The sequence below is a fragment of the Pyrus communis genome, chromosome 14, assembly GCF_041283825.1.
Source record: "Pyrus communis isolate YQ-2024b chromosome 14, ASM4128382v1, whole genome shotgun sequence".
Classification (NCBI taxonomy): domain Eukaryota; kingdom Viridiplantae; phylum Streptophyta; class Magnoliopsida; order Rosales; family Rosaceae; genus Pyrus; species Pyrus communis.
Window position 1 is genome coordinate 13,164,486 of NC_142578.1, and position 72,089 is coordinate 13,236,574.

The 72,089-nt window shown below is 37.6% G+C and overlaps 3 protein-coding genes and 1 long non-coding RNA gene across 5 annotated transcripts; 3 read left to right on the forward strand and 1 right to left on the reverse strand.

The window, feature by feature from the left end:
* Positions 1-6,677: 6,677 nt before the first annotated feature.
* On the forward strand, positions 6,678-10,304 carry LOC137712521 (uncharacterized). Its single transcript, XM_068451594.2, has 4 exons — positions 6,678-7,313; positions 7,544-8,509; positions 9,474-9,521; positions 9,592-10,304. The coding sequence occupies exons 1-4, from the start codon at positions 7,113-7,115 to the stop codon at positions 10,030-10,032; spliced, it is 1,656 nt and encodes a 551-aa protein (XP_068307695.1). The 5' UTR covers positions 6,678-7,112; the 3' UTR covers positions 10,033-10,304.
* An 11,547-nt stretch (positions 10,305-21,851) lies between these two features.
* LOC148691262 (uncharacterized) lies at positions 21,852-23,540 on the forward strand. 2 transcript variants are annotated; one of them, XR_015955943.1, is made up of 4 exons: positions 21,852-22,152; positions 22,279-22,358; positions 22,457-22,549; positions 22,781-23,540. It is a non-coding gene; the product is annotated as an uncharacterized LOC148691262 (long non-coding RNA). The 2 variants fall into 2 exon arrangements; XR_015955942.1 differs by lacking the exon at positions 22,781-23,540 and having other exon boundaries at positions 21,861-22,152; positions 22,457-22,646.
* A 394-nt stretch (positions 23,541-23,934) lies between these two features.
* LOC137713240 (large ribosomal subunit protein eL24) lies at positions 23,935-26,217 on the forward strand. Its single transcript, XM_068452524.2, has 5 exons — positions 23,935-24,078; positions 24,792-24,867; positions 25,148-25,249; positions 25,596-25,744; positions 25,870-26,217. The coding sequence occupies exons 1-5, from the start codon at positions 24,068-24,070 to the stop codon at positions 26,021-26,023; spliced, it is 492 nt and encodes a 163-aa protein (XP_068308625.2). The 5' UTR covers positions 23,935-24,067; the 3' UTR covers positions 26,024-26,217.
* Positions 26,218-66,765: 40,548 nt separating this feature from the next.
* On the reverse strand, positions 66,766-70,906 carry LOC137712208 (uncharacterized). The gene is made up of 4 exons (XM_088683970.1): positions 70,663-70,906; positions 69,354-69,832; positions 69,120-69,245; positions 66,766-67,233 (listed from the first exon to the last, which is right to left on the reverse strand). The coding sequence occupies exons 1-4, from the start codon at positions 70,904-70,906 to the stop codon at positions 66,766-66,768; spliced, it is 1,317 nt and encodes a 438-aa protein (XP_088540096.1).
* Between the last annotated feature and the right edge of the window lie 1,183 nt (positions 70,907-72,089).

Consider the following 72,089-nt stretch of genomic DNA (forward strand, 5'->3'; position numbering starts at 1 on the left):
AGCATGGTAGAACCATATATCGAAACCAAACATGAGCTGTCCTATACCGAGTTCAATCAATTTGGTATTTTCTGGTATTTTATTGATTTCGATACAAAACAAAATTGACTAAGTATTGAACAATACGATATCCGTTTTGAGTTTTCAGAACCTAAGAAAATGGTGCTGAGCCAAATAAGGCAAATGCATAAGAAGTAGTATACGTATTGTATAGCAGTGACAACAGAGGACGGTGATAAATTATACATATACTAAAAGCTAGTGGGAAAATCACTGTTCATTAACAGTGGCCAAACGGTTTTGCCCCTAATCTAACACACGGTTTTTGGGCTTTTTAAAGATGCTACATGAATTGGCGATTTTTGCCCATATCGCACACGTTTTCGATGTTTCTCACACGTGATATCCGCGTGTACGTTGTTTAAGGTGGGGAAGGTACTCGAACCCTCTTTCATTTTCTTGCGTCGTTTGTCCCTTTCACTTGCTCTCTGTTTTTCTTCTTTTCTCCCTGTTCAATCTTTCGTGTTTCCTTGCTTATCTCTTCGTGTTTATCATTTGCCGTCTGAAAAGGTTGTTTTTCCGGTTGATTGTGTTGTTTCAAGTGGTTTCTCTACTTTATTCTTTTTGTCTTTTCTTTGATTAGGAAGAAAATTTGCAAATCGATTGATGTAAAATTAAAATCTTTGTGTTTTCTATCGGTTGTTTCCTAACTTTTTTTCGTGTTTTTAGTGTCGTTGTTTAATCTGATTGCATTGTTTGTTTCGAGAAACGTTGGTCTATCAATTTTAAGGTTTCTCTGTGTGCAATCTTGGAAACTCTTTTCGATTAAGGTTTGTGCATTTTTTATTTGGAATGTTTTCTGTTTTTTTTTTTTTTCGACATAACCAGTCCCTAATTTTACGATTTCATTAATTTTAAAAGAGTGAATTGACGAAAATGCCCTTAGAAGCGAGATTGTTGACTTTCATTGACCATCATTTTGTGACATGTGTGAGCTATTATTTTATATTATTTTTGAAGTACTCGACGATACGAATGCATAGGTTCAAGTGGAATTGAAATCGGAGTTATGGTTAAAATTTTATGGAAATACAGACGTGAGGGTGATTTAGTCATTTAATATTTTCTGGTGGATACTTTATTATCTAAATAATTTTTCTGGTCATGGGACCCACGCCCACACCAAACTCTCCACTCTTCTCTTGCCACGTGTCTTTCTTCCCATCTCTTTAGACTCTTGAACACTCTCCGTCTCTCACCTAATTTTGACGCCCTGAGTCCATTTAGCTTCAAATCTTAACCATTTTTCACATTTAACCTACCAAAATGAAGCTTAAGAGGAGAAGAATGGAATTATACCAACATATGGTCCTGCCGTGGTTGAAAAATGGTTGAAAAAGGCTTGCAACATCCCACGGGTTCGTTGACATCTAGGAATGTCTCCTCGTTGTCTCGGTGTAGTTCCACTGTCCAAAATACATAAACATGATCCATAACAAACCACGAGAATGCAAGGAGAGGGGTTTAGAATGTCCCAAGGCTTACCTAAGCGTGAACAGCGAGATTCGTCGAAGATGATGGTGCTCACAATGGCATTGCACAATGAGGTGAGGGAGGGAATTTAGGAGCAGTTTCCTTCATTTCTGGGTTCCTAGAACTTATAGAGGGGGTTTATGACCAAGGTGCTGTGGTCGAGGAACTCATCAGTGATCTTGTGCAAAGAGCACAAAGAGAGAGAGTCTGGCGTTTGAGATGAGGAGGAAAGGGGGTGTGCACGGCGAAGTGATGGTCATTGGTGGCCGTGGAGTTCGCCGGAGTGGCGAGTTGTGTGGGTCTTGGTGTCTGCAATTGTAGAGGAAGGAAATGGAGAGAGCGATAGAGTTAGGTGAGAAATGGAAAGGGTTTGAGAGTCTAAAGAGATGGGAAGAAAGACACGTGGCAGGAAAATAGGGGAGAGTTTAGTGTGGGTGTGGGTCTCACAACCAGAAAATTTGTTAAAATAATAAAATATCCCACAAGGAAGTATTAAAACAATCAAGGATCAAAATTCAAAAATACGAAATTCCTAAAAGTACCCTCACGTCCGGATTTCCATAAAATTTTAACTGTAACTTCAATTTCAATTCCACTTGCGCCTATGCATTGATGCTTCACTGCCCAACATTCCGTGCCATACAGCATCACCGGCCTTATTACCGTCCAATAAAATTTTCCCTTGAGCTTTAGTGGCATATGGCGGTCACACAACACGTCGAATGCACTCTTCCACTTCATCCATCCAACTTGTATTCTATGGTTGAGGTCTCCATCTAATTCTCCATTCTTTTGCAAGATAGATCCTAGGTAGCGAAAGCGGTCGCTCTTTGGTACTTCTTGATCTCCAATCCTCACCCCTAACTCATTTTGGCCTCCATTTGCACTGAACTTGCACTCCATATATTTTGTCTTTGATCGGCTTAGGCGAAGACCCTTAGATTCTAACACTTCTCTCCAAAGGTTAAGCTTCGCATTTACCCCTTCCTGAGTTTCATCTATCAACACTATATCGTCTGCAAAAAGCATACACTAAAGAATATCGCATTTGTTTTTTGTTGTACGATCTATATGCCAATTTCATTGCTGTTACATACAAAAATAGGGCCTCAGCGAAGGATAAGAATCTATGTCGGATATGATTATCCTTTAATTATTCATTACTTAGAACCTTTGACAGGCGATCTGTTTACCGCTTGTTTCGCAGATTGTCACTTCTACGAGACAGTCTTCCCGTCGCTAGGGGGAGATAAGAATGTCAACGTTCCTGAAAAACGACGTGAATTATCGTGGATAACTCCCACTTTGTCTTATTTAGATCCTTGCACCGCTCAGTCTAATTTAAAGCAATCCAGAAGAATGTGGTATAACCGTCTGAGTGAATATTTGACTAGTTAATGATATATGAACAACGAACTATACCCTTGCATGTTCATTAAGAAGTCACATTCCGATTTACGATTGTTGCAGTTTATGGCAACATGAACTTCATTGGAACTCCTGAAAAGCTCGCGAGAATTATCGCACATTTGAAGTCGGAATTTGAGATAAAAGATCTAAGAAAGACTCGATATTGTCTTGGTCTCGAGATAGAGCATTGTTCAGATGAAATCTTAGTACATCAATCGAACTACATCCAAAAGATGTTGTGCCGCTTTAACGAGGATAAAGTGAAGCCTTCGGGTACTCCTATAGTCGTTCGATCGCTAATAGCAAAATGAGATCCCATCAAAAGGAGGATGATGAAGAGAATTTGGAGCCTAAAATTCCTTATCTAAATGCGATAGATGCTTTATTATACTTAGCTTAATGCACTGGACCCGATATCTTCTTTGCTGTTAATCTTTTCGCAAGATACAGTAATACAACGACACGCATACACTGGACTGGTGTTAAAGACAGCTTCTGTTACCTTAAGGGTACTATAGACCTCGGCTTGTTTTATCGCTACAGATCATCGAGTGATGTCGCACCCTTCTTATCTCGAGTCGATTTTCACCTTGTTGGTTATGCCGACGTAGGATAATTATCTAATTCGCACAAGGCGCGCTCTCAAACTGAAGGAAATATTTGTGAAAACTAGTTCATTTGAGCAACATCTATGCTTGTTATTAACAATTAAAAGGCGGAATCATGCTTGTATGCACTCGAAAACAAAAGTTTACCCATGAAATTCAAGGCCTAGTAATTGTGGTAAACCAATACTCAACTCAAAACAAAGTGAGTTGAGAAACTTTATACCTTTGAAGCACCTCTTTGGTTAGCAAAATGTGAGGGCATTATTTCCTTAGTATCCTTGCTCCTTGACTCCATGGATGTGGATGGAGGAACTTTGCTTCTTGGCTCCATGATTTCTTGGATGGATTCTCCAAGTTCCCAAAATAGAGAACCTCTAAGTCTCCACACCAAGGAGAGCATTGATGAAGAGATGAGTGACCTAGAGGAGGGAAGATTGCTAGCTATGTTCCTCTAGGGTGGCCGACCTTCATTAGAGAAGAGAAAGCTTTTTGTTCTCTTATCTTCCCTTAGAAAAACCCTAATGATGAAATGGTTATAAAGTTCCTTTTATATCACCTCACAATGGAGTGGCAAACTTGCAATTAATACAAGTTTGCTACCCTCACCAATATGGCCGCCCATTGTAGGTTAATTGGGCTTTGAAGCCCTTTGTGTTTTCAAGTTGTCATACAACTTGAGTTATTAGGCTTAACATTCAAATCTCATTGGACCTTGAGGCTCAAAACTAACCCGAGATCTAATACGAACTTATTCGTTTGATTAATTAACATATTAATTAATCCTAGCCATAAATAATTAAACCATTTAATTATCCTTACTCATTTCCGTTGTTTCTTCAATATCTACCTTACTCGGTGTACGATCCATTAGGTTCCTTTTAACGAGGCACTGGGCGATTAGAACTCTTCAAATCGATTGTCAATTGAAACTTACTTTCAATTCTCCCTTTAGTGATTAAACACCTTTAGGGCTTCCACAAACTATGAGCGACACCTAGCAGTATGTCATGGCTACCCAAGCTAATCAGAAGAGGTGGAGAACCTATTCAGTTTAGGATTACAATGCAATACGGTCTTTCTCTAATACAATACTCTTGACCACATTGTTTGGTTTGATAGTTTATTCATGTTTACCATCCAATGTGATTCTTTTACTTATATGATTACCTTGAATGTGATTTGGAACGACTTCCTAAATCTCATTCATACCCTGGAAAAAGATTTTTAATCATATCATAGAGTATTCTCCCTCAAACGGTTTGAAGGTTAGAGATCCCTTGTTGCACATTCACTTGCCTCCATAGAAGTGGCTTAACCCCAACTATGCCGTGGACACCCTATGATGGAGTGACTTTGACATAGTCAAAGATCAAGTACCTAACCATAAGACAACTATGATGTCTCAGGTCAAATGACTACTTTGCATTATCCCAACCATGAGTTCTCATTTGACATGAGTATGAGAACTCCTTGTTGATCGCATTCAGTGGACTCATTCTATATTGAGCACCTACATGCTTGTCTTTGTGTCAGTCACACCAATGACTCGAGACCAGTCACTTTCTTTAAGAGAAGATATAACTTATACTGATCTTAACGGACTGTCAATGCCCAATTGGCAATCTTATTATCAGGAACGTTTAGGATATGTATTCGAAAGAGAATGGTCTCATGAATCTAACTTCTTTAGATCACATTCTCCCAATTACATATTCCTTGGACTTATCATTTAAGCATATAACATTTATATGAGATGGCTTTAAACAATAACTTTTGCCCTTTATATTAAACTAGATTAGTTTAACATGTGAAATGTTCGTAAAGTATCATCATATGATTGGCTTTAGGGCACATTTCTAACATAAATGGGCTATGTCTTTACCGTTAGAAGCACCACAATCTCTTGGAGGTCAACTAAACAAACCTTAGTTGCCACTTCGTCTAACCGTGCTGAAATTCTCGCCTTACATGAAGCAACTCGAAAATGCTTCTGGCTGAGAGCAGTTATGGGCCTATTTCGAAGCTCCTGTGATCTTTAACTCGTTATTGACGTCCCGACAACGATCTATAAAGACAACTTAGTATGCATCGAACAACTCAAGAAGGGTTACATCAAAGGAGACAACATCAAGCACACTGTGTCGAAGTTCTTCTTCTCACATAAACAACAAGAGCATCAGAAGATTGAAGTCACGCAAATCCGTTCACAAGACAATTTGGCCGACCTCTTTACCAAATCACTACCAAAGGCGACGTTTCTGAAGCTTGTTCAAAGAATTGGTATGCGTAAACTTTCTGAGTTGTAACATTGTTAGTTCTCTTTGACATTGTATCAAACTTAGGGGGAGTATCCTTAAGTATAGTTGCTTGATTTTAATATACTCTTTTTCCCTACAATTAGGAGCATTTTTTCCATTGGGTTTTTGCTACCTAATGAGGTTTTGACGAGGCTTGGGTGGATCATATCTCTGATGACGTCCCGTAAACGTTTCATTTGACTTTGTATTTCTAACGCATTTTTCTTTAGGCTATATATTTTGTCCCTATTTGGGTTTTTACCATAGCCATAGGTTTTTTGTGAGACTTAGTTCCTTATGCAAGTTCATACCTTATTCAAGACAAGCTTGTTCATAGAATCAGTGCCTATGAGTCGACTTCCTCAACTCTACATGATACCGAATTTACTTGAGTATTTACACACTCAAGGGAAGTGTTACAAACTATGTATTTAAGTGTGATTATATAAATCCCAAATTAGATTTGATACTAGTTATTCTTCCCTATTAAAATTTGTATTCCTTGGAAAAGAAAGATTATTCCCTCCCTTATTACTATAAATAAAGGCACGTATGATGAATAACACATCATCTACGCAACACTATGAACACATCTCCTTCTTTATTATCTCTTTATGCCGCGACCCCTCTCCCCTGTCAGATTAAAATAAGCCACAACAGGAGGAGGTTATCATAGCTGTTTATTTAATTTATCAACAAATTGAAATAATTCAATATTGATTTGACTTTTAAACCAAAGATACATATTTTCTAATTTTTTTTTTTTGTTGGTCCAATAAGATTTTTGGATACTAAAAAACAAAACTAATAATCTAAAAAATCAAAACTTATATTTATGAAAAAAAAAAAAAAAGGAAAAAGAAGATGGTAAAGGTGAGATGGATGATGATTATAACTGAAAAATGACGAGGACGACGATGACATCTCACTGAACCTCAAGAAGATCCGGACGACGATGGCAGAGGTGATCCAAAACCCAATTTTCACTTTTTTTTTCTTTTAATTTCTCATATTTTTTTGCTTTTAAATTTCCATTTTTCTTTTCTTATAAAGTTGTAAACCCTCCACCACTTGACAAAAACTGTGAAGACCATCAAACTCTCTTGGCTCAGTAATCTAGACAAACCCTTTTATATTTTTATATATGTAAGTAAATATATTTCAAATTTCACCATTACCCAAATCGCAATTTCCACTTGGGAACCCAAAAACCCTAGAAAGATCGGATTTTGTAGTGGATCGGGCGAGTTGGAAGAGGAACAACATGGGGGATAACCAGGACGACGATCGGAGTCAGAGCAGCGACTACACGTCGGAGGACGAAGGCACTGAAGACTACCGGCGCGGCGGCTACCACGCCGTTCGAATCGGCGACACTTTCAAGAGCGGACGGTATGTCGTTCAGACCAAGCTCGGTTGGGGCCATTTCTCCACCGTCTGGCTCGCCTGGGACACCCAACACTCTGTACTACTCTCTCCCTCTCCTCGCTTTTTACGACACTGCGTTTTATTGCTTTTTGATCTGAGGTTATAGCTATTAGGATTTTGAAAATGTAGGGAAAATAATTGAAATTTTCTTCTTGTTCTTGGTTTCTTTAATCTTTGAGATGCTCAGTTTGAAGTAAATTAATGGAGGATTAATGATGGGTTTTTTTGTTGTTGTTGGGTGGGTGTTGAATTGCACAAAAATGACAGAGGTTTGTTGCTCTGAAAGTGCAAAAGAGTGCTGACCACTATACCGAGGCGGCCATGGATGAGATAACCATCTTGAAACAGATTGCAGAGGGAGACCCGGATGATAAAAAATGCGTGGTGAAGCTTCTGGACCATTTTAAGCATTCGGGACCAAATGGGCAACATGTTTGTATGGTTTTCGAGTACTTGGGTGATAATCTGTTGACGCTTATTAAGTACAGTGATTACCGGGGAGTGCCATTACGTATGGTTAAGGAGATTTGTTATCATGTTTTGGTTGGATTGGATTATTTGCACAGACAGCTCTCCATTATACACACTGATTTGAAGCCGGAGAATATCTTGTTGATGTCAATGATAGACCATCTCAAGGATCCGACAAATTCAAGAGCACCTCTTATTCTTCCAAGTGGTAAAGACAAGGATGCGTCGGAGTCGGGGTATGCAAAAGCATTAAATGGGGATGTGTCTCGGAACCAGAAGAAAAAGATTAGAAGAAAGGCAAAGCGTGCAGCTCAAGAGTGCGCGGATAGAGATGAAGCTGATGCTGATGTAGAAACATCCGCCAAGGTAGAGGCATCTCTTAACACAAGATTGAATGTGTGTTCTGTTGAAGAGCAGACTACTAGTTCTGTCAAAGCGGATAGATCATCAGATGCTGATGGACCAAATGGATCTCGTCCAGGAAGTCAGGGTACTAAGAGAGGCAATCGCACCACAAGGCGGAAGTTGTTGGCATCAATTGACCTGAAGTGCAAATTGGTTGATTTTGGTAATGCATGTTGGACGTACAAACAGTTCACAAACGATATCCAAACAAGACAGTATAGGTGCCCAGAGGTGATCCTCGGCTCAAAATATTCTACCTCCGCAGATCTTTGGTCTTTTGCATGCATTTGTTTTGAGCTTGCAACTGGTGATGTGCTCTTTGATCCCCACAGTGGTGACAACTTTGACAGGGATGAGGTATGGATGTATCCATAGACTATAATTTTCAGTTGTTGCTTGACTCTGTTTATGAGCACTCTCGCTATCACGCTTACACAAGGAACAGTTCGTATCATGATTCCATTAAAACGTCCAATATTCATCTTTAGAAATTGACAAGTCAATTTTACTCTTATTCCCCTGCCCCTGCTCCCATATGTTTGAATAAATACATCTAATATACTGAAAACAGCTGGTAATGCGTAGTTGCAGTTAATAAGATATTGATGATACAGTTGGCAAGAATAAGGTACACAAATGAACATGTTTTGTGACTGAGATAATTTTTTGGAAACAGAGTTTTTGAAGAACACGGGTAGGAAAAGGATTCATTCGAAAAGAATGTATGACTGACTGAGTGCTCGTCATGATTTTGTTTTAATGGACAGAGAGTTGTACCATTGTTAACATTTTAATACTCCTTTCCAATACAATCAACCTACTATATGTATTCAGACATTTTTAGTAGGGCTATTAATATGGAACTGTTCATCTATAAGTGTGTTTTCTGTTCACATAATCATGCACCCATAGTTTTGATTGCTACATTAAAAACTTCCTATTGGCATCGGTAGAAATAACCATAGGAAGTGCACTGTTAGCGGTTATTGAGAATCTCTACATATGAATATAGAGTATGAGCTCCAATAAAACTTGGCTGACCATATACATATAGTGACTCAGCAGTATCTGCTGACCGTTGTCGATAGATTACATTTAGTATTTTTCTCTACATGCCTTGGTTGACTGTTGGTCCTTAAACATTTAGCTGAATATTTTCAGTGTTTTTCATTAAATAGAGTACTCTTTTGTACTTTCTTATTGATTTTTCTGTGAGTCCTTTTATTGACTTCTTCAATGATCTCAAGCATTTGAACCTGTGCTGATGCGTTCTACTTTGTCTATATTGTATTACCTAGTAATCTTATCTCGATTTTTTCAGGATCACTTAGCATTGATGATGGAGCTTCTTGGAATGATGCCACGAAAGGTGAGAAATTTGTAAAGCCCACTATCGAAATTAAACTGAACTTCATCTAACTTAAATTTGTAAACTGCAGATTGCCTTAGGTGGTCGATATTCCAGAGATTACTTTAATAGATATGGTGATTTGAGGCACATTCGCCGCTTGCGCTTTTGGCCCCTGAATAAGGTTCTGGTAGAAAAGTATGAATTCAGCGAGAAAGATGCAAGTGAATTGGCTGACTTTCTCGTTCCCATCCTCGACTTTGTCCCTGAGAAACGGCCTACTGCTGCACAGTGCCTTCTTCATCCATGGATCAGTGCAGGTCCTCGACTATTGGAACCATCTATAGCTTCTGATAAAAAGCAAGGAGTGGACAGTGACACGACTGAAGAAAACCAGAGGGAAAAAAACGAAAGGGAGGCAATGGAAGTTGGATTGGCAAATATTGCCATTAATTCCGATTCTAAACCGGTCAAAGATGTCCCATCTAGTAGTAAACCCTCGAGGGCAGCCATAAGTAGTTCATCCAGGTAGAGCTGTAGTGTAATTTTTGTCTACGGAATATGACTTTTGATCAGATTTCTTGTTCGGCTGTGGAATTTCTGGCAAGGTGTGATTGCTTCAGGCTCGACTTACAAACGTATTATTTGTGAACGGGAGGAGAGGTGGATGGAATAGGCACCTAATTCTTGTGCTGGCAAAACACTTGTCTCTGAAATATTCATTTTAATGTGATTCATGTACTGAATTCCAATCTTGATATTGGGATTATTGAAATATAAATCCCACAATGTTTTACTTTTCAACGTTTTTATAATCGTTAAATATCGTAATCTTCATTTCAATATTATCCGTAAAAAAAATTATTTGACTTGAAGTTCGTTTATGCATTTATATATATAGAACAAATTGACTATCCGAGTACTAAGTAACATATTCATTTAGATGACCAAACCAAACAATCTATTTTGTTGATACATGTGTGAACAATCTCCAATTTGAATATTTTTTGTATGGGTGATCTTGAAATGGAGATTAAGAAGTTGAATTTTTCAATAGAGTAAAGATACGGTGTTTGTAATGGAGGAGACGCGTATATTATCTAATCATTATGATATTATAATGAGGCTAACTTGTACAAATTAATAATTCTAATAATTTGGTATGCGTCATACGTCAATCTTAGTCACATTGCTAATTTGGATGCAAATCAAACTTTTTATCCATCACTTATCTAATTTTGTTCTAATGCGAGTCGGGGTAAAATATATCATGAGGCTAAATTCAAGTTGTTTTATTTTATTTTATTTTTTGACAAACGATATTGGCTACACTAAGGAGGTGAGGAATGAGCCCTCACAATGGGTTAGCAATAATGTGATTCAAATTCGTCTTTAACGAAAATCGAACCTAAGATCTCTTAAGTTATTCAAGCTATTTAATTAAGCCATATTTACACACGCACTTGTCCAAATTGGAGGGAATTTGAAGGAAAATTTTGATCAAAACTGAGTTCGATAACTAGCTTAACAAGAGTATGATATTTTTTTTCCCTAAACTACATAAGGAACATGGATGTATGAAGAATATCATATTGATAATTATGTGCAGTTTTATCCTTTGAACAAACTCTGTTTTAAGAATACAAATTAGATTTGAGGACAAGTTTCATGAACTTCTACGTTAAATCAAAAGAGACATGATAACGACATGTTGGGTCTCCCATGTGGGCAGAGAGTGCTTTTGCCGTGAAAACAACATTCTACTTTTTGCCTACCACTGATTAAAAACATTTGAATGCAAAAATGTTGATATCCATGTGAAGAGATTTTTTCATATATTTGGTGCACAAGCTTATATACCACGTGCTATAATATAAGTGAAAAAATAATAATTTTTTTAGTTTTTCTCTATATCGATTATTACATGTGGTGCATCATCTTATGTTTCGGACATACTAAAAAATCACTACAACATGTCAGTGTCTTGCTGTGCAAAACATTCTACATGTGAATGAATAGAGTTCAAATCTTATGCACCCATTTTACGTGTGGGCCTCTCTGTGGCTTCTATTACTGATTGACACGTCTATTGTGAGGGATCTTTTGATCGAGTTGGATTTGAGCCTAGGAGGAAAACACTCAACTCCCCTAGTTCGTTTCCACTACCAAGTCTTGAAATACTTTGAAACAATTAGCGTGTCTTAGGAAGCATTCAGTTGACTGAATGACTCCATTTTAACAAGGAATAATTACAATAAAATGTAAGTTGTCTGAGTGAAGCGTGAGGTGAAAGTTAAAAGTTCACTGGTTTAGTGAGAGAGACACACAGAGAGCATGTGCTTGCTTGCATGATTAAGGATGACTATTCTAGGGTTTCTAATGTTTTGGCAGTTTTACAGGAACTAAGAAAGCTTGTAGGAAAACTTAGGATGAAAGGAAAGCTTATCCTTTAAGAACTAGGGTTTCCTACACTTAAAGAAGGCTTGCTCTGGTTGGTGTGTTCTCTTCTCTCCTTCTTGTTGTTTTTAACGTACTAACCTCTTTAATTTATAGATGTAAGGATTCATACAAGTTCCAGCTAGGAAATCCCTTGGTTTCCTCTCTTCTTCCCTTTTTACTCAATCATCTCTTTCTCTTTCCATGGTCGGAGTCATAAAGCCCTCTTTTGGTATAGTGTTACAGGAGGCTGATAGCATTGCAAACCTAGGTTAAACACTCTACATAGAGTTCCTTCTTCTTGCACCGTTCCATAGATTCCATCTTTGACAACGATCTTCTCTATTTTCTCTCTTGTTTTCCTATATAAGCTTGGAAGGGAAAGATTCTTTCTCTACTTAAATAATGAGGCGCGCGACTCTAGATCAAAATGCAATCTCATTTTGGATTTGGATGGCTCAACTTTGGATTTTGGTTGTTTCCTAAGTGTCCTATTTGATTTATAAGGAAAAGGATGATGGGGCTTTGCTCTCTCAAACTTTCCCGCATCGAATTAGAACTATGGGCTTGGGTTTTTGGTGCTTCCAAGCAACCCAATAATATTCCACAACCCCAAATCTATGTAGGCCTAATGAACTTCCTTAATCATTGACATCACAATCCACTTGGCAAGCCCCGTTATGTGGCTTGGGCCCATTTAAGCATGTAGGTAGATTGTCGTAGTTTATTATAACGTTAATATTACAATATGGCTTGACACAATAAATACATAGATGGTTTGCATGGGCTTGGCACATTTATACAAACATCCAATTTGTATTATTATTTTATTTGTGTGGCGTGATTGTACATACGCATACCTCTCGTTTCGCTCTTTTGCATGAATTTAGGCTCGACTTATGACGTATTTGCAATAATTGGACCTTAAGATGCAATTGAACTTGCATGTGAGATTTTTGGACCCTAACATCCATAGCTTAACCCTCTTTAACTATGTTTCCATAAATGACGCAGCACAAAACTAGTAAGGATTTCAAGCGTAAATCCTTGAAGAATAAAATTCTAGAGGCCACTAGTTTGATAGAAATTCAAAAGTATAATTTGGTTAATTGATTGAAAGATGATTACAATTGAAACATCCAACAACTTAAATAAAGTTGTTTTAAACACTTGAGACAACCCAAAAGCCTTAGGAAATTAAGGGACACTAAAATGACATTAATCAAACAAAAATAAGTCCACAATTTTTAACAGACTTTAAAACCCTTTCCTTTTTGTTTTTTTTTATTTTTTATTTTTCACTTTTCCATGTAGAAATTCACCCAATCTTATCCTACATCAGTCAACTTCAGTTGTAAATAACTCGCCCTCGAGTTCATCTTGAAAAAGGGTTGATATGAATCTTGATGAGTGAGTAAATTCTTTTCCGAGGAACCCTATTCTTGATAATTGGTTGGAATCACAAATGAACTAATACCATATAAAAAATAGACTATGCAACTTGATATTCTAACCTATTCTTGGTTGAATTTCTTAAGCTCCAAATTCACTTGTTTCCCCAATCTTACAATTTAATTCCACACCACCCGTTGGGCCTTTACCATAACAACTTTATCATCTACAAACATGTCAATCTTAATATTTTCATAGATGTATTCTTGTGGGATTTTAACTTAATTTCATAATATCTTCTTCAACCTTTATAGGATCAACTTCTTTTTCTTCGTCCAAATTGTCCTACATCAATCACCTCTAGACCCAGCAGTTTTTGATACGACACGAAAATAACGGGTTTCGGGTTAACACGATAACTACTCAGGTCATTATCAGGTGACCCATTAATGATCCGTTATTAATGGGTTCTTAACGGGTATACACGTGGGTAACCCGTGTCGACCCGTTAAGAAAAAAATTATTTGATATTTTTAAAATTTAATTACTAAAAGATTTATTATAAAATACAATAGCCATATTAATATATACAATGTCACATCTTGGCCCGGGGTGGATCATTTCCCGGGCCCGCTCCACCACCGAAGCACGATATTGTTCGCTTTGGACTTACTATTCCCTCACGGTTTTGTTTTTGGGAAGTCACGAGCAACTTCCCAGTGGGTCACCCATCATGGGATTGCTCTAGCTCTACTCGCTTAACTTCGGAGTTCCCATGGAACCCGAAGCCAGTGAGCTCCCAAAAGGCCTCGTGCTAGGTAGAAATGGGAATATACATATAAGGATCACACCCTTGGGCGATGTGGAATGTCACATACAATATATTGTATATTAAATATATAGTTTTGTATTATTATTCTATATAAGTTTAAAAAAAAATTTAGTCATTATTTATTTTTATATGAGAGTTCCTTATTATCATTACTAGGCTAAATTTTACTTAACATGTTGTTGTCCAAAATTAAAATAAACTAGTAGAGTATTTGTGTAGGCAAGAATTAAGAAGACATACATACAAGTACAAAAATGTGAAAGAATATATAAACACTCGTGATTCATCATTATTCCTGCATGAGTAGATAATGGTTACACTTACATAATCGTTTAGATTTTTAAAATCCTCCAAACCCTCATGAATAATGTTTTTTATTTGAGGGAAAAATTAGTAATAATTATTGTAGAAGTGTAAAAAATGTAAATATATATACACACACACAATCACTCATAGTGACAAACTTTACAACTTTCATGAAAGGGTCAGCTTCTAATCCAACACTATAATCCATAAACCTTAAATTTATATTTAACCGCCGATTGTCATTTACGCTTTATTTTTCTTACTGAATTTCATTTTTTAAATATTCTTTTTTTGAAAACACGATCATCTGGCAGATGTAAGAAGATGAACGGTTCAAATCTTTGATATCACATTTCAATATTTACGATTAACTGAAATATGAGTCGATGTCATATAGTTTGTAGAAACTTTATAAACATCAATCCATATTTTCACTGTCACATCCCACATCGCCCAGGGGTGTGATCCTTAAATGTATATTCCCATCCCTACCTAGCAAGAGGCCTTTTGGGAGCTCACTGGCTTCGGGTTCCATAGGAACTCCGAAGTTAAGCGAGAACGGGGCTAGAGCAATCCCATGATGGGTGACCCACTGGGAAGTTGCTCGTGAGTTCCCAAAAATAAAACCGTGAGGGAATGGTAAGCCCAAAGCGGACAATATCGTGCTACGGTGGTGGAACGGGCCCGGGAAGTGATCCGCCCCGGGCCGACACATCGCCCAAGGGTGTGATCCTTAAATGTATATTCCCATCCCTACCTAGCATGAGGCCTTTTGGGAGCTCACTAGCTTCGAATTCCGTAGGAACTCCGAAGTTAACCGAGAAGGGGGCTAGAGCAATCCTATGATGGGTGACCCACTGGGAAGTTGCTCGTGAGTTCCCAAAAACAAAACCGTGAGGGAATGGTAAGCCCAAAGCGGATAATATCGTGCTACGGTGGTGGAGCGGACCTGGGAAGTGATCCGTCCCGGGCCGGGATTTGACAATTGGTATCAGAGCCTAACTCTGGTCGCGTGTGTGCCAACGAGGACGTCGGGCCCCTAAGGGGGGTGGATTGTCATATCCCACATAGCCCAGGGGTGTGATCCTTAAATGTATATTCTCATTCCTACCTAGCACGAGCCCTTTTGGGAGCTCACTGGTTTCGGGTTCAGTAGGAACTCCGAAGTTAAGCGAGAAGGGGGCTAAAGCAATCCCATGATGGGTGACCCACTGGGAAGTTACTCGTGAGTTCCCAAAAACAAAACCGTGAGGGAATGGTAAGCCCAAAGCGGACAATATCGTGCTACAGTGGTGGAGCGGGCCTGGGAAGTGATCCGGGCTGTGACATTCACTGACCATAAAACTCTGAATATAATATCAACGATCCAAACCGTTCATCTTCCTGCATCCTCTAATAGAGCATGTTTTCAAAAAAGAAAATCTGAAAAAAAAAAAAAAAACAAAATTTGATGAGAACAATGAAGCGTAAATGTAAACAACAATCAACGGTTAAATTTTGATTTATGATTTATATGATTATAGTGGCGAATTTCGTTGTTAAGCTCTTCATGAAAGTTGTAATGTTTGTCATTACGAGTGTTTATATATATTTTCTATATTTTTTACACTTCTACGTTAATTTAAAACTATTAAAGACTTTACTTAATTAATTAAGCTATTAATTAATTTATACCCATTTTGTTTCAGAAGCAATGGATACTAGAGATTCAGATTCAATAAACCTTAGTGATGAGGAGTCCGTGGAGATTATAATAGGAACAAAACGAGATCTTGGAAGCAAAAGTATAGACAATACAAATACGAGTCTTGCAAATAAAAAGGTTAGAGCAATCAATTTTGGTAAGCGAAAATATACTTAAAAGAAAAATGTGTTTTTATGTGACAATATTGTCACATCCCGGTCCGGGGCGGATCACTTCCTGGGCCCGCTCCATCACCGTAGCACAATATTGTCCGCTTTGGGCTTACCATTCCCTTACGGTTTTGTTTTTGGGAACTCACGAGCAACTTCCCAGTGGGTCACCCATCATGGGATTGCTCTCGCGTGCTACTCGCTTAACTTCGGAGTTCCCATGGAACCCGAAGCCAGTGAGCTCCCAAAAGGCCTCGTGTTGGGTAGGGATGGGAATATACATTTAAGGATCACTCCCTTGGGCGATGTGGGATGTCACATCCCAGCCCCGGGTGGATCACTTCTCGGGCCCGCTCCACCACCGTAGCACAATATTGTCCGCTTTGGGCTTACCATTCCCTTACGGTTTTATTTTTGGGAACTCACGAGCAACTTCCCAGTGGGTCACCCATCATGGGATTGCTCTCGCATGCTACTCGCTTAACTTCGGAGTTCCCATGGAACCCGAAGCCAGTGAGCTCCCAAAAGGCCTCGTGTTGGGTAGGGATGGGAATATACATTTAAGGATCACTCCCTTGGGCGATGTGGGATGTCACATCCCAACCCCGGGTGGATCACTTCCCGGGCCCGCTCCACCACCGTAGCACGATATTGTCCGCTTTGGGCTTACCATTCCCTCACGGTTTTGTTTTTGGGAACTCACGAGCAACTTCCCAATGGGTCACCCATCATGGGATTGCTCTAGCCCCCTTCTCGCTTAACTTCAGAGTTCCTACGGAATCCGAAGCCAGTGAGCTCCCAAAAGGCCTCGCATTGGGTAGGGATGGGAATATACATTTAAGAATCACTCATCTGGGTGATGTGGGATGTCACAATATGGTATGTATATACTTATTTAATATTATGTTTTTCATTTGATTATTTATTGGTTTAAAATATATTTTCCTTAACGGGTCGGATCATATTACCTGTTAATATTATCGGATCGATTTTGGGTCAGGTCATTTTACCCGTTTATTTTAACGGATGTTACACGACACGACTCGTTAATATATCAGGTATGACACGAAAATGATACGATCACGGAATGCCAGGTCACCTCCACTTGAAAGGAACTCCTTGAAGAATAAAATTCTTCTTTTAATTTTTGAAAGATTGGGGTGAATTTTTACGAGGCAAAGTAAAGAAAAAGAATCATTTTAAAGTCTGTAATAAATTGTGGACTTTTCAATTTCCCTTTGATTAATGATGTTTTAGTGTCCTTTAATATCCTAAGGCTTTTGAGTTATCCCAAGGTGTTCGTTGGATGTTTCAACTTTATTCAACATCTTTCAATCAATTAATTACATCTTTCAATCAATTAATTAAATTATTCTTTAGGATTTCTATCAAACTAGTGGACTCTAGAATTTATTATTCAAGTATTTACGCCTGTAATCCTTACTAGCTTTGTGTTGTGTCAATCAATCTTATCCTACATCAATAAACATAACACATGTAAATTAATGTTAGAATCCATAGAACGCATAAAACGAGTGCAAAAGATTTAAACTCGAATGAATATGTGACGTGAGGCATACAAAAAAAGCTCAAAATCATTCACAACCAAACACTACCACAAAATTGACTTAATGTGTCGGAGAGTGGTGGTGGTTTTATACAATTAGTGTCGGATAAAATATTTCCGACAACATGTTAAAATAGCGTCGGATAACAAAACACTGTTGTTGGATCTAACCAACATTAGTTCACTACTTTCTGACATGAATACTGCAGCGGGCCCCTTAACTCCACCAAATTTATTTTTTAAATGATTTTAGCGAATACTAACGGATGTAGGCAACATAAATACCTAATATAATATTATATTATTTTTTGAAATTTTTTTATAGCAAATCCTAACGGCTATAGCCGACATCAAGAACTAATATAGTATTATATTATTGTCAAATTTTTTATACCAATCCGACATGATTACATTTTAAAAATATAAAAAATCATGTTTTGTTAATCACATTCAAAGGCAACAGCAGAAGCACACACACCACCTTCGAACGCAAGACGAAGAGGTCTAATGCACAAGCACTTCACTATTAGGCTGGGAAGAGTGTCAATTTAACATATTCGTTGAACTAGTTAATACTCAATTTATAACATAAATATTTATTTGTGTTAATTCTTAATATAGTTTTTCACTATAATTGTTATGAAGATGTACACTTAAGAATTTATTTTATACTTCCCTTAAGTATAATATGAGATTACGTGGTATCCACTAGTGTAAATATTTTAAATTGAAGATCGAATTTATTCATTGTATTCTTATAGGGCCGATGATTGTAGCTGTAAAAAATCAACAAAAACAGAGCTGAAATAGCCATTAAATTGTGACTTTTCGTTTTTAACCATCGAAATTTTTTGTTTCGTTATCTAATATCAGAAAGTTCTTTTTTTGCAATTTTTTATGTATGTGATCTCAGAGTATATACAAATGAGTTTGACGGTTGGATTTTTGAAACTAGTTCCTTATAATGCATATCCCATCAAATTGATAGATTCAACAAAAACTTAAGAGTTTATTTTATACTTCTTATTAAGTACAACATTAGATTCTATGGGGAATATTATGATCCAGTCTTGTCCTACAATGGATCCAAAGTGAGCGTACGGTGCAATGTGCCCATACACATGAAAGATTGGCCCTAGCCCGAGCGAGTACTAACATTAGTGCAGCAAACGATGAGCAAATAACATAAATATAGTCTTGCACATTAATTCAATAATTCACATCGACATAATAGTAATAAATAAAATATTAATCATGACCATAATTTAAAACCCATAAAAGTACGCACACATGTGTATCTCGTAGGATTTATGATAATTTCGTAATTTTCCATTATTTCGCTAATTCTTATAAGCATTAGTCTAATCCAGGCATATGTAAGAGATTCTTTTTCAAACGTATAAATGGAAACTATATAAATATATAATATTTAAAATCAAAGACCCACTCAGATACTGGCGAGGTCGTAGCCATTCGAACTAGGAAAGTTGGAGTCATTGATAATAATCGAACTTAAGCATAACATTGGGGCCCGTTAGTAAAACTCAACTTAAACGATCAAATTTGAGAAAACGGAGTGTGGATTTAGAATCAGGTTGTTGAAATACGTTAAGAAAGGTCCCCGACAAATTTTACAAAAAGTCAATGAAAAAGTCAATAATCAACCCTAAAAGTTAACCGAGACGCCCTGGTGATCAACTATGCTAAAACCTCGAAATTTCACTAAATGGATGTCAAAAATAGACTTGGAGCATCAAAATTAGGCTAGGAGGGTTTATAGAAAAATTTTGAAAAAGTCAATAAAAGTCAACTAATAGTCAATAGTTAGCTTTAACAGAATATTCTCCATTAAATTTAACGGAATATTCTCTCATCAGAAAGAATATTCTGTTAAAATTAGCTGGAAATTAAGGGAATATTCCCTCTAATTTTAGAAAGAATATTCTTCTTCTTCTTCTTCTTCTTTTTTTTTTTTTTTTTTTTTTTTTTCCTTCTTCTTCTTCTTTTTCTTCTTCAGATATTCGACCGAAATTTTGGGGTGAATTCAACCAAATTTTTTCCATAATATATCAAAACGAAGCTAGGAAGGTGTACAACAAGATTATACCTATTTGGAAACCCAATGGTTGCTGAAGATGGCTAGAAAATGACATGAAAGACGACTGGTCCGTCAGAAATTGGGAAAATTGGCCGGAAAACTGGACAAATTTTAAACGTCCATAACTTTGTCAATACTTAACTAAATTGAGTAATTAAAAAACAAGAATCATACCTCAGGACGAGACGAAGATATTGGTACCCTCCTCGATGGTTAACTCGTCGTAATTTGGTTGATAAATGGCTCAAAAGCCTAGGATGTCGTCGGAAATTGGGTAAACTTTAAACATTTATAACTTCTTCAATTATTAACCAAAATCGACGATCTTTATACGGAAATGAAGCTTAGGAAGAGAAGAACAAGTTTATACTTTTGAAAGTCCAAAAAGTGGATGGAATTGGACTGAAAATGGCTTGAAAGCTCTCAGACATTTTTTCGACATTCCAAAACTCAGTTGTTTTCGATTCTGTTTATGTGGATGGACTTATGAGGATGAGAGGATTATGATGTTGGTGTTTTGAAGCTCGTTCTTCTTTGTTTGATGATTTTGCTTGGGTTTGCAGAGATAAGGGAATGGTACAGGTTAAGGGAGAAGAAGAGAGAAGGTGAGAGAAAGTGTGTGAGAATGATAGAGAGAGTTTGAATTGAGGGAGACAATATTCTCCAGAAAAAAGAGAGACACGGGAGGGAGGGGAGAAGTAAGGGGTGTAGGCCCCACGTGGCTCACAAAACAAGCCACAAAAATATCTCACATGAATTTACCAAATCGTCATTCACGTTCATAAGTTCGTAAAATCTCTATCCTAGTTCCAAATTCAATTCCAATTGCGCCTACGCATTCATAGTGACGAGTACAATGAGGATACGCTAAAAGAATGTTCAATACATTTCACAATACACTGGTCAACGAAAGTCAACCTCCTCGCCTCTAAGGGCAATTTCGTCAATTCACCCCTTTTAAAATTAATAAAATCGTAAAATTAGGGATGGATTATCACAACATCAGCATTTCTCTATTTATCAAACTAAAAATTATTTTTATTATTTTCAAAATTATTATTGTAATTTTTAACTGATTTTTTAAAGTATTTTAAAAGTTGTGGACTCCCTTTTTAAGAGATAATCATGGTTTTTCATTCAAAATATTTATCCAATTATCTTTTTTCTTTTTATTTTATTTTATTTTCCGTACGAAATAAAATTTACTCCTAAAATTGAAATATAATCCTATCTTCAAGATAACAAAAATAATGGATGTGTTGCAGTCCTATTAGATTATGAATGTGATTGTGTAAATCCTAGTGTATCTAGGAATATCTTAGAATATTCCCTAAGGTTAGATTTTATCCTATTAGAGTTGTAATCCTATTAGGGTAAATAATTAACCTTCCCTATTACTATAAATAAATGCACAATGGGGTGGAATAGAACACACCTCACAATTATATCTCTCTCTCTTCTCTCTATGTGCCGTACCCCCTCTCTCTGGCCTCCATAATTATTCAGTAAATTATGCCTACAATAGAATGTTTATATTTAAATTATTGTGTGCACATTTTATTGAGAGAATTACTTTGTATACATTACTGGTACATTTACTGTTGGTTTTCGTACATTGATTTTAACAAAAATTTAAATGAAAATAAGATTTTTTTAATTATTAAAATCGAGAGAGTTCCTTATATTCTTGTCAATTGAAATAAATTGATTTTTTAACAGTTTATCCAAGGGCAATGGATGGGAAATTTCCCGCATGCTAAATTTTGGGTGGGCCATTCTTTGCATAGAAAATAGTGATGTCGGTTTTATTCAACGGTGTAACCGACACTATTATGAACTGGTGTCATTAAAACCAACACAGAGAGTTTCAATGAGGGATTTGAGGGGAAATTACAGAGAGATAAATAGAAAGGGAGGGATTGGGGGATTTGAGGGATTGTTACAGAGAGAGAAAGAGTGAGGGAGGGATGGGGGGTTAATTTTTGGGGTTCTTCCAGATTTGTTCCGTAAAACCTCTTGGGTGCAATTCAATTCCCCCCCCCCCTTTCCCCTGAACGAAAAATTCGAACCCCACAACTCAAAAAAACTCACTCATATGTCGCCCTTCCTTGACTTGCCGTTCTACTCATCTCTCGGTTGTTCTCTCTCTCCGTTCAATTCGATTTCGGTGATTTCTTCGTTGTCCTCATGATTTTCCAGTGGGATTGAAATTTGGGACCTTGTGGTACTCTCTCTCCCTCTTTCTTTCTCTCTCTCCTATATGTATGAATTGAGTTCTGAAGTGCGTGTGCAGGTGAGCGCGTTCTCTAACCAAGCTTTCAAGGGGAACCTATCAACGATTTTCTTGCTAGGGGATTATAGAGACTAGAATAGGTGAGAACTATATCTACTTGAGCAATCATTCATTTTAGAATAGTCTCAAAAATTCATCTTATATCAATAATGTCTAAGCTTTACGAATTCACACGTAGAAATGGAGCAGATATCATGCCTTGACAATTTGGAAGATGACACCCAAAATTTAGCACATGGGAACGGGTAAAATTTGAAGACCTCAAAAAGGGGTAAAATTTGCTTTTGAACTCTTATGAATATATATTGGTGGATAATTATTAGTTTTGTTTATTTTTATTTATTAAAAAACTGAAATTGTCGTTTTTATATATTTTTTTTAATTACTAACATATTTTCTATTGGTTATGAACGACAAAATGTGTCTTTATCTAACGGGAAGAAAGTGTTAGCTTTGTTTATTTTTATTTATTAATGGTTAGTGGTGTTTGTGTCCATGTCAGAAAGAGCACAAGAATGAGGACAAAATATTGAGATTAAAAAGAAAGGGAGAGAGAAACGTGTGGGGAAGGGAGGGATGAGTGGGGTTGGGATGGGGTGGATGATGCAGGTCTCCGGCAAAGAGTCGGGCAGTGGGGGAGGCATGGGAGAAAAAGGGTGTGAGAGGCAATTTGAAGATTGGGAATACAAGGAGTCGGTTTAATTTTATTTTTTTTAATTAATTGTATTTAGTTATAAGAATACAGGTGTCAACAAGTTATTAGTGGGGAACATCACCTATAATGCTAAGGTGTGTGTTCTAGTTACATGGAAAAATTTCTCCACAGTGTCATTTCCAACTCCCTGGCTGCCTTCATTTGGTATGCCACTTTCGCACCCTAAGTTACCAAGATCCATAAAATCATAGATTCATATTCTATATGTGGCAAGCTTGTTTCGTTAGGTTCTCTATTTGAATTAGAAATCAATTATTATGCAAACTTTGAATTTGGTGTTATCTGGGAAATGAGTTTGGTGTTATTTGATAAAAAAAGAAAGGGCATGGAAAGTAATTTGTTAGGATTCAATGGCAAATCTCAGTATTTGCAACTAAGGCAGGGTGGGGGATGGTTTCTTTTCTTTTTTCTTTTTCAAAATTTTCTATTTTGTTGTTAATAGAAAAAAAGTAATGAAATGGCTTTTTTGCCCCTGCTTATGCACAAGATTTTGATGAAAATTTTGATTTGGACTATGATTGATAACAAACTTCACCACATTTTTATTATTAACAATTTTATTTATTTATTTATTTTATTTATTTTTTTAACACATGGGCTGATTTGAAGAAGGATTTCACCACATGGACTCCAGAACAAATTTGGCTCAAAAACTAAACATTTTTTTGATACAATAATGCTCTACTCCAAGAGATGATGTACTAGGTTATGCCACATAAAGGGTCAAATCACTAACTAGGTATCAAACATGACACAATTACAATACGTTCTTTGCCTTATGTGAAACAAACTTGTAATAACACACCACTAGACCGTAGTAAAAAAAATAAGCATGAGAGAATAAGGAAGAGCGGAGCAATGGGCCATACTAACCCCAGAAGAAATCCGGCAGTAGTCTCGGGCCGAAAAAGGCAACAAAATACGCCGGCCCAGTCTTAGTGGCAATTTCGTGGTTTTTGGTGAGGCAGTAGGGTTATTTATTAAGAAGGCTGGTATACATAGCCGCGTCGTAAGCAAATCTGCTTCTAGGGTTTCCGGTCCTTTAACAACCAGCAGCAGCAGGAGGCAGCAGCCATGGTTCTCAAGTATGTCTTCCCTCTCTCTCTCTCTCTCTCTCTCTCTCTCACACATCGAGATCTGATATTGAAATGGTTTCATTTGCCGTTCTTAATTTTTTCCTCACGCAATCACCGATTGAGAATCCTCTTTGTTGTTGTTGATGTTGAATTTGGATGCTTATTATTTATTTTCCCATTTAGATTTTGGATTCTAATTTTGCAATAAGCTGTTTACATGCTCCGATTTGTGCGTGATGTTGATGAAGTGAATGCCATTTCATGGTTCACATAGGTTACATGTAGCACTAAATCCAGTGAGTTTTCAACTTGTTGTTGTTTTGGTATTAAGTTTTTGAAATCTGGATCGCGGAATGTGGTAATTATATTTTCCAATCTCGGGGAAATGTATGGGTTTTTTGTTATTGGAATGTGTTGTGTGGTGTTTGTATGGATAAGTCTGTTGTTGATCAGCGTTTGTAAGCAGAGGTGTGTACTTGTATTTTCTATCAATGATGTTTCTTTGAGTGTTCGGTGATAATCAAATGTGCTAGTTGTGTGGAAATTTAATGGGAGGTTGATGAATGTGAATGGTTTGGGTTTTTAGGCTTGGTGGTTTCCTTCTCCATTTCTTGGCCTTACTTTTGTGGTTCTGTTTGTTAGGCTTAAGCATGTTGATTTACCACTTCTGGCCATTAATATTCCTATTGTGGCTTATAAAATCAATTGTTTTTTCTTGTCAGGACGGAACTATGCCGTTTCAGCGGCGGCAAGATATACCCAGGAAGAGGCATCAGATTTATTCGTTCTGATTCTCAGGTAAGCATTCCTTAAACCTGAGGTTATTTTACTTTGTATCAGATTATATATTGAAAGTGATAATGCTAGGGAGATCAAATTTTTAAACAAAATTTTGTCAACCAAATGACGTGGTTGTTGATGATTGGATTATCACTCAAATGTTGTTAACATGCTTATTTCCTATTGGTGACACATCATTTGGTTTAAAAATTTATCTACCTAGCATTACCCTATTTAAAGTATCATTCGAAAAGTATTGTTTTTGTCTCTCTTTTTATAAGCTGTGGTGGTCTTTCAGGTGTTCCTTTTTGCCAACTCCAAATGCAAAAGGTACTTCCACAACAAGCTGAAGCCATCAAAGCTTACCTGGACAGCCATGTACAGGAAGCAACACAAAAAGGTAGACTTGCGTTTTTCGTATGATATATAAAATCTTAATTTCCAGTACTCCATTCCAAACAATGCAGGTGGATCAAATAATGTCCTGATTAGTTACATTAGATATTTAAAGCCTATAAATTTCTGGGAAATTGATTGGTTTTGATCATCTGTTTTCATCATACATTAGTTATATTGCCGTGTAATCCGTTTCATCATACATCTTTTTTTTAATCAATCTTTGAAGATAAAATTTAGCCTGTTAAAACTTGTCTGGTAGTGGCCAATCTTTTGTATGAAGTAGCTAGCTGCTTTGCAGTCTGTTGTGTTTATATCGTGTTATTACGGATGATGTCTTGCATAATTAGGATATTGCTCAAGAAGCTGTGAAGAAGAGGAGACGTGCCACCAAGAAGCCTTACTCAAGGTCTATTGTCGGTGCTACCCTGGAGGTTATCCAGAAGAGAAGAACTGAGAAGCCAGAGGTTCGTGATGCTGCACGTGAAGCTGCACTTCGGTTTGTGTTCTTGTCTATACTTGTAGCCTTGATTCACTTTATTATTCGTCTTGTTTGGCTTCAATGTTTTTATGTCAACCTTTTGTGATCCATCCTGTGATTAAATGTCTGGATGTGTTCTGTAGTGAAATTAAGGAAAGAATCAAGAAGACCAAGGATGAAAAGAAGGCCAAGAAGGCAGAAGTAACGAAATCTCAGAAGTCTCAAGGCAAGGGCAACATTCCCAAGGGAGGTGCACCCAAGGGACCAAAGCTTGGCGGTGGTGGTGGGAAGCGTTAAGCCGCTGTTCTGTTGTCTACTTGTTGCAGAGTAGAGTAATAGATAGGACGTGTTTGTTTAATTTGAAGATTTTGTAAGGATTGATCGGTCATGCTTGATGGTCTGGTCGTAATTTTCTTTCGTCTGTCCTATATCTGTCACTTTGGTATTGCCAAGTACCGAATAGTTAATTCAGTTTGCTGTGGACTTGAAAATTTCTGCTGGAGCTGCAATGGCCGTTTTCTCTGTTCATTAAGATTTGGACCAAGGTTTCACTCGTACCATGCCTAGGAGGCTTGATGAGTGAGCTTTTCGGTACCAATCATTGTTCTTGTGTCCATATGGTAACGCAGCAGAAATCCGCTTAGAAGGATGTCTCGGAGAAAGTAGATTATATTCCACCACTCTGATAGCATCATGTAGATTAACACATCCTTCTGTGGATTTGTTTCTGACTTATTCTGCATTTTCTTTTGTCAGTCTTCCTTCCCAAAAGATGAAGTTATTCCCACAATCCCTAGTTTTCACTTTTTAGACTATTTTAATGAAGAATTGAGGCTTGGACACGCTTTGAGGAGTTTAAATCTTGTCAAATTGTATAGGTTATAGAACATCTTCAATGGATTATTTAGGATTAGATTAGCTTTAAGACTAAGTTGGAATGACTTAAGAATAGACTAAGTTGAAATGACATGGTTGTTTGGTGGAGTATTGAACTAGGAAGCAAAATAATCAAAAAACTCTTAATATTGTTGTAGCCAATTTATCTGACAAGGAGAGAAAGGGGCGTTGTAGAGAGAGTGGAGAAAATATGAGATGTTACGATGGTGTGTTATTCTCCTACGGAGTGCCTTTATTTATAATAGCAAAGAGGAGAAGAATCATTGTCCTTCAAGGAAATACAATCCTCATAGGGAAAGAATACATAGTAATCAAATCTATGTAGGATTTACAAAATCACACTTTAATATAATATCTAATTAATATATTAAGGATTTGATCTCTATAGCATTATTCTTATTATTAATCTACTTTTTCTTTTTTTCTAGAAAACTCTTCACACGCTCTCTCGAGACACCTATTATTTTCTTCCTTTTTTCTCACCCCTAGCTCTTCTTCTCCCATTTAAGCTAGATCATTCCTGCAAAATGCATAATACAAAATCCTCAATCTTGTTGATTCCAAGAAAATTTTGAATATTTCAGAAGAAAAATATTTAAAATTTGGATGTGATTTTCCCGTCTTGATTTTCTTATTCATAGCATTGTTTCTTGTCTCATCGTAGTGATTTTGACAGCACGACCTCCTCTTTGCTTGTATCGCTGCAGCGAGGCTCTTCCGACTATTCCACGAACGAAAATGATCGGGATGGGAAATTTCCAAGGTTCTTGGCCTTGAAGATGCAGGTCTGTCTTCTACTTGTTAGACGGCCATGAAGACGATGCGAAGCAGATTAGACGAGTCTAATGCCAAGCAAAGCAGACGGGCTTAACAGTCGATGCATTTTGGGGGTTCTTGCTAAGACCTCCTAGTGAGAGATTTCGTCGAGAGGAATCCTGTTTTTGATGCGTGATTTATACGTACACAAATTAAACCCTCTTTTTGACAATTGTAGTATAAGTATAAGTAGGGATCGTTCTGGACCGGGGATTAGGAGGGATTGTTAATCACTTGGATTTGACTCAAAAACGTAAAAACACAATATAAACACTATACTAGACTCAAAGAATGCAAAACTAAACTTTAAAACACTCAAACAAACTAAAAGACTCAAACATCACCCAAAACACTCAAAACTGCCTTAAAAACACTTTCTGGGCAGTTTTGAGCACTTTGGTGAATTTGGACGAAATTAAGTTGTAGCTTGACTCAAGACTCTTAAAAACACAAACTAAATTGATTTCTAACTAAATTGACATTAAAGTAAAGGGGGATTAAGGTTTTGGACGAATTTGAAAACAAAACAAAAACTTGGAAACAAAACAGATTGTAAAACGAAGAATGATGAGAAACTAGTTAGAGGTTTCCTTATCCACACATGAACATAAGCATATAATTTGACTCCCAGTTATGACTTCAACAAACGATGAATGACAATGCTCCAAGTTAATTAGGTCCGCTTAAACTAACTTTCAAATTTCCCTAGATTCATTGGATTGAATGGAATACGCATTACAACCAAATTATTCCTAATCAAAGTCCCTAACCATGGAATACGCATGATAGAAACATTCAACAAAGATCATTAAGTTCAATGGAAATCATAAACATCGACTTGGCATTCATAACTATGGAATACGCATGTTAATCCAACCTAGGGTTTACTAAACACAATCGTGACTAGCGATTTTTACTACTCATGAATATAAGTTCATAACGATTAGGTGAAATTCCCTTATATCCTAGCATCAAGTTTAGGCATGCAAATTAAGTGTCGACCCTCAACCCACATAAATAAACAAGTTCTTAATCAAAATAGAAAAGTAAACCACATCTAAAGTTCATGAATTCATAACTGGAGTAAATCAAATCATAACCAACATATGTTCATGGCTTCAAATTCGCCTTTAACTAAAAAGAAATTAGTTCCACATGTTTAACATAATTGAACAACAAGTTAAATTAAACATGAAAACAGAAACAAGAAAAGAAAGAACAAATTGATGGAATTGAATGGATGGAAAGTTAGCCACGGGGTTCATCTCCACATATGTTATACTCGCATAATAAAACGATTTTCAATTGCATTTCAATAAACCATTAATTCTCAATGCTCCAAGTTAATTAGGTCCGCTTAAATTAACTTTCAAATCTTCCTAACGTTATTGAATTGGATGATTGCATACGACAACCCAAAACATTCCCCACAAGTCCCCTACATGATTGCATAATAGAGATACAAGCAAGAATCATTACGCTCTATGAAAATTATAAGTGTTGACGAGGCATTCGTTACTATGGAATACGCATGAAACTTATGCCAAGAATTCGTTTAACGCAATTGTTTATAAGCAACCTCCACTACTTGTGAATATAAGTTCGTAACTATTAGGTGAAACTCACTTATATTCTAGCGTCATATTCATGCATGAAAATTAAGCGTGCACTCTCAATAAACATACATAAATAAGTTATCAATCAAACAGTTAAACAAATTGAATTCACAACTTATGAAACGCAATTAGAAGTAATCAAATCAAAATGCAAGCATAAACATATATTTCGAATCCCCCCCTAGCCAAGGGGGGTTTAGTTGAATTTAAACATTGGAATCAAAGAAACACCTAAACATTCCAACAACTCAAACTTGAATTGTATGAACGTTTAGGCACTCTTCTCTTCCATTCCTCATACGTACAAAACAAAGAGAATTGAATTTAAACATTGAAATCAAAGAAACACCTAAACATTCCAACAACTCAAACTTGAATTTTATGAACGTTTAGGCCCTCTTATCTTCCTCTTCGTTGTAGCACAAGGTCTAAGGATAGTTTGATGGTGTGAATGGTTTGGGGAGTGGTGAAAATGGAAGGATGGTGTTTGGATTGTAAGGGAGAGCACGGCAATAAGGAAATGGTTGGTGTTTGTGACTGAAATGTGTATGAATGAGTGTGTGAATTGTGGCTGCAATGGATGCTTGTTTATAGGTGAAAAAGAGGGAACATGACAGCTAGGTTATGATGATGAATGCATGTGCAAAGTTGGTTGAATGATTATGAGTGCATGTGGCTGAAATAGCATGTGGAATGGCTGAATGTGGTGCAATGATAATGTCTTGTGGCTGAATGGATTAAAGAATGGGAGTGCATGTGGGTGGAAATGCATGTGGGTTAAAGAGTGAATGCATGTGCAATGACAGCTAGGTTGAATTAATTAAAGGGATTGCATGTGCAAGGTTTTCGTGTGAATGATTGAATGTGCATGTGGCTGATTTATGAAGAGTGAATGCATGTGGCTACAAGGTGTGAATGATTATGGGTGCATGTGGCTGCAATGGATTAGGAATCCTTCAATTTCGTCCATTCCTTTTGCTCCAAACATAAGCTATCAATTCCAAGTCCAATTTTGCTCCAAAATGCTCCAAAATGCATCTTTTTGCTTCCTTAGCCATATAAACCTAAAAACACACGAAAATGCCTTAAACTACTAAAACAACTATGAATTAACAATATAAATGCACGAAAACAAGCTAAGTAAGTCGCCTAAATATGCTCCTATCAAATTCCCCCACACTTATCTTTTGCTCGTCCTCGAGCAAAACAGAAAAACAAAACAAACAAAATGACACTAAACAAGTAAAACACAACCTAAACCTTCCAACAATCGTCTCAGGGATTTCCAATGCACATGACATGTTAAAAATCATTATTCCCACAAATTTTAGCCATCTTTACACTTAAGTACATTCTTACTCATAGTCACCACATACTAGTTCGCATTTAAGCATTTAAAACACATTTCGAATGTAGTAACATGCCTTAGAGAATTTCCTCAATTCCTTACTAGAATGCACTCTATTTTCACACAGATTTTCTGACTACACACCCTACACTAGTTATATGTGAGAGATTGATGTAAACATGAAAGACTAGTATCTCACATATGTTATAACAAAGAAAGCATTTTCTGGATTTACGATAATGACATGAATATGATCTCATGAATGGAATGCTACTACTTAGAATGAGAACCAGTGATTCCATAAGCTCATATCAATTCCAAACTCCACATTATTAAACACATAACGATCAAGATAGAAGTCAAAGGGGTGTAACGGGGCTAGGGTATTGGCTAACAATGAAAGGTGAAGGATAAACAAACATTCTTAAAGCAATAGTGAGCAAAGTATTGAATTAGGCACTTAGAATTCCCTTTTGAATGAAAACTCAACTTTTGAACAAAAAGGGAGAACAAGCTCTTTTTTCTTTCTTTCTTTCTTTCTTTTCTTTTCTGTTTTTCTTTTTTTTTTTTCATATGTTTTTCACAATTTTTTCTTTTCTTTTGACTCTCAAAACATACATAAACACTTAAGAACAAAACATTCTCTCCCCCACACTCATTTTCTTTCATAATGTACTCAAAAGGAATTCATTTAAGTCATGCTCACTATTGATTGATGTTTTCCTTCTTCATGCTAGAATATGTTTAGTATAATGGCACAAGTAAGGGTGTCGAATCCACAGGGACTAATTGGACCTATATAATCACTTGTTTTGCAAGAACTCTTTACTAGAGAAATAAAACTAATCAATGTAGGCAGATTTGTTGTTGTACCTTGAAAGCATAAAGAAATGAAGTAAACACAAAATGAATGAATCAACAGCTAATAAAATGAGATAGTACCAATGGAGATGAAGCTAGGGATTCGATTTTACCATTGCTAACCCAAGGCCATGCTTGTTGAATCAGATTATACTCATCCATCTACCTATTTCTTGAGTTTGTTTCACTTAGATATGATCAACCATATGATGTGTGGATTTGATCAAATGTCTCTAATCATGAGCCTAATTGTGATGTGCAACTTTGGTTCCTAATTAAGAATATGTAGTGCATAAGAAACTTTCACAAAACCAAAGGGAACACTCGGCAGGATGTTTGCAAAACATTCCCTTCATTCATTCACATATCCACCAAGATTATGCATGATGTGTGCTTTAATCTTGGCTAAACAACCTGTGGTTAATTCAAATGATGATCAAGCATTAAAATCAACACACTAAGTCACAATTAAATCGGAGAATGAAACAAGAAATAGATAGATTAAATGAGAATTCTGAATTAACTACATGGCAATCTTGCAAGGCTACATCGAATCCCTAGAGAGAGATTAGTTACACTTCATGTTTACAAAAGGTTTGACATAAAAATATATAACATGAGTGAACATAGGATTAAGAAGAAAGAACCCTTGAAGCAAAACTGATGTCGAAATCCCTTAAGAGTTGCCTTCGGTGTTGGTGCTCCAAGTGTGTTGTAAATGAAGGTGGAGCGGCTAAGGTTGAATGGTTTCTGCGAATGGGAGAGTGTATGGAATGGAATGAAGCCGAGAAGAGATTGTGTAGAAATGGAAGGGGATTTGCGGCAAAAGGGAAAGATTGGATGTGTTTGTGGTGTCTTGTGTATGAAAATGAGATGTGTTTTTTGTGTATGAATGCATGGGTTTTTATAGGGGGAATGGGAGAATAAGTGGGTGATTGTTTAAGAGTGAATGTGGTTGTTATGATTGAGAGTGCATGTGGATGAAATAATGATGGAAAAAGAGCTAGGTTGTTGGTGTGTGAATGCATGTGTTGAATGATTAGAGTGCATGTGGGTGAATATGTGGTTGAAATGATGAAGTAGGAAGGTGGAAATGCATGTGTTGAATTGGTGGTGCAATGATGAAAGAGTAAGTGCATGTGTGTGTGAATGGTGGTGCAATGATGAAAGAGTAAGTGCATGTGTGTGTGAATGCATGTGGCTAAGGGTTGTTGATTGGGCTAGAGGTTTTGCATGGCTCAAAGGATTGTTTGATTGGGCTAGGCCCTTTGTTTTATGTCCAAAGTGCATACAAGGCTTTCAAATTCGTCCAACACTCTGGCTCCAAGCATATGCTATCCATTCCAAGCCCAATTTTGCTCCAAAATGCTCCAAAATGCATCTTTTTGCTTCCTTAGCCATATGAACCTAAAAACACACGAAAATGGCTTAAACTACTAAAACAACTATGAATTAACAACATAGATGCACGAAAACAAGCTAAGTAAGTCGCCTAAATATGCTCCTATCAACTATCTTTTAAGAACAAGGGTGTGGACAGTCCTAAACTAGGCTAGGTTAGGATAATGTGGGTTAACAATGAATAAAGGCTAAACAAAGCTCAACGGGGTTAAAACTTACAACATATACGAAATATGGGAAGTAAGGCTATTTGGCTATGGTGGCAACTACACAACTTCATCTTGATATATGTTATGCAATTCAATGTCATGCTTTGAATGAAACGGATATAAGTTCTAGCATTTAGTTCTATCATGATACAATTGCATTCTAAGTAGCAACCAAGCAAGGAATAATGAGATCATGCAACAACTTTAGAAAACAAAGAATCACAGATTATAACTCTCCAAAGAAGGTAATGGCTCGAGTTTCACAGGGTTGTAGTGTTTGTTTGAGTTCCTTCCTTCAAGCATGTTACAAAAACGAATTTTTCTTTTATGATTGCATGTGAAGTCATACATTATAACCATAACCAAGCATATACCAAGAGTAAATCAAACTTTTCTCTATGTTTATAACTTTTTTTTTTACAGTCATGCAATTACAAACCAAATCCTTATCATTGTGTTGGAAGGTACCCTAAGACAAACACACAAAAACGACTCAAAACACTCTTTTTAGGCTTTTCAAAACATGCTTTTCAAATTTTTATGTGATTTCCGGAGTTATTAAATCAAAACATACTAAAACACTCTAAAACAACTTAAAAACACCTTAAAACAGCAAGGAACAAAATTTGAAGTAATGGGTGATAAAATCCCACGAATTTGCATTAAATATACTTAGTTACCCCCCCCCCCCCCCCCCACACTTAAATCAAACATTGTCCTCAATGTTTTAAGCATAGATTCACACAAAACATAAGTAAACACACAAAAAGCAACTAAACATACTAAACATGGCAGAATGTAACTTTAACAAAGAGAAGAGTTTAGGGACGCAAATCTGGTTATGGAGTGTAAATTCCATCTTCTCCTTGGTAATTGCATTGAGGCATTGATCTTTAACAAGAATTCGTTTAACGCGATTGTTTATAAGCAACCTCCACTACTTGTGAATATAAGTTCGTAACTATTAGGTGAAACTCACTTATATTCTAGCGTCATATTCATGCATGAAAATTAAGCGTGCACTCTCAATAAACATACATAAATAAGTTATCAATCAAACAGTTAAACAAATTGAATTCACAACTTATGAAACGCAATTAGAAGTAATCAAATCAAAATGCAAGCATAAACATATATTTCGAATCCCCCCCTAGCCAAGGGGGGTTTAGTTGAATTTAAACATTGGAATCAAAGAAACACCTAAACATTCCAACAACTCAAACTTGAATTGTATGAACGTTTAGGCACTCTTCTCTTCCATTCCTCATACATACAAAACAAAGAGAATTGAATTTAAACATTGAAATCAAAGAAACACCTAAACATTCCAACAACTCAAACTTGAATTGTATGAACGTTTAGGCCCTCTTATCTTCCTCTTCGTTGTAGCACAAGGTCTAAGGATAGTTTGATGGTGTGAATGGTTTGGGGAGTGGTGAAAATGGAAGGATGGTGTTTGGATTGTAAGGGAGAGCACGGCAATAAGGAAATGGTTGGTGTTTGTGACTGAAATGTGTATGAATGAGTGTGTGAATTGTGGCTGCAATGGATGCTTGTTTATAGGTGAAAAAGAGGGAACATGACAGCTAGGTTATGATGATGAATGCATGTGCAAAGTTGGTTGAATGATTATGAGTGCATGTGGCTGAAATAGCATGTGGAATGGCTGAATGTGGTGCAATGATAATGTCTTGTGGCTGAATGGATTAAAGAATGGGAGTGCATGTGGGTGGAAATGCATGTGGGTTAAAGAGTGAATGCATGTGCAATGACAGCTAGGTTGAATTAATTAAAGGGATTGCATGTGCAAGGTTTTGGTGTGAATGATTTAATGTGCATGTGGCTGATTTATGAAGAGTGAATGCATGTGGCTGCAAGGTGTGAATGATTATGGGTGCATGTGGCTGCAATGGATTAGGAATCCTTCAATTTCGTCCATTCCTTTTGCTCCAAACATAAGCTATCCATTCCAAGTCCAATTTTGCTCCAAAATGCTCCAAAATGCATCTTTTTGCTTCCTTAGCCATATGAACCTAAAAACACACGAAAATGCCTTAAACTACTAAAACAACTATGAATTAACAATATAAATGCACGAAAACAAGCTAAGTAAGTCGCCTAAATATGCTCCTATCAGTTTTATCCCATTAAACTTAATCATGTATGTAACAAACACGTGCATACTTTAATATGTAATCCAGTCTACTCCAATGAAAGTTAGCAAAGCCAATCAAACACATCCTTTTAGAGTTCACAAAAAGTATCCAGTGTCCTTTGTTAACCTTGTAGCACTTTTATGTTACCCTAAAATTTTGTCAATCCAACCCAGTTGTTAACCAACGCTTTAAATTTTTTTTTTTTTTCATCTTAAAATTATTCTTAGAGTCTAATTGGTACATGTTTAATAGGAGGATGATATAGAGAATGGGTTCACCAGCAGGGTGGCGTCTTAGTCAAATTATACAATGCCTTGTCTAGGTTTATCTCGATAAACCCTAAAACCCATTGGGCAACCAGTACGATAAAGTGTACGACATTCCTTACACTACTAGGGATAAAATGAAGCTAAATACAATATGAAGGAATAGAGTGCCCTATTGTATCTACTTTATCAGCCACAAAGTTAACATCCCGATAAACATGAACAAAGCTAATACACTCAAAATTCTGAAATAGTTTATGGATGTCCCCAAGCAACAAGCCGGTTTTCCAAGGGACATCATTAATCCAATCAATTTAAGCGTTTTAGCAGCTTTATCAAATTAGAGAGGTAAAAAATAAACAATCATTTGCAAAATTAAGATTAAAAATTCTTAATCCCTACTTAGGAGTTAGTAAACCTTAGAACTGCTCTCCTAAAGTCCTTATTTTGAGGACAGGTGAGGTACCTTTTTTTATAAGGAAAACTAATGAAAAGAGTTTGAAAACTTTGAGTTTTAACGATAAGGGCAAAATAAAGGGTAAAGTGAATAGTACTAGGATTGACTTTTTAGTGTAAAAATGTGGTTTTTCGTTAAACTGAATAATACCGGGAGCTCTTCGTTAAAGTTCCCCTTTTTATAAGCCTCAATGTTGATCTTATGATAGATAAAGCTATCAACTTAAATAATCTCTACTACACCGAAACGTAATAACTCGTATGAAACCTTCTATCTTCTTTCCCTAGTGTCTCTCTCTCGTCCATATCCCTTTCCTCTCTCCATCTCTCTCTCTCTCTCTCTCTCTCTCCCTCTCTCGATCGTTCACTCCTTTCTCTCCTCTTGAGTTTTTTTTTCCTCGTTCTTTTCATGTATGAAAAAGGGAGAAGAACCTGTTTCAAAATTTTCATTGTTGTTCAAAAATTTATATAAAAAAAGGATTCGCGTGTTCAAGAAGAAGGGGATCCCAATTTTTTGAACCAAACAATCTCAAATTTTTTGGTGTTTTGTTACTAACTGGGTTTGAATATTATTGATAAAGATTGGATGTGTAAAGTTATTCGAGTTTTATGCAACTGGGTTTGCTAGGTTTAGATATTCGATGAGGAGAATAGGTTTTGTAGTTGGAAGGGATTCGACATGATATGAAACCTTCTTCACTCTTCTTATTTTTTGTTTGTTTTATCAATTAGTATTTTGTTTCCGTGTAATAGGGATTATTTAAGTTTATAACTTAACCTACTGTGGTCCCTGGAACTTCTTGATCTTTTGCGTGATGTTTGGGGAGTGGGGCAACGACACTTCGCATAAGAGTTCAGATCAGCAGTTATCACAAGGTCAGAACGGGTGCTACCTCAATCAATGGCTCCTGAAAACTATAGACGATGTCATCAAGGGCTTTCACACGCTCTGGAGGTCATAAGTTGTGAAACCTCATCCCAAATTTAACTGTATTTTCATATTGTCGGACTTATGAAATTACCTTTTTACCCTTGAGTTGATTTTGTTTGACCGTCTCGTTGAAATGCATAGTCTTAATTTAGTTAATTTATTTTTATCGAATTTAACGCCATGAACGCGTAGGCGTAAATAGATTTGGGTTCGGATTTATAACAAAGATTCTACGTTCGAACGTCGAACCTTTTCAGATATTTTGTGGTTCGTTTAGTACGTTCTTAAATTGTGAACCAAGGGGACCCACAAGGAGATTTTTGTCCCCTATCCACAAGGAGATTTTTGTCCCATATCCACAAGGAGATGTTTGTCCCCTATCCCCTACCCAATCCGGATCTCCCTTGAGTGCCCTCTTTCTCAGTTCACACTCTCTCTCCTTCTCGCATATCTCCCTCTCTCTGTGCTCTCCCTTCTCCAACGACCCACACACACACCAACCTTGTGAGACCCCGAAATTTTAAAGTGCTTAGAAAGTGTTGTTATGAATTTTGGAGTGTTTTTGAATTTTACGATTTATAGTTCATTTTAAATGGATGATAATCTTACTTGAGTTCAAAGATTATTTTGAGGTATGAAAGTGGACATCATTACAAGTTTGTAACATCTTTCGCATTATTTTTCGGAGCTCGAATGAATTTTTAAGGTGATTTACATGTTGGACCAATAAGTAAGGGACACATGGCAGCCACAAGTGATGGAATTAGCCACGTGTAGATCAATTTGACAGCCACCTTCCGCAAGAGAACCTAGTAGCTTATTCTTGGTTATATATTGATGAGCTCCACCATGCTGCTAATTTATAAGAATTATCAAGAAGCCTTGTTGTCAACTTTGCATGGCATGCTGATGACTAAGCTATAGACCATTTCAATACGTGTTGCATGCATGGAATAAGTTTCTCCCAAACCTACACGCAGGACTTGTTGAAGAACTAGATAGGTCCATCGGTTTTATCCTTGCCATCACACCATCCAATCGAATTACATTGGTAGCCGCCTTTTCCCCTATAAATAGGGACTTCATTCCTTTGGTTTTGGTTACCAACTGGTGCACGGGTTGGACCATGTGGTGAGATACATGGTTACATGCAAGCATGCATGTTAAGCCTTTGCAGAGAAGAAAATTTCTATTAATCTTTTGAAATTCCTAACTTTCAATCTTGGTTTCCGATTGAGGAACGGGTTTTGCTTACATGTTCAGTGAATCGACCTCAATGTTCGAAGGTAAATTTTGAGGAATTATTATTTAGGTTTGAATAATTTATTTAGATTGGGCTTATGACTAATTAGGTTTAAATCTTCGATTCAAGCTTGTTCTTGCACGATTTGAGGGTTTTGAAGCCTATTTGATGATTGGACAGCGATTCCTGAGACATTAAGGCAAAGATTTACATATGGTCAGATTTTTGGTATCTTGTCCAAGTTTCATATGGATGAGATTTAGAGAAATTTGATGTTTCAAATTTGGTCTTTAAAGGACGTTTGTATGGAATAAGTGAGTTGTACTATTGATGGATATGTTTTGGCTTGAAAGATTTGTTGAGTTTATGGGAAAACAAACCTCAAAGCTTATGGGAAAACAAACCTCAAAGCCGCTGGTTTCATACCAGGGATTGAACTGCGAAAATAGTTGTTGTTATGGGAATAAAGTTTAGTCATTATATATGAACATATAGTGACATATTGTAATTGTTGAACTAGGGACTCCAATTACTCATGGTGCTTGCGTTTAACCGAGGTATTGGTGAGGAATATTGCTTGCCTGGCTTGGAGACCAGGTAATGGGATCTTCACTTACCCTAGTTATGGAAATTTGTGCATGTATGTATATGTAAATATACCAATGCCTGTGAAAGCTGCATATATTTGTTGTGATAGAACCATGAGTAAAAATGGTTTTGCTTTATATCATGATATGCTTGATTGTTTTATTCTACAAATTAAAGTGATGACTTGAGAGTGAATGGGGCATAGCGACCGCCTTGGGTTTCGATCCCCTAAACCTCCGAAGGGGCTACTGCGTAAGGATTAGTATCGCTACCTTTCTAGGAAACGTACTAGGATATCTAAGGGTAGAGCATTAAAGGACACTCTAGCTATACCTTACCATAAGTATGTTTGTTCGGAGTTGGTCCATGTAAGGGGGTAGTTGGTCATTGGACCGGTTATCAGGCATGTAGCAATTTATTGGGATATCTGTTTTCCTTTAAATGGAAATTGTGTGAGCATACAATCTATTTTCAAAACTAAACAAAGCTTTTGTTGTGCATCAATCATTTTCCTATTGTATATAAAGTGTCATATACTATTTTCAAACCTAGCTGGGGTGGATTCCTTGAGGGGGAGTGATGAATGTTTGTGATGCTCACCCCCACTTTATTATAGGACCGGTGCACCTACAAATAGACATTTTGGACTAAAGTTGGGACAAGTGCAGTTTGTTACTTGTCAACTTCTTGGTCGTTCATTGCCTCACCGTCTTGAAGGGATTTTTGTAGCCAAACTCAACGTTTTGTACTTTCCAAATCGTACCTAAGAGTTAGTTTTGTTGTAAATTGTAAACTTCGTCCTTAATGACAAAAAGAAATTATCCGAATTCAGTTGCCCTTTTATTCTTCGTTTAACCAAAATGATTTCCGCTTCCGTATTGCTTAAAAATATATTATTTTATTCCCTTCAAATAGCCTTACGTTCTATTAGGAATGTAGTACTATAGTGTTGTATTTTAACACTATATTATTTCGTTACTAATAGAGCGTGGCACTGTTACGTGCCCGTTTTTGGGGCGTTTGACAAACCTTCGAACCCAAGACTCAGACACCAACCCTCGAACCCAGGACCAAGAGGGTATTACCATGAAACCTGGTCTAAGAGCTTAGAGAAACCGATGAGTCCTGACGGCTTCGAGACGATTTCCGGCCAACTCTAGCCATGGCGAGGGACCACGAAGGTACGATCTCATTCTCTCATCTCTATCTTCATTTTGGTAGGTAAATTGTAGATTGTAGTAAAAGATCGACGTTGATCAGAGCTTGGGAAGCTCCGGTCTTTTTCACCTTCGAAACCAATCAGAAAATTGGGTTGACCCAACCTAACCCAGACCCAACTGAAAGCTGGCCTATGCCCAACCTCATAGCCATGTCCTTGTGAACCCAGGCCCTTGGGCTGTGCTGACTAAGGCCTTCAGCCCAATGAACCTAAGCCCAAGCTCAGGACCCAGGCCACGCGTGAATGGCGCGTGGGCCTATGTGTAGGCGCGCGTGAAGGGCCATCTGCACTGGCACGTGGAGCACACGTGCCTTCACCGGAGGCATCGTGCTCCGCCTCCCACAGCGCGTGTTGTGGTGTGTAAGGGCACGCGCAACAGCGCGTGGGGGTACTCGAGGTCCCCCTTATGTTTTCGACATCCTGAATTCATTTATGACGTCTGTTTTCCGAAATTCAATTGTTATGGCAAAGTTTTATTAATTGGACCCTTTATGGGCATAGGTACGATTATTAGCGACGTTTTCGTCCCTCCTATTTTGCACAGCTCTACAACGATGGAGTATCTGTGAGTGTACCCCTTCTAAAATGCATATTTGACTATTAGAAATGCATACATGAAAAACATGATTTAATGGTTATGTTTTATGAAACGTTAGATATCATGCTTTACTGAGAATATTTTGGAATACCATACTTTATCGATTTTTATGTTTACTGTAGTCTGTATGATGGATGACTCATGCTATGAAGATGATTTAAGATATGATGTTTGAGCTATTGAGCTTCGTTGATATATATATATACACACACACACACTTATATTTTGGAAAGATAATATTCAATGTTTTTGTGCTTATCTAGTGGTCATTGTTCTGCCTACAGGCGATGATACTTATATTGGCTTCGGCCGGGTGTTGGTAGATGGCTACGGCCAGAAGATATTTATATTGGCTTCGGTCGGAAGATACTTACATATGACACCACTATTAAGCACATTATATGATATATGTTTTATGAAGGTTTTATGACATGCTAGGGTTTTTGGAAAACCTATTACATATTATATTATTGAGTCTTCATAAAACTTTGGGGGTTAGTATGTTGATGAGTAACTGTTTCAGTATTACTTATATATCAACTTGGTCCACTCATATTTTGTTTTACACTCCCTCAGGACATAGGAACGAGGCATACGATCCGAGCTATGAGGCATTCCCCTACCAGTGATATCGTGATATCGTGCCATCCTCTTTGCTTTTGACATCACTTGTTATAGCACTTTTTGTTACACCTTCCACTTGTATTCTAAATTAGATGTATGCTTTGAACATGTCATGCATTATCACTATCATTTTATTTATGGCTGAATATTATTATATTATTTTGGTAAGGTTGGTATATGAATATTACGTTTTGTAGTTCGAGCAAAATTTATATGCATGTTTCCCATGTTCTCGGCATATGCATTCATTAAATGGCTTGCGTTACCCTCGGGTATCGGTCAGAATGTGGCCATCCTGCTGTCCCCCGGACATCGGGATTGGGGCTTGTCAGATTGGTATCAAAGCATACTTAGGACTTCATTCTTCCATTTGGTAATCATAAACTTTCTTGTGACCATAATCTTTCATCTTTCTCAATCTTGTTTGCCTTTTATCAGAATTATAGATCTTACTGGTGGGAATGTACGTTGGCGACCTCGTTCTGATCTAATGGGAGGAATTTAGTAGTTTACCTTTGTGCTACAAAGTGCTTTTCTTGGTAGTAACAAGCCGAGTTATACTCATATGGAGATTGCTCGTGTAGTTGGAGCTTATGAGGAGTCTGAGGATTGGTTAGACACCTTAGAGAGTATGAAATGCCCAACGTCTGAATGGGTAATACTGCTGGTTAATTCCTTTAGGGGAACACGAGATATTGGTGGAAGTCAGTGACGAGCTCTTGCTCACGTAATTCTTTGATGACTTAGGCTACATTCAAGAGACTTTTCAGCGCACACTTTTTGAGCCCGGTTATTAGTTGAGGAAGAGACAGGAGTTCCTAGAGTTTTACCAAGGTAATATCAGTATTATAGAGTTTGATAGCACTTTTCAGCGCTTGTCAAGACACCATGAGGGAAGCTATGCGAACCCTTGATAGATGATAATAAAGCTGCAGATTGCTATGAACCAGGACATTTGTGAGCTTTTGGCACTACAGAGGTATGCCTCATACGAGGAGATAATTAAGGCGGTTTTAAGGGTCAAACAGACAAGGTGCAGCAAACTAAACTTGAATCAGCGGGGTCGTAGATTCCAATCTCGGAGTATGAGGAAGCGTTCTACTTTTTCAAGTTCTTTCGGCCCTAGACACTCTCAGTCGTTCAAACGATAGGGTCAGGGTTTAGGATCATCTAGTGAGGGCTCAGGCAGTGAATTGGTAAGGTGATCTTTTAGCCACTTTAGTCCAACATTGGCGACTTGTACGTGTTGTGGTATGCGCCATCGGGGAGTTTGCTTTGCGAATACTGTCACATGTTAGGTGTGGTGGCAGTGGGCACTATGTCCATAATTACTTTTCAGTGCCATCACCGGTTCAAGTTACGGTGGGAGTAATAATCCGAGTACTTCGAATTATGCTAGAGGTAACTATTCGACTACTTAAAGTTATGGTGGGAGTAGCAATCCAAGTACTCAGGTTTTTGCTCAGAAGCAGCCGCAGTTTTCTAGAGCAGCTTCAGGCAGTCGTGCTCAACGGAACCGAGCAAGCCGCAACAGCCAAGGTGATAGGACTCAAGGGGGTAGTGGCAGTGGTTCGGGATGTCGGGCCTATGAGCATATCAATGCCATGGCTCAGCAAGAGGGAGAGCAGGACCCTAGAGTTATTATTGGTACATTACTTGTTTGTGGTAATTTGGCTCGTGTTCTGATTGATTCGGGTGCTACCTATTCTTTTATATCTTCATAATTTACACAGGTTCTTAACCCGCAACCTACCTAGCTCGATTTTGATATGTTCATACAATTGCCACCTGGAGATCTATTCTTTGCATAGTAGGAGTTTAGAGATTGCCCAGTTATTGTTGAAAGGGAACTTATGGAAACCTATTTGATTCCTTTCAACCTTGTGGAGTTCGATGTCATTTTAGGAATGGATTGCCTTTCTAGGCACAATGCTTATGTCGAATGTAGAGAGAAACTAGTGACATTTGATTGGCCTGGACAACCAGCGATCACGTTTCAAGGTGAGCGACAAATCATTCAGAATAGTGTTATTTTCGCCATCTGGACGACGAAGTTACTACAGAAGGGTTGTGTGGGATTCTTAGCTCTTGTGGTCACGCGGGGTGAACCTTCTTTATGTGCTGGAGATGTGCCAGTGGTGAATGAATTCATCGATGTATTTCCTGAGGATTTACCACGGTTACCATCTACAAGAGAAATCGAATTCAGTATTGATTTACTTCCAGGTACCATCCTTATTTCCTTAGCACCATACCGAATGACACCAGCTGAGTTAAGAGAATTGAAGATTCAACTCCATCAGCTTGTGGATAAAGGTTACATCCAACCCAACATGTCTCCCTAGGTTGCATCGACTGCTGGCAACTGAAAAGGGTGGCAGTGAAAAACCATTATCCCCTACCTTGGATTGATAATTTGTTTGACTAACTGAGGGGTGCTCAGGTGTTCTTTAAGATCGATCTTCGTTCAGGTTATCACGAGCTACTGATCCGGAATGAAGATGTATTGAAGATTGCATTTCGTACTAGGTATGGACATTATGAGTTCTGTGTCATGCCTTTTGGGTTAACCAATACACCTGTAACTTTCATAGATTTGATGAATAGAGTTTTCAGACCATATCTTAATCGGTTTGTGATTGTGTTCATTGATGACATCATGATCTACTCCAAGAGTAATGTTGAGCACATGAAACATTTGAAGTTGGTGTTGGAGAGGTTGATGAGACATCAACTGTATGTGAACTTTAGTAAATGCCAGTTTTGGCTAGACCAGATCAGCTACCTCAGGAATGTTGTTCCTGCTGATGGAATTAGCGTGGACCCTCAGAAGATTTCTGCAGTGTCTATGTGGGAACAACTGAGGAATGTTACTAAAGTACGGAGTTTTCTGGGACTAGCTAGCTATTACCGACGTTTTGTGTAGGATTTCTCTACAATCGCCCTTTTTCTTACTAAGTTGACCCGGAAGGGGGTCAAATTCGAATAAGATGAGAATTGTGAACGAAGTTTTCAGGAGCTTAAACACCAGTTTACTCATGCTCCAGTCCTCGCTCTTTCGGACGATGGTAGTGAATTTGAGATCTACAATGATGCATCCTTTTTGGGATTAACTTGTGTTCTAAACTTCTAATGCAGCATGGGAAAGTCATTGCCTATGGTTCTAGGCAGTTCAAAAATCACGAGAAAAACTACCCCACTCATGATCTGGAACTCGGAGCAGTAGTGTTTGTTCTAAAAATCTGGTGACATTATTTGTACGACAAGAAGTGCTGTATCTTTACAGATCATAAGAGTTTGAAGTATGTCTTCACCTAGAAGGAGTTAAATTTGAGGCAGAGAAGGTGGATGGAACTAATTAGTGACTACAATTGTACTATTGAGTATCATCCTGGTCACGCAAATGTCGTAGTAGACGTACTTAGTCGGAAATCTTATGGACAGCTTGCCTCCCTTCGAGCTATACATGTGTTGCTACTGTTTTCTCTACCAGAAACCGGCATTGCCGTGACACCAGATTCACAAGGAGCATTGTTGACCCACTTCTAGATTAGGCCTGTGTTGGTGGATTTGGTTTAGGAAGCTCAGGAGCTCGACCAACAATGTGTAGACTTAAAGGAACAAGTGTGGAATGGTTCTAGGTAGGATTTGAAAATCCAGAGAGGTGGAGCCTTGGTGATGGGAAATAAGCTGTTTGTGCCTAAGGACAATGAAGTGGTGAAATAGGAAATTCTTGATGAAGCCCATATTTCAGCGTATGCCATGCATCTGGGTAGTACTAAATTGTATCACACTATCCATTTGTTCTACTACTAGTATGGGATGAAACGGGATGTAGCAGAGTATGTGAAGAGATGTATTATTTACTAGCAAGTGAAGGCAGACAGACATAAACCTGAAGGGCTAATGCAAAATCTCCCTATACTAGCGTGGAAGTGGGAATACATCACCATGGATTTCATGTATATTTGCTGAGCACACAATTGAGGTTTGATGGCATTTGGGTGATTGTGGATTGGCTCACCAAGACTACTCATTTCTTACATGTTCGACAGACCTACACATTGGAGAAGTTGGCACATTTGTTCATCGATAATATTGTTAAACTTCAAGGTGTACCCGTCACCATTGTTTCAGACAAAGATCCAAGATTCACCTCCAGATTTTGGAGAACATTCAATGACGCCATGAATACTCAATTGTTGTACAACACTACCTACCATCCACAGACCGATGGTCAATCTGAGAGGACTATTCAGACTGTGGAAGACATTTTGAGAGTGTCTATCATCCAGTGGAAGGGTAGTTAGGATAACTATTTGCTATTCATCAAGTTTGCCTACAACAACAGTTACCACTCTAGTATTGGCATGACGCCATTTGAGGCACTATATGGGAAGGCATTCCGGACACCGTTGTGTTAGACTGAGGTCGGTGAGTGAGTGTTAGTGGGGCCAGAAATGATCGACACCATTAATACTAACATCTAACTGATAAAGAGGAACCTAAATGCTGCACAAGATTGACAGAAGAGTATTGCAGATTGATATTCCAGGGATCGTGAGTATAAGATTGGTGACTTTGTCTTTTTAAAGTTTTCGCCATGGAAGGGTGTGGTTCGATTTGGTAAGCGAGGGAAGTTGAGACCTCGATATATTGGTCCCTATCGGATTACGAAGAAAATTGGTGCAGTTGCTTATAGATTGGAGCTACCACTAGAGTTGTTGCAGATACACGATGTATTTCATGTTTCCATGCTTCGGAAGTATGTACCAGATCCCTCTCACATTATTCAGCCGGAACCTTTATAAGTGAGTCAGGACCCGAGTTATGTTGAGGAACCTGTGGTGATCATCGATCAACATGATAAAACTCTGAGGAACAAAGTCATTTTGTTAGTAAAGGTAATGTGGAGGAAACATGTAGTCGAGGAAGCCACTTGGGAAATGAAGGACCTGATGAGGAGTCAGTATCCGTACCTATTTATTTGAGATTGTAATTTTGGGGATGAAATTCTTTTAATGGGGTAGATTGTGAAACCCTGTCCCGAATTTAAGTGTATTTTCATATTGTTAGACTTATGAAATTACCTTTTTACCCTTGAGTTGACTTTGTTTGACTGTCTCGTCAAAACGCATAGTCTGAATTTAGTTAATTTATTCTTATCGAATTTAACGCCATGAACGTAGGCACAAACGGATTTGGATTCCAATTTATAATGAAGATTCTAAATTTGAACGTCGAACATTTTCGGATATTTTGTGGTCCATTTAGTACGTTCTTAAATTGTGAACCTAGGGACCTATAAAGAGATTTTTGACCCCTATCCCCTACCTAATCTGGATCCCCTTTTTGGATTTCCTCCTAACTCTCATTCTTTCTTTAGCTGCCATGTGGTAACTCCCCAACTTTTTTTTTCCTCTCATTCTTTCTTCTCTCCCCCAAGTGCCCTCTCTCTCAATTCACACTCTCTATATCTCGCATTTCTCTCTCTCTTTGTGCTCTCCCCTCTCCGATGATCCACACACAAACTAACCTTTGAAGCTAAGACTCAGACACCAATCCTCGAACCCAGGACCAAGAGGGTAGCACCATGGAACCTGGTGCAAGAGCTTAGAGAACCCGGCAAGTCTTGACAGCTTTGATCTAATTTTTGGCCAACTCTAACCACAACGAGCGACCACAAAGGTATGATCTTATTCCTTTCATCTCTATCTTCATTTTGGTAGGTAAATTGTAGATTGTGGTAGAAGATCATCATTGATTAGAGCTTGGGAAGCCTCGGTCTTCTTTCCCGTCGAAACTAACCAGAAAATCGGGTCGACCCGACCTGGTAACCCTAAACCCAGACCCAACTGAGAACCGGCCCAGGCCCAACCTTGTAGCCTGGTCCTTATGAACCCAGGCTCTTAGGCTGTGCTAACTTGGGTCTTCGACCTAATGACCTTAGGCCTAAGCCCAGGACCCCAGGCCGAAGCGCAAACCTAGTTATAACCCATAACCCAGGCTGTGCGTGAGTGGTGTGTGGGCTTGCACTTGGGCGCGTGTGAAGGGCCGCATATACTGGCGCGTGGATCACATGTGCCTCCACCAGAGGCACCATGCTCTACCGTCGACGGCGGTGTTGGCGATGGTATCGGCAACTTTTTTGGCCAACTTTCTGGTTACCTATCTCGGCTCGTAGCAATCGGGGCCGCCACCTTGTGGCAGCGCGTGGGGGTACCTGAGGTCCCCCTTATGTTTTTCAACGTCCTAAATCCATTTATGATGTCCATTTTCCAAAATTCAATCGTTATGATAGATTTTTATTAATTGGACCCTTTATGTGCTTAGGTGCAATTATTAGTGACGTTGCTATCCCTCTTATTTCGCACGGCTCTACGACGACGGAGTATTTGTGAGTGGACCCTTTCTAAAATGCATATTTTACTATTAGAAATGCATAAATGAAAAGCATGACTTAATGGTTACGTTTTATGAAACGTTTATGAGTAAATTATATTTACCCTTTATGAGATATCATGCTTTACTGAGAATATTTTAGAATACCATACTTTATCGATTTTTATGTTCTTTGTAGTATATGTGATGGATGACTATATGATATGAAGATGATTTAAGATATGATGTTTCAGCTCCGTTGAGATATATATACTTATATTCTGGAAAGATTATATTCAATGTTGTTGTGCTTATCTAGTGGTCATTGTTCTGCCTACGAGTGATGATACTTATATTAGCTTCAACCGAGCATTGATAGATGGCTACGGCCAGAAGATATTTATATTGGCTTCGGCCGGAAGATACTTACATATGACACCACTATTAAGCACAATATATGATATATGTTTTATGAAGGTTTTATGACATGCAAGGGCTTTCGGAAAACCTATTACATATTATATTAAGTTTTCATAAAAATTTGGGGTTAGTATGTTGATGAATAACTATTTCAGTATTACTTATATATCAACTTGGTCCACTCAATTTTTATTTTGCGCCCCCGCAGGGCATAGGAATGAGGCATACAATCTGAGCTATGAGGCATTCCCCTACCAGTGATATCGTGCCATCCTCTCTGCTTTTGACATCACTTGTAATAACACTTTTTGTCACACAATCTACTTGTATTCTGAATTAGATGTATGCCCTGAACATGTCATGCATTATCACTGTCATTTTATTTACGGCTAAATATTATTATATTATTTTGGTAAGGTTGGTATATGCACACTACATTTTGTAGTTCGACCGAAATTTATATGCATGTTTCACATGTTTTCGGCATATGCATTCATTAAATCGCTTGCGTCACCCTCGGGTGTCGGCTAGCACGTGGCCATCCCGTTGTCCCTCGGACATCAGGATAGGGGCATGTCATAAGTTTTACCTGATTCTTCATTCGTGAGGCCTTTTGGAGCTTGTTGATTGAAGCATAGATCTGCAACACTCTCCAAGAATGATCCATGGTGAGGACGTCTTCACTGTCAGAAGCATTGTTGCGTTATGGGGTAATAAAGGTGCAAAGACGTTGCTTTCAGATAACCATAGTTGCAGTAGAGGAAATTGGGCGGGACGAATATGAGTTAACTCTCAATGAAAGCAATAAGTGTTGGAACCAAATTCACGCTCTGCTATTAAAGGTGGAGATGCACAAACTTGAGTAACCTGTAAAAAAACAAATAATCGCATGCAGCCAATGACCAGGGATGATGGGTGCCTGCCAAAGGCTCTTCAACAGTAAGTTAGTAAGCAAATATGTGAGACTCAAAGAGAATAAGTGTGCGATACTTGTGTTGGAAATGTGCCCTAAAGCCAATCATATGATGATACTTTACAGACATTTCACATGTTAAACTAATTTAGCTTAATGTAAAGGACAAAGATTATTGTTTAAAGCCATTTCATATAAATGTTTTATGCTTAAACAATACGTCCAAGGAATATGTAATTGGGAGAATGTGATCTAAAGAAGTTAGACTCATGATACCATTTTCTTTCATATACATATCCTAAATGTTCCTGATCATAGGATTGTCAATTGTGCATTGACAGTCCGTTAAGATTAGTATGTGCTATGTCTTTTCTTAAAGAGAGTGACTAGTCTCGAGTCATTGGTGTGACCGATACCAACACAAGCATGTATGTGCTCAATAGAGAATGAGTCCACTGAACAAGATCAACAAGGAGTTCTCATACTCATGTCACATGAGAACTCATGGTTGGGATAATGCAAAGTAGTCTTTTGACATGAGGCATCATAGTTGTCTTGTGGTTAGGTCCTTGATATTTGACAATGTCAAAGTCACTTCGTCAGAGGGTGTCCACAACATAGTTGGGGTTAAGCCACTTAGCTACGGAGGCAAGTGAATGCACAACAAGGGATCTCTAGCCGTCAAACCGTTTGAGGGAGAATACTATATGATATGATTAAGAATCTCTGGCCAGAGTATGAATGAGATTTAGGAAGTAGTTCCAAATCACATTCAAGGTAATCATATAAGTAAGAGAATCATATTGGATAGTAGACATGAATAAACTATCAAACCACACAATGTGATCAAGAGTATTATTGTATTAGAGAAAGACCGTATTGCATTGTAATCCTAAACTTAATAGGTTCTCCACTTCTTCTTATTAGCTTGGGTAGCCATGATATACTGCTAGATGTCACTCATGGTTTGTGGAAGCCCTAAGGGTGTATAATCACTAAAGGGATAATTGAAAGTATGTTTCAATTCATAATTTGAAGAGTTCTAATCGCCCACTGCCTCGTTAGAAGGAACCTAATGGATCGTACACCAAGTAAGGTACATATTGAAGAAACAATGGAGATGAGTAAGGATAATTAAATGGTTTAATTATTTATGGCTAGGATTAATTAATATGTTAATTAATCAAACAAATAAGTTCGTTATAGACTTCGGGTTAGTTTTGGGCCACAAGGCCCAACGGGATTTGAATGTCAAGCCCATTAACTCAAGTTGTATGACAACTTGAAAACACAAAGGGTCTCAAAGCCCAATAAACCCATCAAGGCCGGCCATAGGGTGACGGGTAGACAAACTTGTGTTAATTGCAAGTGGGCACTCCATTGTGAGGTGGTATAAAGGCAACTTTATAGCCATTTCATCCTTAGGATTTTCTAAGGAAAGAGAAGAGAACACAAAACTCTCTTTTCTCTAATGAAGGCCGGCCACCCTAGAGGAACATAGCTAGCAATCTTCCTTCCTCTAGGTCACTCATCTCTTCATCAATGCTCTCCTTGGTGTGGAGACTTAGAGGTTCCCTATTTTGGGAACTTGGAGAATCCGTTCCTTCATCCATCCATGAAGTCATGGAGCCAAGAAGCAAAGTTCCTCCATCCACATCCATGGAGTCAAGGAGTAAGGAGACTAAGGAAAGAAGGCCCTCACATGGGTGAATATCCTTTGCTAAGCAAAGAGGTGCTTCAAAGGTATAAAAGTTTCTCAACTCTTTTCTTTAAGATTTGAGTTGAGTCTTGGTTCACCATAATTACTAGGCCTTGAATTTCATGGGTAAAGTTTTGTTTTTGAGTTCATACAAGCTTGATTCTGTCTTTTAATTGTTAATTGCACGCATAGATGTTGCTCAAATGAACTAGTTTTCACAAATATTTCCTTCAAGTGGTATCTGAGCCTAGGTCTAGTAGTTGGTGAATTCTTTTTGGTTTTGTAGTTAATAGTCTTTCATTTGAATGTTGTAATTGTTACAAGCTTTATTCTTGCTTCTTTGAATGTAAATTTTGCTTGAAAATTTGCCATCTCAAATGTTGTATATGTAGTTCATATGAGCATGAATTTTGGAGCTAAAATTTGGTGCCATGTTTATGGGGGAATTCGGCCAAATCCAAAGGGTGGATTTTTGGGTTCATGTTTGTCTTGTTAGAAGTGTTTTAAAGTGACTTTTGGAACCCCTAAGTACCCTAGGATGTTAATCATCTATTGAGTAGTGAAAATTTGAGTTTTATTGAGTGAAAACATTCATGGAGCTCTTATGGGTTTTCATGGATGTTCTTCAATGTTCTTGCTTTGTTATTGATGTTCATACCAAGAGCAAAAAGTTTGGTGTTTTCATTCAAAAAGGTGTTTGGTTGTTTATTTGTTTTTGTTAGTGATGGATGGTTTGAACTTTTAAACATCACCCATACCTATTTTACTATTCACACCATACCTATAATGGGGGTACTTTTGGGGCTTTTATGCAATTACATAAAGTTTTGATACTTTTTTGTATTTGTGCTTTGACCCGAAAGTTTACATTTTTATGTAAAGGCACAAAATCACTAAAGGACAAATTGTTTTGCTCATTTAATGAAGTTTTTGCATTTGATGATGTTTTTGGGTTCTAGTTGTAATTACATGAAGTAGTGGACTTTTGTGTTTTTACAAAGTGACCTCAAAAGTTTGTGTTTTGCAATATAGCCCAAAAAGTTGAGGTTCTTGCATTTTGGCCCAAATTAGTTGAGAACAAAATAGTTTTGTATCTTTAAATGAGAATTAGATTTTCATTTCATTTAGCTCCATCTAAATCCATTATGTGGATACAAAAACCAAATGACAATGTTGCATTCAAGTTTAATTAGTTAAAGCATTAATTAATTAAAGAAAGGGTGATTATGAACCTAAGCCTACGATAATTGAGCTATGTGAAAGGCCGGCTCTCATATTTGTTTGAACCATGGGAATGTGTAGATTAGATTTTGGTTGTAATTTGATATGATCAAATGTTGTAAAAGAGCATAAGCTCTTCTTTACTGTAAAGTAATTTGTTTTGATTAAATGTTGTAAAAGAGCATAAGCTATTCTTTACTTTGAAGTACTCCTTTCTTGTTTTATTTGATATGCATGAAATTGTAGTAGGGTCCAACGCCCAATAAGAAAACACGCCTTAATGTGATTAAACGTGTAACTAAAATCAATCACCATCCCTAGACCGAGATCCAACACTAGGCTTATGTTGGATCAAATCAAAGGTTCATAGTCATCCTAAGGCCCTAAGGCAACTATATAGTCCATCAATGAATGCAAAGCTTATGTTAGTAGTACCATATACTCTTGCTTTAAACATCGTTTTACAAGCATAGTGGGAGTATCATATACTACTAAATCAAACACATTGGCCAATAGTTGTAATAGGACCAAATTATTTTAATAAGATTAAAATGCATGCTTATATGTGATGAGACCTAAAAACCTCAACCAAAACGTTATTAAGTTGACAAGTGTGAGAGTGCTTTGAACACTCTTTCGTGGCCTTCCACCGTGGTAGGCTCCAATTGTTTGTGACTTATACTTCGACTTCACCTATCATGGGGGAGTACAAAGTATATGCTTACACTCAGGAGGAGTTCTATATGCATACATGATATTGTGAAGGTAGGCAATGAGAATGATCAACATCATATTATTACGAGGTTATTCTTGAACCCCTACCCGAACTTGCATGGTGGGAATGACCTAACTAAGTGCAATGGAACCAACATTATATCATTGTGAGGCATCATTCTCTAGAGGCCAAATAAGATAGGTACTTACATGAGATGTAAATGAGTAAGCGTACTCTCTCATTATTAGTGATGCTAGCCAACATCATATCATTGTGAGGTGGGCTTGGTAATAGTGAGCCTCTCATACCCTACTAAGAGTTTCCTCCAAAACTCTCGAATTCCAATGAGGGATATGGAATTTGCTAAAAATAGTGGGTGGTGCTATTTGATTTAAAGACCCAGATCAAATAGCTTAAAATCAATCAATTTATATTCGTTATGTATTTATGTACCGATATATTTACAAATGCTATCCAAAACTTGACAAAGAAAAGCTAGAGGCTTTAGTTTCCCGACTTGGTATAACAATCCCATAGATTGTCTTGAATGGATTGTATATGTACCTAAGTAGTCATATCCTCACAATCTTCCTATTGAAAATGTATCAATGGAAGAACATGTTAGATAAGTCTATCATAAAGAGGACAACACAAACAACTAGTGCTTATTCCTTTGTTGTATGAACAAATGAACTTGAGAAGATTAGCACAAAGACATGGACACTTTTAGTGTCATAATTCTTCAAGTACAAATCGTTGTATGAAGAAATAAGAGTTGCTTTGAACAACTCTTAGTTAACGCAAACACTTGTGCTTGTTTCTTTGTTACATGAACAACGAACTTGAGAAGTAAGCACAAGGGCATGGAAACTTTATGTGCCATGATTCTTCACTTACAAATTGTTGCATGAAGAAATAAGAGTTGCCTTGAACAACTCTTGAAAGTTTGTACTTATGTTTAGAACATAATGGTTGATTGACAAAAATAGTCCATCAACATGGACTTATGATGATTTTGAATCGTTGAGTGTTGAAGTGTTAAACCACTTCAAGAGATGGAAACTAAGCAAGGACTTCACCTTTGAGTCCCTATCCAAATGGTTCACTAAGTTTATTGTAAACTATATAGTGAACAATAACTGCACGCTCTCCAAATCGTTTGATGTGTAAAACATAATTGAAATAAGCTTCAAGAGAGATAATGGGAGTTTAAGGACCAAGACTATTGTAGTCAAGGGAGAAATCAAATGAAGAAAGCAAAATAACTCCAAGGGAATAAACTTTCTTTATGAAAGGATGAACATTGGAAGGGGTATTTGCAAGAAATGTCTTGCAAGTGTCAAGAGCACACTTTTCAAAGGTGTTGTAAATTTTTCTTGAATAAATCAAAACAGGTGGTTCTTCTACTTGAATGCTTGATTCCGTATTAATAACTATGTTTTACAATCGTTGTAAAAGTGTGGCTAGTAAGAAGTAGAAGATTAATAAGAGAAGAAAAAGTACTTCACATTTGGAATGTGAATAAAATATAGATCTCTGCAAAAGCAGATAGTACTTATTTCCTCATATGAACTACAAAAGAAAGTGGAAAAGAAAAGATTCTCTTTACATTCCAATTTGAATAAGGAACTTAATTCCAACACTATAATTTTAGAGATGGATGAATGTTTTTTTTTTTTACAAAACATTGTTCTTTATTAATGAATGATTGGATTATTGTAATCTGATTGATTGTCTCTATAGTAGAGATGATGTGGTAGTGTTAACTGTTTAAAATATAACGATGCTTAAAACCCAAAAGGTTGCAAGGTAGTGACTAATCCCACTAAGTTACGACACCTCTAAAACATTAATTACAAGTTGATCATACACGGATGCTTTGGATTGTTAGATCCGGATCCAATGCCTTCTTGTTAAAATTGTATAGAGGCGAAATGTTCAAATCTTTATTCTTTTGAAAAGAAGAAAGAATCACAAAGTTGTTGAGGTTAATTCACTTAGATGTTAGTGGCACTTGTCCACAACATAATACTACTCATGTTGTATGACATTCACCGAAGATTGCTCCCGGTTGGACTATCGTTTATTTTGAATAAACACAAGTCCGAATACTTTGCAAAAGGTTTCAAAGAATTCAAGAATGTAAGTTGATGAGTAAGACGTCTAAAGTATTTACCTCCTTAGATTTGATCCAAGGAAGAATAACACTTTAGAAGAGTTTCCTTGAAAGGTATCAAAGAAAGTAGCATCAAATACCATATATAGGATATATACCTCTAAGACAATATGATTGTCAATTAGAAGATCTTCCAAAATTTCCATGACTCCATAGGATGTAGTTGGAAAGAAAGACAAGTCTTAAGCATGTTAAGATTTGGGGTTGTGTGCTAATAAGCTATATTTGTTTGAGAACAATCTTGTGGGATATCCTTAAATTAACCTTTGGATATCACTTCTATAAACCAACTAACAAATATTATTTGTTGGGTAGTTCATTGTAATCCTACAACAGGATTTTCCTAAGATAGAGCAAATGAATGAGAGATAGAACTCAAAGAATGGGTTCTTTGAGAGACAAGATGATAATCAACAAATATAACAACCTAGTTCCTACACCACTAGCTCCAAGGTAGTCGAGAAGGATTTATAAACCATCTTAGTTGAATGGTTTGAACTTTATGACTATGTCACAAAGTTACACCTCTTAGTTCGAAAGAAATAAGAATTAAAATCCTTATGACTACATTGAGTGTATATAGAACATATACTCAAGGAAATGGTATAGTACCATTTAACCTGAAATAGTGAAACCTTCATGGCTAATTGGTAGCTTAAGGTGACTACAATCAACGAGATTGGTTGACTTGGAAGAAACCATCTTTGATGGAGTCTTGGTTTCTGTTAATTCGAAGATTGCTAGCTACAACTAAATGATGATTCAATGTTTGGACATATATCAGTTTCTGATACCATTATCAAGATAGTCTTGATAATATATGTCTAAGAGTAGCAATCACAAGATGTGTCAGTTGTAGAGATCCATCTATCATGAATCTTAGCAAGCTAGTGGGAGCTATAAGCATCTTATAAGAGAAAGATCAAATCATTTGATTTCTCGTAGAGATGTAAATGAATCATTTGTATACTAGGTTTACAAAAGATTAGTGGCAGTTAATCATATTCCTAAATTTGAACATATATATGATATATTAATTTTGGAAATGAAAGGAATTCTTCTTCGTTAAAGTTATGACTTTAAACATTCTATAACGATAGAATGTATATGGGAGACATAGTCTATATACATGGGATGGAAATCTATAATGATAGATTTCAAGATATAATTGGATTATCTCAATCCCTATTGATAAACGATAAATGTAGAAAGTTTCTCGAATGATAAACTTCAAATGAAAGGACAATTCCAATCAGACTGGGAAATTGCTCTTCTAAAAGGGAATGTACCTTTTTGACTCGCAAAGAAGCATAAAGTGTAAATAGAATCCTTTATGCATAAGTAGAAAGGTGATTCATGTATTTCATATTCTATGAAAAATATTGATATGACTTGTGGCAAGATCGGTACAAGATGATATCAGTGCAAGCCCAGGATCAGAACTATGGCAACTGTCAAGTGAGTCCTTAAGTATTTAAGAAGTACTAAAAGATAGATTCCTGAAGATTGAGGAAGAATTAGAGTAACGCAATGGAAGCGTAAATGTATTAAATTATGAATCTAATATTGTATCCATCATTGGATGTCTTTTCGTTATGAATGAAGAGATAATTGGATATCTCTTGATTATGACTAAAGAGATATTTGGGTGGAAACATTAAAAGTAATGGCTATAGTGTGTTCCATCATGCAAAATATATCGCCATATAGAAGCTTACAACAATGTTGTTTGGATGGGAAAGTTCATTTATGAACTCTCCATTCAGTTCTAACCAGAAAGTGTCTCTAGTGTACCCACACTACGACACTAATGGGGCGATAGCTCAAGCCAAGGAATCAAGGTCTCATCAAGATTCAAACTCAAATGAGAGACTGAACCACATGATTGAGAATCATGTATAATGGTGACGTCGTTATTCTCAAGGTTACTTCTATGGATAACATATAGATATCCATTATCTAGGCTTACTACTCAGCCATTTTTTGAAATGACTACAGAAGAGGTATCATCATTGATGACCAAGTTGATTAGCTCCGTTGCAAGTGGGAGATTGTTGGAAATGTGCCATAAAGCCAATCATATGATGACACTTTACGAATATTTCACATGTTAAACTAGTTTGGTTTAATATAAAGGGCAAAAATTATTGTTTAAAGCCATCTCATATTAATGTTATATGCTTAAATAATAAGTCCAAGGAATATGTAATTGGGAGAATGTGATCTAAAGAAATTAGATTGATGAGGCCATTCTTTTTCGTAAACATATCTTAAACATTCCTGATCATAGGATTGCCAATTGCGCATTGACAGTCCATTAAGATCAATATGTGCTATGTCTTCTTTTAAAGAGAGTGATTGGTCTCGAGTCATTGGTGTGACTGACACTAAGACAAGCATGTAGGTGCTCAATAGAGAATGAGTTCACTGAACACGATCAACGAGGAGTTCTCATACTCATGTCACATGAGAACTCATGGTTGGGATAATGCAAAGTAGTCATTTGACCTGAGGCATCATAGTTGTCTTTTGGTTAGGTGCTTGATCTTGAATTATGTCAAAGTCACTCCGTCAGAGGGTGTCCACGACATAGTTGGGGTTAAGCCATTTAGCCGCGGAGGCAAGTGAATGTGCAACAAGGGATCACTAGCCTTCAAACCATTTGAAGGAGAATACTCTATGATATAATTAAGAATCTCTGGCTAGAGTATGTATCAGATTTAGGAAGTCGTTCCAAATCACATTCAAGGTAATCATATAAGTTAGAGAATCACATTGGATAGTAGACATGAATAAACTATCAAACCAAACAATGTCGTGAAGAGTATTGTATTAGAAAAATATTGTATTGTATTGTAATCCTAAACTGAATAGGTTATCCACCTCTTCTTATTAGCTTGGGTAGCTATGAACCACGCGAGTTGGTTAGATGCGTGGGGCAGAGGGCTCGTAGTACCTCTTTTTCTTGATCCAGCCTTTTCTACTGCTAGGTGTCACTTATGGTTTGTGGAAGCCTTAAAGGTGTATAATCACTAAAAGGGAGAATTGAAAGTATGTTTCAATTCATAATCGATTTGAAGAGTTCTAATCACTCACTACCTCGCTAAAAGGAACCTAATGGATCATACACCGAGTAAGGTAGAGATTGAAGAAGCAACGGAGATGAGTAAGGATAATTAAATGGTTTAATTATTTATGGCTAGGATTAATTAATATGTTAATCAAATGAATAAGTTCCTTATAGACCTCGGGTTAGTTTTGGGCCGTAAGGTCCAATGGGATTTGAATGTCAAGCCCATTAACTCAAGTTGTATGACAACTTGAAAACCTAAAGGGCCTCAAAGACCAATAAACCCATCATGACAGGCCATAGGGTGAAGGGTAGGCAAACTTGTGTTAATTGCAAGTGGCCACTTCATTGTGAGGTGGTATAAATGCAACTTTGTAGCCATTTCATCCTTAGGATTTTCTAAGGGAAGAGAAGAGAACACAAATCTCTCTCTTCTCTAATGAAGGCCGGCCACCCTAGAAGAACATAGCTAGCAATCTTCCTTCCTCTAGGTCACTCATCTTTTCATCAGTGCTCTCCTTGGTGTGGAGACTTAGAGGTTCCTTATTTTGGGAACTTGGAGAGTCCATTCCTTCATCTATCCAAGAAGTCATGAAGCCAAGAAGCAAAGTTCCTCCATCCACATCCATGGTGTCAAGGAGCAAGGAAACTAAGGAAAGAAGACCCTCACATGGGTGAATGTCCTTTGCTAAGCAAAGAGGTGCTTCAAAGGTATAAAAGTTTCTCAACTCTTTTCTTTAAGATTTGAGTTGAGTCTTGGTTCACCATAATTACTAGGTCTGGAATTTCATGGGAAAAGTTTTGTTTTTGAGTGTATACAAGCATGATTCCGTCTTTTAGTTGATAATTGCATGCATAGATGTTGCTCAAATGAACTAGTTTTCACAAATATTTCCTTCAACTTGTGTTACCAGAGATAAATTCTAGAATGATGTATTTATACCAGTTATGATATTGGCCTTTTAGGATATAGAATTATTAAACCCAAAAAATCCTAGAGGATATCTAGGAATAGATATTGCATCATCTTAGGAGTATGATTACTTGCGGGGCACACTAACTCTTAGATTGGAAGGATTATAAGAATATAGGAAATATGGTTGATTGTTTATTGGATCAAGTTTTTGTATCTTGAAGACCAAGCATGATCAATCTTAGCGAAGTCGTCGAACTTCACCACTACTTTAGAACATGATGATGGTGTTGTCGTTGCTTCGTCTGTTTAACTCTGTTGTTGAACCTGTTGAGTTCATAACGAGACTTTTAAGGTATTCATATTTCGATATGTCTTTCTCTGGCCCTAGAAAATCATGGTCCCATGATCATGTTGGTGGCTTGGCACTAGATGTTTAGGGCTGCCACCAAGAGCTCTCGATGCATGTTGATCTCAATGGTGGAGATCTTGATGGCGTCAAAATACCCAATCTCTTCCAAGACTCGAAGTATGGCTCCATTCGATTTATCCAAGAAGCCCAACCTGTGGTTTGGCGATTCCCCACTTTGACCAGTCACCTCCTATGAAGAGAGGGTCGAGCAAGTTCATTTTTATTAGTGAGACAATTGAGTTTGGAACATAATCTTTAAACCTAGAGTCAAGGACTTAGGATTTGGCCTTCTACTACATGAAGAGTTAGGTGATTAAGTGATCAATAATCCCTCTGATGGTTTGCAACTTACTATAAAGTTGTTCGCATAAGCTAAGAAGAGTTTGAATGTATGCCATTGAAGATTGAAGGATATTTTTGACACACACCAACCCTAATAACACAAGTTATGAGGCTGTGATGTGCTAGCTAACACTGAATTGACTATACAACCTCATTTGGAGATGACGTCACATGCCAACTTAATGATGAAACCATAACAAGATATTTATGATGTGTATGAATTTGACCAAAAAATGTTCATTAAATAATAATTCCAAAGCTACTGCAAGAAAAATACTTATCATCCTCCGTACTTGGGGACACAAATTATCTCGGGTTTAACCCTGTTATTATCACATCACATCAAAGCAGCTAGAAGTTTCACACAACAGTAAATACAACAAAGTGTAGTGCTATGCATAATCAAAAGTACAATCATGCCATAACTATTACAACAATGATAAAACTGCAATAAATAAGCCATCATCCAAAGTCCAGAGGATGAAAGCCTTACTGCCAAGCCCACTTGTCCTCATCGATGTTCTCCTTATTCTCATTATGTCTTGAAGGGGTTGATAAAACAAAACATGAGTGGAACAGTTTTATCACAGTTATAAAATCATCGTTAAGCATAATAACCCCTGTTTCGAAAACATAAATAATGAAAACTAATAATATAATACAGTACCATAATAGTAAATCTCATTCATTAATATCATTGAAAGACAATCAAGTCAAGTCCAAAAATCCTATTTTCCGTCAATCAATTATGTTAGCATCCACTAACACATGTATAACAAGCAGGAAATATACTAGCATCAACTAGTTAATCTTAGTACCGGTAATAATCATTAATCCTAGCGTCTACTAGGACGAATATCACCTGCAAATAAATCTACGGTCGAAGATAGCAATACAATATATTACTTGATGACCATGTGGTGAAACTAGATCAATGATGATCTAAAGATATTATCAAATATCATCACAAGTCTCGTCAGAGACTAACATATTAATATGCATCCACATATTAAGCATACATACATACATACATACATACATACATACATATATATATATAACCTAAAAACGTTTTAATTTCTCAAAGTGATCCACTCATATGCAATCCTTACAGCCACCTATTTGATCAATAGGCTTCCTAGTTGTGTTCTAGGTTTCAGATCACCATATGAAACCTTTAAAGACAGACCAATAAACCTGTCACACTTGAAAGTTTTTGGTTACACTTGTTTTGTACATGTGCAAACTCAACATCGTGACAAATTGGATGCTAGGGCAGTCAAATGTGTGTTCATGGGATACTCCTCCACTTAAAAAGGATATAAATGTTTTATTCCTGTCACTAACAAATGTGTTGTATCTAGAGATGTTTGCTTTGAGGAAGAGACTCCATTCTTTAAAAAACAGTTCTACTTCATGTAAGGGAGAGCTCTTGTGTGACTTGTTTCCATTGCCTATATACACTGAGCTTTTGAGTCATGACGATTCCTTAAAGGGCAATGACAGTCAAGACTATGAAGTCATGTTGGAAATCACAATTTCAACAGTTTCTCAAGCCAACCCATAAGGAAATGGTGATCTTAAGGCTACACCTCAACCCTTCACTCACCAACCTTCTCAAGATGTTAGGAGGAATCCACCTCGAGAAAGGAAGGCTCCTACCAAGTTTGTAAACTACGTTGCTTATGCTTCTAGACATCCTATCTCTGAAGCAATAAATAATCACAATTTTTCAAATTCTCATGTGGCATTTCTTACTGTAGTCTCAAATACTGTAGAGCCTAACACATTTCAAGAAGCCAATCTCATTCTTCACTAGAGGAAAACCATGTCTGAAGAACTTCAAGCCTCGGAGGAAAATTATACTTGGAGTATTGTAAAATTACCTCCAGGAAAGAAAGAAATTGGGAGTCGTTGGGTTTACAAAACTAAACTCAAGATTGATGGCTCAATAGAAAGACACAAAGCTCGGCTTGTTTCTCGTTGTTTCACCCAAACCTTGAGGATTGATTACAAAGAAACTTTCACTATAGTGGAAAAAATGGACACAGTGCTTGTGCTTCTTTCTGTTGCTGTCAATTGTGGTTGGTCGTTATACCAGATGGATGTTAAAGATGCTTTCCTTCATGGAGAGCTTCAGGAGGAAGTTTACATGCAAATTCCCCCAGGTTACTCTCCAGCAAAGGATGGCATGGTGTGCAAACTGCACAAGGCTATCTATGGTTTAAAGCAATCACCAAGAGCTTGGTATGACAAGCTTAGTTCAGTGTTGGAAAGGGAAGGTTTTCTTAGAAGTAATGCCGATTCTTCTTTGTTTGTACGGAATAGAACTCGTATGATGGTGGTCATTATTTATGTTGATGATCTTATTATCATAGATGACAATGTCACATCCCGGCCTAGGGTGGATCACTTCCTGGGCCCGACTCCATCATAGCACGATATTGTCCGCTTTGGGCCCCAACCACGCCCTCACAGTTTTGTTTCTGGGAACTCACACGAGAACTTCCCAATGGGTCACCCATCCTGGGAATGCTCTCGTACGCTACTCGCTTAACTTCGGAGTTCCTATGGAACCCGAAGCCAATGAGCTCCCAAAAGGCCTCGTGCTAGGTAGAGATAGGAATATACATATAAAGATCACTCCCTTGGGTGATGTGGGATCTTACAAGCCACCCCCTTAGGGGCCCGATGTCCTCGTCGGTACATCACGGCCAGGGTTAGGCTCTGATATCAAATTGTCATATCTCGACCCGGGGCGGATCACTTCCCGGGCCCGCTCCACCACCGTAGCACGATATTGTCCGCTTTGGGCTTACCATTCCCTCACGGTTTTGTTTTTGGGAACTCACGAGCAACTTCCCAGTGGGTCACCCATCATGGGATTGCTTTAGCCCCCTTCTCGCTTAACTTCGGAGTTTCTACGGAACCCGAAGCCAGTGAGCTCCCAAAAGGCCTCGTGCTAGGTAGAGATGAGAATATACATATAAGGATCACTCCCTTAGGCGATGTGGGATCTTACAGACAATGCATCTAAAATTGGAGCCTTGAAAACATCCCTACATCAAACCTTTGCCATCAAGGATCTTGGGAAGTTGAAGTATTTTCTTGGCATTAAGATGGCAATCTCTCAATGGGATTTGTTTCTCAACCAACTCAAGTATGTCATGGATCTACTCGAGGAAGCTAGATTCACCGATTACAAGCCAGTTGTCACCCCAATTGATAGTAAACTTAAGCTTACCACTGATGGCAATGCACTCAAGAATGTCACCTATTATCGGAGATTGATTGGCAAGTTTATCTATCTTACTATCATCCGTCTACACATTACCTTTGCTGTGAGCTTAGTCAGTCAATTCATGCATGCACCCACATTAGAACATCTTAATATTGTTAAAAGGATCATACGCTATCTCAAAGGGTCCATCAATAGGGGTATCCTCATGTGTAATAACCATTCTACTGAGATTCATGCATACACTGATGCTGACTGGGTAGGCAATGCAATCGATAGAAAATCCACCACTAGTTATTGCACATTTGTTGAAGGCAACATTGTCACTTGGAAGAGTAAGAAACAACAAGTCATTGCCCGCTCTAGTGCTGAAGCTGAGTATCGAGCAATGGCTGCCATTGCATGTGAATTGATTTGGCTTAAAAGTCTCTTATTTGATCTAGGGTTCTCGAGTACAACTCCTATGTCTCTCATGTGTGATAATCAAGCACCCATGCATATTGCTCCAAACCCAATTTTTATGAAAAGACAAACATATTGAAGTTGACTGTCACTTCATCAGGGCTCAAGTTTAGTCTCAACTCATCCAAACGGTTTTCACTCGCAGTTATGATCAATTGGCGGACGTGTTCACTAAGGCCTTTCTCATCTGTACATTTTCAGCATCTTTTAGGCAAGCTTGGATAGACTATACTTCTCGATCCAACTTGAGGGGGAGTATTGAAAGTTACCAACCCTAGACAGATTATGCAATTCCAGAAACCATAGGTGTAGCATGGCTACACGACACCTTATGTTTTTCCTAACAGATTATGTGTAAATCTCTTCTTAGTCTTGTAGTTGGTTTCCCTCAATTAAGGAGTATGGCTAACATCTAGTGTTTGGTGTAATCTCCTTTAATTAAGGAGCATAGCTGGTCTCTAGGGTTTAGTCTAAGGACTGTTGGATGTAACTAGTCCTTCTTTTCTTTTATTTATGTGTATCCTTGTACATCATATCATAAATGAAATACAAAAAAACTTCAACATGATCCTTGCATTCCATACGCTTCGAAAATGTAGGAAATATGGTTTAATTTGTGAAAATAGGTGGGAGAGTGAGAGCTCTCTTCTCTCGGTGTTAGAGAGAGAGTGAGTTCTAGAGAGAGAGAGTAGTGAATCAGAAATGAGGAGGGAGAGAATGAGTGGGCCGGATGTGGGTTAAGTCCCTCTTAAAATCATTTAAGTGAAATTACCCAATTGCCTTCCAAAGTTATAAAAATTAAAATTTGGTCCTCACGACCTCGATTCGTAAATTTATTTCGATGTTAAACCAACGTACCAAAAATAGAATTATGAAACTTAAGAAAGTACGAGGATATAATTCTCGAGTTGATGCTCGATAAATTAATTAAGATATCCACTTAAGGGCAAAATAGTTATTTCACATGTCTCAAGAATGAAATACAATATTCAAAAGTACAGGTTGTAATAGTTTTAGGTGAGATCAATAGGAAAAAGAAAGGAAGATTACAAGAAGAGGTATGGAAATTCGAATTGGCAGAGTTTCTAATAAGTTTTTCAAAGCGTCAAGAAGAATGAGGTTTGAAAGAGGTTTTTATAGGAGAGTCGAGGAGAGAGAAAGACCTTAGGATTTTTGGTTTGAAATTTAACACCGAAAGAATCTTGGAAGAATTAGCCAATCATAAATTTTTTAAAATTAGAACGGTTTGCTGCGATTTTCACGCCATCCACACAGACAAAACACATTGATGGATTGGATTTTCGAGAATCTAGCAACGAGAAGACGTTTAGCGGCCTAAGAAACTGGAGAGATTTTTCAGTGTGATCGGTACACAGAATGATACATTACATGTCATTATACAAATGTTAGGATATATGTGTTAAAAAGTTAATAATTTAAAAAATAAAATTTTCCATCACTTCTATAAAAATACGTAGTATACTATCTATATTCTCGTCACAAAAAATAATTTCTCAAGAAACTGAAGTTTTAGTGATTAGGTGGTTGAAGGTGGTTGAATGAATCTTGTGTCAGGAAGGATGATGGCATGCAAAGATTGGTTTGATTCAATAAATGCAGGTGAGTAAGGTGTTTGAAAAGCATTTGCTTCTTCAAAATCCTTTCGCCAAATCAAAGATTTCAGAAGCTATGAGACAATGTTTGGGCCTGATATTTTGAGACTTTGACCGAGAAGGAAGTCTGCAAGTATTGGCCTTGTAGTGAATGTTCAGCGTATTACTGGGATGCTGATAATTCGACCGAGTCATAGAGGAGTTAGGCTTGCTAAAGGATTAGGCTGCGATCAGACGAAGCTAGATGTATGGATTGGGCATGATTAAAAAACAAATTCACAGATTAAAAAGCTAAAGATTTTATAAAACAAAATACTTATATCATTAGCAAAAAAAAAATCCCTTGCACGATGAAACACACATCGTCGTGCAAAGTCACTTTGCGAAACAAAATTTTTATCTTCGTCTCCCAAAATATTGCGTGATAAAATTTTGCGTGACGAAACACACATCTTCACCCAAAGTCTTCACAAAAATAAATAAAATAAAATAATTATTTTTTAAAATCTTTGTGCGACGTAATCCAAATATTTCGTCGGCTAAACCAATTTTTTTTTTAATTTAATTTTATATAATAAATTTAACATATAGTTATTTTCATAAGTTTTTATTATTTTTTTAAAACTTTACATGACGAATATCAATATTTCGTCGCCTAAACCTTATTTATTTATTTATTATTTATTTTTATATTTTGTATTGTTAAACTAAATTTGTGACAGCCCGTCCCGAATTATTTTTATTGACGGTGTGAAACGACTAAATTGCCCTTGGACGTTAGTTGGTGTAGTGGGTGTTATGTTCAATTTATGTTAAGTCCTAATTGTCTGGACTGAATTGGAACTAAATTTGTCCTAGTTTGTGGTTGGTTGTTTTGTTGCCAACTAGGACCACACACACACATACACACACCCAAATCAGCCATTTTTCTTCACGGATCGAGGTTTTCGATGTCATATTCGTATTCCTTGTAACCATACGATCTCATCTATACCATTTTTACGACATGAAGCTGTCGGAAAACCCGAGAACCATAACCTCTAATTTGAGGTATTGTTCATGCACACGTAAATGTGAAATTTTTGGAAGATTCTAAGCTTATAGGAAGCTTTAGAACACTCTCACGAAGCTCGGAGAAGAAAAAAAATGTGTTTTGGACGTCGGGAAGTCGAGTTGGCGAGATTGAAATTTTGGCCGGATTATTGAGGGGTGTGTCAGTTTGGTATCAGAGCCAATCCCTAGCCAGAAGTGGGCCGACAAGGACGTCGGGCCCCTAAGGGGGGTGGATTATAACATCCCACATCGCCCAGAGGAATGGATCCTGTAAGCCTTATAGGTATATTCCCATCTCTACCTACACGAGGCCTTTTGGGAGCTCACTGGCTTCAGGTTCCATCGGAACTCTGAAGTTAAGCGAGTTGGGGGTGAGAGCAATCCCATAATGGGTGACGCAATGGGAAGTTCTCATGTGAGTTCCCAGAAACAAAACTGTGAGGGTGTGGTAGGGGCCCAAAACGGACAATATCGTGCTATGATGGAGTCGGGTCAAGATGTGGTGGGGGCCTGGGCCAAGATGTGACAATTTAAATTGACACACCCCCTAATAATCCGGCCAAAATTTCAATCTCGCCAACTTGACTTCCTGACATCTAAAACACCTCGTTTTTCTTCTCCGAGCTTCGTGAGAGTGTTCTAAAGCTTCCTATAAGCTTAGAATCTTCCAAAAACTTCACATTTACGTGTGCATGAACAGTACCTCAAATCGGAGGTTATGGTTCTCGGGTTTTCCGACGGCTTCACGTCCTAAAAATGGTATAGATGAGATCGTATGGTTACAAGGAATATGAATATGACATCAAAAACCTTGATCAGTGAAGAAAAAAGGTTGATTTGGGTGATGTCCGGACGACTTGTACGAAAATGCAGAAAAATCCGACATAAGGAGAGAGAAAGTCAACGGGTAAGGGTATGGGTATGTGTGTGGAGTGGGGTCCTAGTTGGCAACAAAACAACCAACCACAAACTAGGACAAATTTAGTTCCAATTAGGTCCAAACAATTAGGACTTAACATAAATTGGACCACAACCAAAACATAACACCTACTATACCAACTAACGTCCAAGGGCAATTTAGTCTTTTCACACCATCGATAAAAATAATTCGGGACGGGCTGTCATAACCTACCCTTCTTAAGAAAATTTCGTCCCTGAAATTCACTCAATAAATACAAACCACTAGTAATCATAAAACAAGCGTGGATACATCTCTTTCATATGCTCATCTGTCTCCCAGGTAGCTTCCTCCACTAAGTGATTCCTCCACAAAACTTTCACTAAAAACATTGTCTTATTCCTCAGAACTTTATCTTTCCAATTCAAAATAGTCACTGGCTCCTCATCATAAGTCAAATTTGGATTAATTTCCAAAGGTTGAGGAGGAATAACATGCGACGGATCTGAAACATAATGATGAAGCATGGAAACATGGAAGACATCATGCACTTTAGACAACTCTAGAGGCAACTCAAGCTTATAAGCAACTTCACTGACTCTCTTGGTGATCATATATGGTCTGATGTACCTAAGACTTAGCTTACCTTTCTTCATGAACCGTACCACACCTCTCCATGGTGAAAGCTTTAAAAATACCCAATCACCCACTTTATACACCCTGTCAGTGGCATGTTTATCTGCTAAGCTCTTCTATCAATCTTGGGCCACTTTCAGGTTAGACTTAATCACCTGAATATTCTGAGTAGTCTCCTCCACTATCTCAGGGCCCTCCAAAACTCTTTCACCAACCTCAGACCAACGCAAAGGTGTACGACAAGACTTGTCAAAAAGTGCCTCAAATGGTGCCATACCAATACAATGAATGAAAATTATTGTTGTAGGCAAATTACATCAAATCCAACCGCTTATGCTAAGCATCACCAAACTGTAAAACTGAAGATCTCAACATATCCTTTAACATCTGAATAGTCCTCTCTTATTGTTTCATCTGTCTAAGGATGATATGCTGTATTGTAAAGTAATCTCGAACCAAGAGCTTGTTGGCATGTTACCTAGAACTTAGAAGTAAATCTAGGATCACGATCCGAGACAATACTAATTGGAACTCCATGATACTTCACCATCTTCGATATAAATAATTCAGTTAATCGGCTTAAAGAATACTTCTCCCTCATTGGAATAAAATGTGCTGACTTAGTAAGCCAATCAACTATCACCTAAATGCCGTTATAACCATTATGTGTACGAGGAAGCTTGTACACAAAATCCATAGTAATGTTTTCCCATTTCCACTGTGGAACGGGAAGCGGCTGCATCAACCCAAAAGGTTTCTTCTTTTCAGCTTTAACCTGCTGACAAATGTCACACCTACTCACATACTCATCAATTTCTCTTTTCATACCCGGCCAATAATAAAATGGTTGAATGGTATGATACATTTTAGTAACTCCATGATGCATTGCATAAGCTAAACAGTGCACTTCATCCAAAATTTCTTTCTTTAATTCCGCATTATTTGGCATGTACATTCTGTTCTCCTACATCAACATGCCATCAGTCTCCCGAACTCTGAAATCTTTCTTTTTCCCTTGACTTCTTGCTTCAATTAACTCTTGGATTTCTTCATCATTCATCTGAGCCTCGAGCACACGATCAATTAAAATTGGTCCAACTTGGAAATTAGCAGGTAAAGCTTTTTCTTGTTCTTCCACCCCTAACTTCACTCCAGTGGGCCTCAATTAAAAAAGAAGAGGAATATGACCATCATATAAAGCATTAAGTCTAACTGGAGTCTTTCTACTAAGTGCATCATCCACCACATTTGCACGACCAGGGTGATACTCAATCATGCAATCATAATCATTTAGCAACTCAGTCCACATCCACTATTGAAGATTAAGATCCCTCTGAGTAAAAAGATATTGAAGACTTTTATGATCCGTATAAATCTTACATTTTTCACCATAAAGATAAAGTTTCCAAATCTTCAAAGCAAAGATAATGGCTGCTAATTCCAGATCATGAGTAAGGTAATTCATCTCATGAGGCTTTAATTGTCATGAAGTATAGGCAATCGCCCTACCATGTTGCATCAACACACATCCCAAACCATTCAAAGAAGCGTCACTATAGATCTCGAAATTACCGTTATCATCTGAAAACGCCAAAATAGGTGCACGAGTGAGACAATACTTCAACTGCTGGAAGCTCTGCTCACAATTATCATCCCACTCAAATTTAACATCCTTCCTAGTTAGCCTCGTCAGTGGTAAAGCAATACCTGAAAAATCTTTAACAAACTGTCGATAATAACCTGCTAAACTAAGGAAACCTCGTACCTCCGTGACGGTTCGTGGCTGCTCTCAATTCTCAACGGCTGCTACCTTTTGAGGATCCACCAGAATACCTTGGGCAGATATAACATGTCCCAAAAAGGCCACTTGATTTAACCAAAATTGACATTTGCTAAACTTAACATACAATTGGTGTTCCCTCAATCTCTTCAACAACTTAGAGTATACCAGAATATCGTTAATCAAAACAATGACAAACTTGTCTAAATATGGCTGGAATACTTGATTCATCAAATCCATAAAAGCTGTAGGTGCAATAGTTAATCCGAATGGCATCATAAGAAACTCATAATGACCATATCGAGTCCTAAAAGCTGTCTTAGGAACATCCTCACTTTTAATCTTCAACTGATAGTAACCAGACCCCAAATCAATCTTAGAAAATACGCAGGAGCCTCGAAGCTGATCAAATAAATCATTTATACACGGCAATGGATAACGGTTTTTAATTGTTACCTGATTCAATTGCTTATAATCAATGCATAGCCTTAAAGTCCTGTTTTTCTTCCTCACAATTAACACTGGAGTTCCCCAGGGTGAAGTACTAGGTCGAATAAAACCTTTATCAACTAATTCTTGCAACTGAATCTCTAATTCCCACAATTCAGCAGGAGCCATTTGATAAGGAGTCAAAGATATAGGATCCGTACTTGGAAGCAAATCAATAATGAATTCCACATCTTGGTCTGGCGGCAATCCGGGTAAATCATCAGGGAATACATTAGGAAAATACCTTACTACTTTTACATTCTCCATACTACTAGGAGCAACATCATTCAACACTACATGAGCTAAATATCCTTGGCAACCTTTCGATAATAACCTTTTTGCTCTCACAACAGAAATAACGCCATGCCTCACCCCACTATGCTTACCCAAAAAAGTAACCACAGGTAATCGAGGATGATGGAAAGTAATTGTTTTCTTGTAGCAATCTATATTGGCACGATTATAATGCAACCAATCTGTACCCAAAATCACATCAAAATCAACAATATCTAACGGGATAAGGTTAGCTGGCATAACTATATCCTCCATCATCACTAGACATCCTGGATACACACAATCAACATAACATCTATCCCCTCTAGGTATAGCAAACTCTAAATCATATCCTAGAGGTGTAGGATGAGGTTGCGTCACTTGAGCAAATGTATGAGAAATAACAGAATGTGTAGCACCACAATCACTTAAAACTCTAGCAAAGTGACCAAGAATGTCTAACGTACCCATGATCAAGTTTGGATGATTCTGAGCATCCTGCAGAGATATATTATTAACACGTCCCTCGGCTTGTTGTCATCCCCTATGACCTCTATTAGCTTGATTATTTCGCCCCTACACACCATGGCCTTGACTTGGCTAACCATGTTGCCTCGAAGATCCTGCACTACTGGAAGCAATCTCTCTTTGCTGGGGCTGTCCTCCCTGATACCACTAAGATCTACTAGCTAGAATGGGAGGATACGGCGTATAACCTCTAAAATACTAAGGATACCCACTCTGATAATAAGGATCCTGGGAATATTGATATTGCCCTAAAGCATAAGGAACGGTGTCACCCTGATAATGGTAAGCACCACCATGACCCATCTACCATAACTACCAAACCTTGGAACTTGCTGGATCGGCATTGGTGGTGGAAAGGAAGGCTGTTGGGGCCTCTACTGATTATGAGGACAATTTAAAGCTTTACATCCCATCTGCCCACAAGTAAAACATCCACTACTGCCCCGCCTACACTCTCCAAAATGCCTATTGTTACATCTGCGGCACAACGGAGCTCTTCCTTTACTAGCATTGCTCTGCCTCTGGAATCTAGGACCCCTAAAAAATCTACCACCTTTTCCCTGACCAGTGGCACTAAAACCCCCGTTGAAAGAACTGGAACTAGCTTGACTTTGCTTAAAGCTCTGAGTTTTCTGAGGTCCTTGAAATGATTGACCTTTACCTTTGTCATCTCTCTTTTGATTGCCGTCCTTTTCTTCTTCCTCAGTCTCACTAGGCATATTCTCTGAATCCTCAATCCTCAACAAAATTCATAGAACTCCTTGTAAGAACCACAAGGAGTAGTGGTCGCCATAGAACGCCACTTCTTTTTAGTGCCCAATTTGAAACGACGGAGCATCTCAATCGGATTAGCAGTAACATCCGGATGATAACGAGACAAGTCAGTGAATCTCCTATAATACTCATTCGCTGTCATCTTCCCTTGTCTCAATTGAGTAAACTCTTGCTACTTGCGATCAATATACTAAGGGGGAATAAACCTTTTCTGGAACAACCGTTTAAACACTTCCCACTCAACAATTTCCTATGGGGTCAACTGATAAACCTTCTGTTCCCACCAGGATGCTGGTTCTTGACCTAAGAACCATGTAGTCGTCTTGACCCACCATTCAGAAGGAAGATTCCCTTGACTTTGCATCACTCGAAAAGTCTTTGCAAGATGCTCGAGCCATCGCTCTGCTCCTTCATAACCCTCAAACTTATCTAACTTTAAGTTATACATAGTCTCCAAGGGAGTCATCTGAGGAGGGTGAAGTGAGGACTGAATAGCATGAGCTATAGCTTCCCCAAAGTGAGCTATATCGGGGAAACTAGGCTCAGTTGAATGACGTGGCTCTCTATGAGGCAGCATAGTTTTGACAGAAGACACCAAAATAATTAGAATATTCACCAAATATGCAGGACTGCCAAACCTAGGCTCTGATACCAAACTGTCACATCCCGGCCCAGGCCCCCACTATATCTTTGGCCCCACTCCACTGTAGCACGATATTGTCCTCTTTAGGCCCCTACCACGCCCTCATGGTTTTGTTTCTGGGAATTCACAGTGGGCTACCCATCATGGGAATGCTCTCGCCCCCAACTCGCTTAACTTCAGAGTTTCGATGGAACCTGAAGCCAGTGACCTCCCAAAAGGCCTCATGCTAGGTAGAGATGAGAATATACATATAAGGCTTACAGGATCCACTTCCCTAGGCGATGTGGGATGTTACAAAATTATTTCTTTATTTTCTTTGCGCAACGAATACATATTTGGTCGCCTAAACCTTATTTATTTTAATTTATTTATATTTTAAATTGCAAAATATAATTATTTTCTTTTTTATTATTTATAAAAATTATTTTTATAAATTTTGCGCAACGAACCAATATTTCATCATGCAAAATCCATAAATTTTGGTG

Excerpts from the sequence above, each read along its gene's own strand:
- LOC137712521 (XM_068451594.2), top strand. The coding sequence starts at position 7,113 with ATGGGGGATAACCAGGACGACGATCGGAGTCAGAGCAGCGACTACACG. Across the intron at positions 7,314-7,543 it reads CCTGGGACACCCAACACTCT|AGGTTTGTTGCTCTGAAAGT; the intron begins GTACTACTCTCT and ends CAAAAATGACAG. Across the intron at positions 8,510-9,473 it reads ACAACTTTGACAGGGATGAG|GATCACTTAGCATTGATGAT; the intron begins GTATGGATGTAT and ends CGATTTTTTCAG.
- LOC137713240 (XM_068452524.2), top strand. Across the intron at positions 24,868-25,147 it reads TTATTCGTTCTGATTCTCAG|GTGTTCCTTTTTGCCAACTC; the intron begins GTAAGCATTCCT and ends GTGGTCTTTCAG. Across the intron at positions 25,250-25,595 it reads ACAGGAAGCAACACAAAAAG|GATATTGCTCAAGAAGCTGT; the intron begins GTAGACTTGCGT and ends TTGCATAATTAG.
- LOC137712208 (XM_088683970.1), bottom strand. The coding sequence starts at position 70,906 with ATGCCTAGTGAGACTGAGGAAGAAGAAAAGGACGGCAATCAAAAGAGA. Across the intron at positions 69,833-70,662 it reads AGCTCCGTTGTGCCGCAGAT|ATTGCTACAAGAAAACAATT; the intron begins GTAACAATAGGC and ends GTGCCAATATAG. Across the intron at positions 69,246-69,353 it reads ATTATAAGCAATTGAATCAG|TTGAAGATTAAAAGTGAGGA; the intron begins GTAACAATTAAA and ends GGTTACTATCAG.